The 55,082-nt window shown below is 38.5% G+C and overlaps 2 protein-coding genes across 2 annotated transcripts in view; both read right to left on the bottom strand.

The window, feature by feature from the left end:
- Nucleotides 1–404: 404 nt before the first annotated feature.
- LOC101877007 (N-acetylated-alpha-linked acidic dipeptidase 2) lies at nucleotides 405–29,443 on the bottom strand. Its single transcript, XM_034074312.1, is given in 19 exon segments — nucleotides 405–1,572; nucleotides 2,958–3,050; nucleotides 3,458–3,539; nucleotides 6,701–6,833; nucleotides 6,835–6,966; nucleotides 7,614–7,704; nucleotides 9,098–9,189; nucleotides 12,267–12,334; nucleotides 14,821–14,884; nucleotides 17,537–17,619; nucleotides 18,041–18,160; nucleotides 19,118–19,203; nucleotides 21,512–21,610; nucleotides 21,898–21,991; nucleotides 23,072–23,258; nucleotides 23,910–24,035; nucleotides 24,838–24,939; nucleotides 26,430–26,616; nucleotides 29,338–29,443. Coding segments are annotated over 19 exon segments (2,085 nt in total). The 5' UTR covers nucleotides 29,394–29,443; the 3' UTR covers nucleotides 405–1,382.
- Nucleotides 29,444–40,652: 11,209 nt separating this feature from the next.
- The window catches only part of LOC101878072 (Putative N-acetylated-alpha-linked acidic dipeptidase), a 28,602-nt gene continuing 14,172 nt past the window's right edge, over nucleotides 40,653–55,082 (bottom strand). Inside the window, 14 exon segments of the mRNA XM_034060056.1 lie at nucleotides 40,653–41,853; nucleotides 41,855–42,014; nucleotides 43,032–43,124; nucleotides 44,425–44,506; nucleotides 45,963–46,227; nucleotides 46,737–46,827; nucleotides 47,574–47,610; nucleotides 47,613–47,664; nucleotides 49,578–49,645; nucleotides 50,338–50,401; nucleotides 50,684–50,766; nucleotides 52,736–52,855; nucleotides 53,843–53,928; nucleotides 55,025–55,082. Of these exon segments, the coding sequence (XP_033915947.1) occupies nucleotides 41,824–41,853; nucleotides 41,855–42,014; nucleotides 43,032–43,124; nucleotides 44,425–44,506; nucleotides 45,963–46,227; nucleotides 46,737–46,827; nucleotides 47,574–47,610; nucleotides 47,613–47,664; nucleotides 49,578–49,645; nucleotides 50,338–50,401; nucleotides 50,684–50,766; nucleotides 52,736–52,855; nucleotides 53,843–53,928; nucleotides 55,025–55,082 (1,289 nt within the window). The 3' untranslated portion in view covers nucleotides 40,653–41,823.

Here is a 55,082-nt window from a genome sequence, read left to right as displayed (position 1 = left end):
TAATGAAAGCCTCTTGGTGGCATATACCCAAAATGACTTCCTGAAGGACTGAACTACAGGAATGCCTGAATTCAAGGTACCTGAGATGAGAACAACTCCTTCTGTAGCCTATGAATTGTCCTGTTTCTCTAATTCTGTCTTTTTTTTACTACCACTTCTGTTCTGTTCCCCATAAAACAAAGGATTTTATTCCCACAACCTGCTACAATTTATGGTTGTGAGAAAAACTGTGGAATATTTCACATAAGAGAAGAAATGTGCTATCATCAGCTCCCACAAACTGGAATGTGATGCAATAAAATGCTAGCGCTTTTATTACTCTTAAATCATGTATATGAGAAGTACATTTAAAGGGCAAATGAAGCAAGAATTGTTTTTTCTACAAATTAAACAGTTTTGTACAGTTACCTTTCTCATGCATTTCAGTTTCTCTTTGAACACAAAAGCAGTTCCTGATGCGAAACTTCCTTCAGGTCTATTTAAAAGCAGCATAACCTCAAGCTCCTTCCCAATAGTGCCAATGCCTTCCAGCTTCCTCAACTGGAAGAAGACATCTGAATGAAAGAGATCTTCCAGGAAAATATAGGAACAAAAGCTGCTATAATGGGTTTGGGACTAATGAAAGTGCCAAAAGGAGCTGGGAGGTCAATGTCTGGTTATCCCACAAAGTCTTTATTTTCCAAAGCACCTAGTAGAGGAGGGAGGCACACAGTGACTTTGAGAGGGATGGATACTGGCTCCCTGAGGAAATGCTCTTGGATTTCTGCATCTAAGCTGCTGTTTCCTCTCATTATCAAGAATGGCTGGTACTGCTTTTGTGGGAAAAGAAAGTAAATCAGTGAAATGAGCGTTCACCAGCCCTGCAAAATAGATTCTGAAATACAGAGGTGCCTTTGGTGTCCTGTGTTATAAAATTACCCCAACAAGAAAAATGCAGGTGCAGAGCAGTGTTGTATTTTTCTCTTGATATAGAATTCTATATGTGTGCTGTTGATCACTGCTATGGGCAAGATTTACAGGCAGCTTGGCAAATAATGGGGTTTCTAATTGTACATCTAAACTAAAGGGTCCTCAAAATTAGCAGATCTTTCAGGAAAACTCTAATTGGGAAACTAATTCTTCCTTCTCCCTACCCCCAAATTTGCCTCTATCTAGGGCTGTTCTTAAAGCAAGAGCACTGTCAGTATCAGAGAAGCAGAATCTTCTAACTCAGGAGCTCTTTGATATGCAAAAGCTCCTGCTCACCCCATCAGTACACTCACACACATTCCCAAGGTTGGGAACTCCAGTACAGCAGGCAGTCAGGAGAGACTGGGTCACTGCAGCAGCCTCAGTAAGCTACACTTGTGACTTGGCTGTTTGAGCTTATCGAAGCCATCATTCTATGCTACTTCTTTCAGTGTCCCTGCTGCTGCCTGCACAGTGAAGGCTGCAATGGAAATCTGCCTCTTAACTTCTTCCCAGGCTTCATGCTGATCCACTTTGCTTTCAATATCAAACAGGGCATCATAGATCCCCGGGAAGGACTCTCCAGCATACTTGTTGTGGCTGCTTGGAGCAAAGATGACATGCCTGAAGGGGGGGAAAGAGAAAATAGAACTATATTAAATAATTAAAATAATCATTAATGGTGTGTGTGTTCATTGTAGGGAACTGTTGTATGCTACATAAAGCAGCTATGAACCTCGTGAAAATCAGAACTTAACAAATACACAGGACATCTTGCTATGTATAAAAGGACAGGTGGAAGAAGAAGGGCTGGGAAAGGAATGTAAAAAGAGGGGAAAAAACCTACTGGATAATCTTGAGAAAACCATGAATTCTTCAGAGGAGAAGTGATCGTATTGGGGCAGAACTGAGCAAAAGTATCAATTTCATTTGTTGGTGGGACTTTTCCTTAAATAATGAATAGTTGCTGATCTGCTTTTAAATTGATTTTGTTCATATGAAGTATCAAAGCACATCTGTAGCATGTGAGAGGCTTCCCAAATCAAAAGAAACACTAAAACTACATTAATAAATGCAAGTAAGTAAAAAAAAAAAGTTAAAATATCCCCAATAGCTCTAAGTGATACCCAATATCCAACAAGAAGAACTGTAAGAAACAACCATTTAATTCTTCCAGAAATGTGAATGACAGTTTATCCTAAGAGAATGGAAGAGTGATTCTCAGATTCTACCTGCTTGAGGGACTTCCAGCTTGGTGTGAAAGCCATCCATCAGTGACTTAGCTATATGCAGTCATTAGTAAATGGAGATGCTGAGAGTAAAGTGAGGCAGTCACACACTTGACACTGGCAGTTAGCTTGTTGTCAAGTGTTATTAATAAATGCACTATAAAATGTATTGTGGTGCACTAAACATTGTCTGTCTCTGGGCCCATGTGGTTGTAGAGAGAAAACTTCAATAACTAATAATTATTTAAGCTAATAGGTGTATCTACAGAAGCAGCCAAGGCGGGGGGCAGCTGGGATTCTACAGCACAGCTCATTGGGATTTAATCTATCCTGTGTGCAAAGGTCTCTCTCCAAACGCTCTCTTCTGGACTTCTCCTGATCTTCATTACACATCTGTTCTCATCTTCTTCTCCCTTTTACTCTACTCCCTTTTCTCCTTTCTTTTCAGTACAGTTGATTCTCCACTCAATCCTCAGTACAGCTTTAAAAGAGGAAGTGGTAACAGAAATAGCGCTACACACCTGCAAGGAAAAGTCACAGAGTATGATGGTGAATAAAAACTTAGTACCAGACCCCAGCAGAGGAATTGGGCACCACAAGACTGGTGCAGCCAACTCAGAGGTTATAAACAAAGCCATCTACACACTGGATATTATCTAAAACAATCAACTGAGCTGTAATTCCTATAAGAAGCTTATATGAAGAGCAGTTCAGCTAATGAGTCAGTTAGTCTGATGTTCACTTTCAAAAGCACATTGAGCAAGAAACCTCATTCCTCACCTGTAAAACTTCCTTCCTGGTAATCCAAGAGGATCGATGAAAGCTCTTTCTATAAACATCAGCTGGTCGTTCATGATTCGCACTGTGATTGGCCTGTGAGAAATGGAGACAGAGATTTCACACAGTGAGGAAACATGACTTCATTTTCACTGAACATGAGATGAAAAGTCCAACCTTTTTATCTTTCACTGCTACCCACTTTTCCATGTATTGCAATCGTTTTCATGACAAGGTGATGCTAGTGATAAGCTCTACAGTTGATACTATTCATTACAGCAAGCAGAATTCATCTTAGCAGATACTGCCTTTCTTGGAGTTGAAGAGCTCCATTTTGTACTAATCAGAGAGACTCCCTGTATAGTTATTGGAAAGAAAGAACTGCCACCCTGGGTATGGGTACCTAAGGCAGATATCTCTATATTGAAATATTTATATATAAAACACTTTATGTATTTATATTTTATATATTTATATATAAACCATTTTTTTTTCAAACTTACTCTTTCTTGTCAGCTTGTTCAAGTCTCCTGTGAAATTCAGCAGCAGCCTTTGAGAAGTTCACCACAGCAGAAAAAAGAGGATCTAGAAAGGAAGAACTTGGTGAACAACTTCAGAGTACCTACTTAGCCCAATACACCCACTACCCAGTGGGAGAAAAAATACATTTGTTTTGCTGAAACAATTGCATTATTTTTGTTATCTTTCCGTCATTCATTCATTTCACTTGTGGAGACTTTAAACACCTGCACTACTTGCAGTAATAGACTAAGACCTTGCGCAACAAGGCCAACAACAAAGCAGAATGCTAGATAAAGCTTTCAAAAGTACACATCTTCGCTCTGCCTGGGAAGGAGACAATGGGCTGGCATTGCACATGGAGAACTCTGCAGTTTCCTTTTTAACAAAGGGATGCACACAGCGTTCAGGTATAAATAGCCTGACTTACATCAAAAATACCGTCTCTCCTAGTAGGCTGTGGAAGAATGGCAGGACTTCCCCCTTGGAACATCATGTCCTATTCGTATAATGGAAGAGTGTGATATGGGTATTGAATAGTATTGGGTGAAGTGTAAAAGATACAACTTATGGAATGCAGTGACAGACAAGGTAGATTTAAAGTATCCAAGGCCTGTGATTTCCTCATGCAGGCACTAGAGTTACAGCACTAGAGGCATCTCTGCCATGATCCCCCATGGCCACTCCACAGTGCTGCTACTCAGACCCTGGAATTTTGCCTGTTATGCCTGGCTATGTGCAGGTAAGTCAAGTCAGTGCTTTTTCCAGCTCTGTCCCTGGCAGTACACCCAAACAATGTGGAATAACTTCACCAAAGAAAGAGCAGGCCTTTCTTTTAATGACAATAACAGTTGTCAAAGGATCTGTTTGATACAAACCTGGCAAAACTATCAATTTATAAAACTAATTTCTGTAGAATAAGTTAATAAGGTGAGTATTATGAGAACAACTTCTGGCCTTACCAGAAATCAACTCAATTACAAAGAAGCGAGGTTTACAACTTGTACCTTTTGCCTGCAAGTTTCAGTATCCTCTCTTTGATTATACTGGAATATGAGGCATAAGATTAGGTCATCTCCTAAATCCAGTCCCCTGTTGACAAGTCTGGCCCTTTAATGTTTATAAATTATCACACTATTTTAGTGTGACAGGCCTTCTGTAGCCAAATTTATCACACTATTTGGTGTGATAGGCTTTCTGCTCCCAGGACTCCTCTTGAAAGCTGTTCCGCAGTCTCATTTGCTCTTCTATTTCTAGGAAACCTATTTATTCATTACCAGCCTACAATTGTGTGTTATTGTATTAACATTTTTTGTTTAGTTTACACAATTATAGGCACAGATTTTATGTATACAACCTCTTTATGGACTGCAGTATAGACAGACCTATGTCACCTTGTGAGGCTGAGAATTTACACTTGCCCACAGCCAAGGCAATAGTTTTCCAGTGTGCCGGAGGACAGAGCTCTACCCTGCTGACATCATGGCTATATCATGGCCGTAGATTATATTTCAGAAGCAGTAGGAGGGGATTTAAGAGGAAAAAAAGAAAGATCATCTGAAAATATGTAAAGAATTTGTGCTCATGATCACTATTCAGTGTTGTCAGTGTTGGTTATTTTAGAAAATATGTGATAGCATATGACTGCAAGTGCATATTTCATGAAACAAAGGTTTCCAACCTTCATTTTTGCAAGGGAACAGCTGAAATGGGAACCCAAAAGCAAACAGAACCTTAATCTATTATTATGAAGGGAAATTATGTGATTTATTTGGCTTAATTAACAGTGTTCTGACATGCAGTGTTGTCACAAGGCAACTATGAAACTGCTGAGTTAAATTAGTTTTAATTTACACAGTATTGCAGAAACTGCCAATGTATTTGAATATACCCTGATGTGATTGATAGAGTAAGCAAGGATTATGAATTATAGTTTTATTCAAGCAACTGATCAGGCATTCAAGAATATACTGAAAATAATGAAAAGATTGAAAAACACAACTTGCAAATAACCTGGTCAAAATGACACAAGTATAAAGTTATTAAGGAGAGGTTTTAAGTGATTAAAAAGAAGAAGATTGCTTCTAGAATCTAGGAACAAACATTGTTGTGGTGGTCAGAAGGTAGTTTGAGCAACTTCTAATCCGAAATGAGAAAGAAACTCAATGAAAATAAGTGATTTAACAAAAACTTTGATAGATGTTCTACTGCTGCAAAAATTAATTCCAGTTTTGATATTTCCTTACAAGGTGTGCTGCAGTAAATACAAGAGAGGATTGAAATAAGTCTGTGTTATGCAATGTCTCAGAGCAGATGATCCATCGCACAAGGCTTCTCCTGTCTCAAGTGGCCTTCATACAAAATGGGTGTCTTTTCAAGTTAGTCACAAATTTTCCCCTAAGCCATCATATGAAGTTTTAAATGTAATTATTAATTTTTCCCAAATGAGGATCCAAGATGAGTTAATGTTTCACACAACCCCAAAGAAGTTCTGCATCTCTCAAAGGCAGTTTATATCTCTAAACCATGGGTCCATTGGATAGCGAGTCAGTTGGGATTGTCTGAAAAACCCTCCTTGGCACAGACACACAGAGTGAATGAGGTAAGAAGAGAAAGAGGGAGATGAAGAAGATGGTGGTGGAGGCTATCCTCGCCTGGGACACAGAGCACTCTGCTGCTTCAGACCTGGTTTATATACTTCATTGCAATGTGCTCAAAGGCTCAACAAATGGAGGTATCTCTGGCAGAAGAGTTAGAGAAGTGGTTTTGTGGCCTAAAAGTGGTAGGCAGGCACTGAGAGAGATGGAAAGCAAGTTTCCTAGGGTCAGATGGAGCCTTTGGCTGAGGAGGAACGGGAACCTGTTTCTCTCAGGTTCCAGGCAGTTACCATAAACCTTTGTCTTCTTGAGCAAGAAAGTGAGAAGCAGGATGATATAATCTTTATTCTGCATTTCAGGTCTATGATTTCTCATGAGCACTGTCATATTGTCCATAATCAATAATATAAAAATTGTTATAAACCTCTCACCTAGACAATAATGTGTTAAACCTATGCTTTATTTAGGAAAAAAAAAAAAAAGAAAAAAGAAAAAGAAGCTGCTTAATATGATGGCAGAACTAAAACAGGAAAGTAATGAATTCAGTTTCACAGCTGTAACAGATATAACGTTGTCCCTACATGATTTTAATTAACACACTTAAGAAATAGCTTTATGGCTATTACTCACCAAATGATACTGTGTAAAGTTTCAGCTGTTCTTCATGCTTCTTGGCCAATTTATAAATTCTATTGCTATAGTCTTTTAAGGCTTCTCCATAATCTCTGCAGTCAAATGGAATGATCTGGGAATCTGCCAGTTCCATAAACCAGTTTGCCTCGTAGCTGGGCAATTGTTAGGTGTTTCCTGAAGGTGGGGTCATAAAACTTTTCCACTAACTCGAAGGTCTCATACACTGTGTGATAAACAGGGTAATTGCTGAATTTGTCTGCTTTCTGAAAAAGAGCAAGTAAATTTGTCAGTGCCCTGTATTGTAACTGCAGTTAAGGGATGTATCGATCACTTAACTATGATGTTTTGTACAGATTCCACATGAAAAAAAAGCTATTTGCTACAAAACAGTTTGTTATACTTCCATTTTGGTGCAGTCATTTTAAGAAACTAAATCAACACGAATTCATGGAATGTTACACAAGGTGAAGAGAGCAGGCTACTTTCTCCTTATCTACACAGACCTGCCTTCAGTTCCGTTATGCAGAGACTGCTTTCAGTAAAAGTGAGAACAGTTTTGGGTAGCAGAAGTCCTCCATCATGGCCCTTTTTTATCTTGTTTAACTATTTCTGAACACAGTCTGGACATAATTGTATATTAAGGGCCCTACTAATAGCAAGGTGAAAATAAATATACACTTCACCTCAGATTCTATAAATACTCTTCTGTGGCCTTGACAGCCTATAGAATATACACATTACTGTAACATGTTTTATTCTCCAAACATTTAGGTTTCTTGCTAAATTAAGAAACAAAACTGATATACAAACCAGTCTAAGATTCTTTGAAGCTTTTGTATTAATCACGACCAAATGCTTTTAAAGGATGACTGCTCAGCACTACAAACTTCAAGCAGTCTGGATGACTTACCCTGTTCTTGGTATAACGGACTCTGCCTGATGCAATTCCCAGCCGCTGAAAGTAAGCTTCGAAATCACTGCCTGATCCCAGTTTGTTTATTCTACATATAGAAAAGACAACATTTCCTGTTTGTTATGGTAGTAATTTATGCAATATGCAGATTTTAGACAGAAATTGAGGTCAGTTCTTCTGGAGGGTGCATTAGGGACACTCATAAGATCAGAGACTAGATGAGTGACACGCTTAATGACTCTACCTGATTTTACTCCACTGCACTAATTCAGTAGCCAATATTGCTAGGAAGAGCTTTTAAAGGTAGCAATCCTCATTATGACATTGACCACACTTCAAAAACGACCGTGCATATATGCACAAGAGACGTAAAATTGTATCAGGCATGTTTCTGCAATCTTAAAACATTAATCATCTGTTTCCAAACTAATATGAATTGGGCAGCAATATATGCAAAGACAGATGTGTTTGTATACTTAGCATATTCCACAGTAGAGTCAAAGCCTTAGAAGTAATTTCCACTGCAGACAATTAGCATTTCTTACTTACAAGTAGATATTGCCATCTGCTGGGTAAGGGTGGCAAGACAGAGGGAAAGAAAAGAGACAGATGTGATATTCGAAGTATTTTCAAATATTTATTGAAGTTTTATACTAAGCTTTAGGTTTGGATGTCTGTTCTGGTGAGTAATCGGTGTTTCTCAGCTAAAAAAGAAACAAGTTTCTTCTGTTCCAGCTGGAATTCTTCAGTCAGTATAAATTTCTGCAAGGAGCTATTTGTATCAGCTGAGAAAGATCAGATCTGGTAGCTTTTTCAAAAGGAAGAAACCTCAGTGAGTATAATGAATCTAGAAACTCAACAGGGTCTGAAGGGTAGGGTAATACATGCACATCGTTATGGTCAAATTGCATAACGGAGCAGTGCTGTTTGCCCTTCCATGAGTAATGACACATTGCAAATAAGATTTAGCCCTGAGTCACAGGCTCAGAGTGGTTTGGAGTTCTAATACCTTCAAATATGAAGTTTTAATACTCTCAGATATGGATTTGTAATGTATTACATTTATCTTGCATAAACAAAGAACAAGTAATTACCACTCTAGGCAGTTTCTTTCAACTGAGCATTTGCTTACCCTAACAATTTTGATATTATCTCACCTAATAGTGGGACTAAATTGTATTTTGAATTCTCTCTTCGCCCTGCTCTATTTTGATTGCTTTCCAAATTGCTGTTCTGCTAATAAAAAGCCTTTAAAAAGAGTGAGGTTTTATTTTACAGCAAGCATAGGTGTCACTTTCATTTTAAAAAAAAGTCATAAAATTTGATTTTATTTTACTTTAAAAGATATTGCCAGAAAGTTACCTTGTGCTAAAAGGTTTTGTATTGCTGTCATCAATAGCACATCTTGAAAAATGCTGGCGAGTGGCCATGCTATGGTATGATGAAAATATTGGGAAAGACAAGAAAGATTAACAACTTACCTGGGATAGCTATTATTCTCACTTGCGGGATCTTTCTCAAGCCAGCTCTCATAAAGAGACTTACTTTCATAACCCTCATCAGGGCTTAAAATCTGAAGAGGAAAATACAATCTCATTGGAAGTACCTCTAACTCAACTCATTATCAAAGGAGACCTTTACGTTGCTGCATGCAGGGAAGTACACACACACTATTTACATTTATTACGTACATTTGGGGATCCCAACCATGAAAAGCATCTCGCATAGTGGGCTTCGTAAATGAAACTCAGCCCTATGCAAAAGCCTCATGCAAAGCACACCATAGGCCATTTTGGTCTCATTTGTGCTGTTTCCAAGAATTAACAATGACTTGTGAGGTGCACAGGACCTCTCATTATTCCTATGGAAGGAGCTAACAACCAGGATATGCAAAGACTTAATGAGTGAGGCTTTGATACGTGTATATCTAGCTTCCCAATGTCATCCAAATCAAATGTGTTGCAGTTGAAACAGCAAAACTAAGAATATAATCACTCTGCTGTAGTCCTTCTAGCCCTTAGAGAAATTAGGGGCTTTTTTTCAGATTAGTGGGAATGACCAAAGACACAGACTGTAGTCCTTAGTTATCTTTGTAAGAGGCTACTTAAGTGCAAGTGAAAGGGTGGGGGGGGGGGAAGGAGAAAGAATATTAAGCAGAACTCTCTGTAAAACAGAACTCCCCTCTTCTAGCTTCAGTTTCATTCCCTCTTTTCCTAATCCTATTCACTGGAATTTTTAGGGACCTGGAGAATAAAGATGTTTAAACCCTTTTATGAATTCATTTAAACCCTTAAATGAATTTTATTCTGTGATGCTAGAAACAGGGAGCCAAGTAAAAGATGTGTCACATTTTTCCAGTGTCTATTAGTCATTTGTGTGTATGCTTCTCTGCCAACAAAAATGGTTGTCCTGGCTATAAGTGGTCCTTCAGCAAACACTTTTTGGTATCCTTGACTTGTGTCCAAGAATCCATCAAAACATCTTTTTCCTTAGAAAGAATTCCAATAATCTCTATGAATGATCTTACAGAAAGACTCAAAAGAGGGTAAAAGTTCTAGAGAAAGGTTTCATAGCCTGTGATTTATGGATCACTGGAGGTCCCTGGAGGCATATCAACAATGGTTAATGAAAGATAGCTCAGAAATGAAAACTACAGTGTTGAATCACTGTAAAGATTTGTCTGTGTACATAAAATAGAGAACAACAGTGAATCAGAATGCTATTGCAGAATCCTGCTCTGTAGAATAACAGAAAAGAAGAAGTTATGGGGTTTGTCTATAACAAACTGACAAGATTAAGATGGCTTTAAGAAATGGTCACTGACAGCTCGCTGCCATAAAATAATCCCCTTTATAAGGCAGCTATGAATATGGATGAATATAATGTATTTCTGGGAGCTTTTCAGCAGGGAGACAGCATGGAATTATGGAATAGCTGTCAGGTTTTCTATTGTTTGTATTATGCTTCTATTGTTAAAAGCTTAAATAGCACTCAATAGGAAAAGTTTCCAAAAAGCCATTCTTAAGTAGTTCGAATGGTACTTTAATGGAGGCTTTCTACTTGAACCCAGCAATAGTTTCCTGAGATGCTATTTTTATCCCAGGGCACTTTTTCTCTTTGTCTTTTGCACAAAAACATATCCATGGGTAATTAGCTCATTGCAGATAGAAAGTTAATTGTTATATCCAGGGCTCTACATGGGGGACATGGAAGTGTTTTATAGGTAAACCAGAATGCCCTTCAGTGTGCCAAGTGTCACAGCTAATGTTTGAAGAAACATGGCTTCTTCCCACACAGGGAAGAAAGAGTAAAATAAGGAAAAAAATGTGGGAAAGAAAAAAAACCCCATTGGAATAGCATAGATAAAATTCCCTAGATTCAAACCATGGCATTTCCAGTGTTAAAATAAAGTGCAATGTATTGGAATATAACTCAGGATCAATGCTTCTGTTGGGATGGGAGAGTAATAGCTGGAGTCATCCTATCAAATGCCATTACAGTGCATGCTTCTATGTGGGAACAAATCACCTGGGCTCCCTTAATAACAGGGAAAATAGTTTGAGAGTTCTATATGTTCACTAGGGACTGTAGTGACAGGACAAGGGGTAACGGGTAAAAACTTAAACAAGGGAAGTTTAGATTGGATATAAGGAAGAAATTCTTTATTGTGAGGGTGGTGAGGCACTGGAATGGGTTGCCAAGGGAAGCTGTGAATGCTCCATCCGTGGCAGTGTTCAAGGCCAGGTTAGACAGAGCCTTGGGTGACATGGTTTAGTGTGAGGTGTCCCTGCCCATGGCAGAGGAATCGGAACTAGATTATCTTAAAGTCCTTTCCAATCCTAAATATTCAATGATTCTATGTACAAGAGTAGAGAACCACATTTGGTCAAATAAATCTCATTCTAATGATATTTATTTCTATGACTGCCTTTAAGTCAAACAGAGATGTCTTCTGTTAATCAAGATGATTCCAGATCTGAGGATAGTGACAGAGTCTCATGCTAGGTGCTTAATCTGATTAACTCCTCATATGGCTAATGAAGAGTCATGCTTTAATGGGTAACAACCTTTCAGTCCCATGATAATTCATCCAGAGAGATGAAGGCAAAGGAGACATGATCAGACTGCTTGAAATCATGCAAATCCATACATCTGCCCTGTTGCAAACCCCACTCAATCCCTCAGTACTTATCACAGGGTTTCAGGGGCTCAGTAAGATATGAAGGAGTCTCAGGGAGAACAGACAAGATGAAAAATGGTAGCTAGCCACTGTGAAAATGAATAGATGCTCTTTGGCACATGAAAGGGAAATTTAAAATGTAATTTATTTCCTTGAATGCTTATTACTTTAGAGAAGTGATCTTGCTTTTTATTATCTTGTTTTCATTATTATTATTTTTACTATATATTGCAAACAATATTCCACTGAAGTCAGTGACACATTTCAACCTTTCTAATACTGAGGAACTGTGAGCCTGGACTCTGTAGCACTGATGGGGAACGTTTTGCCATAGATTTTGGTGGGATCAAGATTCTTCCAGCTCAGCAATAAGATAAATCCAAAATTATTTAATAATCCAATTTTATCCAGTAAACTACCACTTTTACATTTTTAGATAATCACAAACACTAGACACACTGATTCTGTACCTCTTTTGTCAGATTATACACCAGTTTGTAGAGAAGAGGGGTGCAGTCAACTCTTAGTGTGTAGTTACCTGAAATGAAAGAAAGAAATTTGCCTTCACATACCAGGGCATTATCTTCTTAATGGATTAAACTTCACAGTCCCTTCTCAGAGTAATGAAACTAATCATTCCCATAGCTGTAAATCATGCCTAACTATCCCTCATTAGCTACAAGCCCTTGTCACTCACACACCCCCTGAAGCCTGTGTTAAGGCAATGGTAACTTTTTGTAGGATGTGAAAAATAAACTTAGAGCATTCAGGAGCTGTGAAGGAGGAAAGGTGTATTCCCTGGAAGATGTTTTAAGAAGTCTTTCAATGGAGCTGCTTCTTTTATCATAAAGGGTATTCATTCAATGTTTTTATATCCTGTATCTGAAAGACGGGTTGTCTTTTAAGTAAGAGACTTGCAAGACATTTGGCATTTTATATTTCATAACTCAGTCTCACCCAAACAGGAGGCAGCAAAGATGAAGAGTAATGTTTTCACCTACTCTCTCCTAAACCCCCCCCTTTTACTGCCATGATGTGGCTGCTGTGCTTTACGCCCATAAGGTTTCCACATTGCCTGCAGGCTATGTTGAACTACGTATCTCGTATGGAAGCTGTCAGTTACAGCAACAAGAGCCCCATCAGAAGAAACTATGGCTGCTTTTGAGTCAGGCAGCAGTGTGAAGTATCTTGTCTACATACTACAACACTGGATAGAAATAAGGCAAAAACCTCTGCCCTCAAATACAGACAACCACAAAGAGAAGGAGAGGGACGAGAGAGCTGGGACATAATAAAACGTAAGCTCCCAGATGACATAGTTAGGTTATTGATACAGGTTAGACATTTGGGTCATCCTCTGCACAGCGTGTACTCACAAAAGGACTACACTGACAATTACAGAAAACCCCATTATGATGGAAAAAATACTAGATAATGTTAATAATGTTTCCAAGGAGAGTCTATATTTGAGAACTGGAAATTAGAGTCACAAAGATGCTCAAAAGTATAATTCACTGTTCTGTTTTTCATTGCTAAAAGACAGTGAATAATTTGCTGTTCAAAACGTGGCATATAAAGTGCTGTGGAGAATGTACGATGATAAACAAAATAATCAGCAGAGTACATGGATGCTATGGCTCTACGGAGGATTTTAATGCCCAATCAGGTGAAAGATGTGCAAGATACCTAAAACAGTACACTGAGTATGGTCTTCTTTTCCTTATTACATATTTCTTTTCCAGTGGTTTTACTTTCACATGTTCTTTAATGCATAAAGCAAGAGACATGTTTGAATAATCAAGATTTAGAAGAAAATTGTTAAGACAGCAGCACGTTGGCTGCAAACCAACTAAAATATATGTGTTACGATCCATGCAGAGAATATGAAGCAGTGTAAAGCTATTATTTTGTTCGTGAGATCTTCTAGGTGTGAAATTCTGCTCTACTTTTTACACAGCATGCAGGCTGCATAATTGAAGGAACTGCTTTCACCCTCCCTATATCCCAATTCCAACTGAGAAATTGGGTTTGGTTTTTCTTTCTTTACAATCCTTTTGTGAGAGACAAAATTTTCAGCTGACAAGTGTAAAAAGAGTTCTTAAATATGCCTGTTGATACCCATTTCAGCCACACACAGTGAGCCCAAATCAGTTGGGTTTAACATGGGAAAGGTAATGCCCTAAATAACTGAGGTTATGATGAAGGACTGCTTCACAGGACTTGGTTATTGTTTCAGCACAGACAACAGTAAATGACATCCTTCTGCAATAAAGCTCAGTATAATGTAAGAAGGATTTTGTGATTTAGGTCGTAGTTTTGGGCCCAAAATTCAAAGTCCCGTTTCTAAGCAGTGTTCCTGTATAACAGATTCATCCCATAATCTGAAGATCATAGTAAATTGGATGATGGTGGATCAGATTTTTTTTGTGAAACACTCTTCAACACTTATTTTTCTAGAAGATCCCTGCAATAATACATATGTAATTCCCTTCATATTCTCCCTCCTCATAACAATGAACAAAGGTGACCACACTGACCCAAAGCGCCAGAACGGGTCCCACTGCCACAAAATGTAACCCTAAGGGCTCAAAATAATTTGTCCTAAAATCGTAATATTGTCCCAGATATAATTCCACAGGGAAAGAAGCTGGAACTGCAAGCAGAACAAGGAGCAGTCTGTCATATATTAAAACTGTAATTGTAAATTAAAGCTAATGAGGTTAAGAGAGAGTTTAGCATTCAGCCTGCTCAGTTCATTAGCACAGAATACTAAACTCTTCCAGAGGAGACATTCTGAGCTCCAGACACATGAGGTGCAGCTCATGGATAATGCTATTTGCAAAAGCAAGCAACATGAGAATTCAAATTATTCTGTCTCTTCACTTAAGTCTGGATTTGCTGCACTTACTCTGAACATTACATTATCTGTCATATTTGACAGCTCTGTGCACAATAAATAATACACAGCAAACTATTAACATTGGCATCTGTGAAGTAAAGTGAGTTTAAAAATGAAAGACCCACCTTCTATAGAAGAATCTGAGTTGATGTAAGCAACTGCCCGTTCTTGGAGGACTCTGGCATTTTCCTGGGATTGTAAAAGCGTGATTATTACTTACAACTGGTGAAATTTAGTCAAGAGTGTGTTAAGCACACTGGGTTTTACAGCATTACCTTTAAGAGCCCCATCAGGATAAGTAGCACTATGTACCTTACTAATTATATTAACATTTGAGAATGGGTCCATGATCTGGGCATATGAAATCCATTCCTCCTTAATTTGCTGTGGAAAACATCCACAAAATGTAGGATGAATCACACAGGAGCAAGATAGAACAGGAAAACTACTGAACAGAATTGTAACAGGGTAAATTAAGCTTATACATGTGTTTTATCTCTGCATGGCTTTTTTGAACATGTAATGTATGGCCATGAGGTCAGCCAGAATTCCTTCATGCTTTGAATCCACAATTACTCATGTGAGCACCCAGAAGTGAACTCAGTTTTAACACTGATAAACCGAGTGTTGCTGTCATTTCTACACCCTTCCATTTCAGAAAGGGATAAGTCGAGGCACTGACATTTCCTATTAAAGAGAATTTGACTGATTTGAGTCAACCAAGCATTGCTTTCATGCTAAATATATGCACACACTTGTTAAATTTTTTGCAAACTGGTAATTAAGTTTGAAATTGATAGTCTAATTAGTAAGTGGTATTTTACTAAGTCTTGGCTTTGTGATGGATATTCTAATTAGGTTAGTAATTGTTACTTGATACATTCAATTTATAACCCAACTGATCATTTGTAAGTTACGTGAACTAAAAATTGAACTGGTAATTGATAACTTCATGGTGAAATTAATATATATAAAACAAATAGTAGAGGAGATTCTGCAAAAAAGATTATAAAGGGATAAGGCCTTGCAAATGTTCAAAAGCTTATCTACAACATAAAGAAATGCCTTCATTTCTGAGCAATGGAGATTGCCTATGTAACAAAAGGATGTTGACACAGTTGCGGAGTCTTTTTTCTCATAGAAGATGGTGAATATCATGAATTAATTTTCCTCAAGATTTACTGGCAGCTTTACAGGAAAACATGAGTGTAAACCATGAGGACTGTCTCTAGAGAAACTGAATCTAATCTAGGTGTAAAAGAGAAGGAAGACAGAGCAACAAAACAACAATATAATACCATTGAGGCAAATATGATTTGTGGTTATGGCTTTCTAATCTAGTACAGCTGCTATTTCATGAAATAATGAACAATAGATTACTAGACATTAAGTTATTAAACAAAAAACTTTACAGAACAGAAGTAGCAATATGTGAAGAAAACAAACACCAAAAGAACTCCTAATTTATTCATGCTTGCTCAACAAAAATTGATTTTTTAAATATCATTGTTTCACATTCCTCATAGTTAAAACAAATAGGTGTTTTTTTCTTGACAGCATCTAAATATGTGCATAGATACATAGTTACAGAAAGCACAAATAAAGTTTTATATACAGTATACTTTTGTTACCAGTAGAGTTCAGATGGGATGAAACTTTAATGTCAACTCTTTAAAATCTCTCAGTAAATGACTTTAATGATAATTGAGATTGTGCTTTCTTCACCTAATGTCCCATAAACCACCAGTAAGGTGTAGAGAGTCTATTACAGCCAAGTAATGTAGAGAGAAAATTAGTGCAAATCCAAAGCAATAGAAATCTCAGTTTTGTTTACAGAAGAATTATGGAATCCCTTTGGTATTTGGAAGCGTATTTCTGGGTTTGCTTCCTCTGATACCTGCAGTTTTGCTATATAATTTTGTGCTTTACTGAAATGCATGACAATAAACTAAAGCAAAAAGATACAAATACTTTATTTGATAGATTTTGAAATCTCCATCCACATACCTAAATGTAACCATGTAAATAAAATTCTAACAGAAGATCAAGATGATACATTTCTGTTAAACCAGCCAGCAGAAATGTGTTTCATCAGGCAATTTTCTGCCTGCTGCATTTCTAATTTGGATTTTGCAGACAAAGCAATGAAAACACTTATAAGACCTATATTTCTTACTTGGGCTAAACAAATCCACTTGTAGGGTTAAAAATTGAACATGCTCAACAGGGAAAGGAAGAGAAAAACATTCAGAACCTTACTTCTGAATTTTCCAACATCCTTCTATTAGGCAGGAATATAGTCAGGGATCTCACTTCAGGATTAATCTATTGTCCTTCCCCTGACACTCTGTGATACTGGAAATTTCACAGGAATATGTAACTCAAAGATTACCCCCGACTTTCATTTGCCTGGGAGGATTAATTTCCACACTGTGGTCTTGGTGTGCTCATGGATCACAGGTACATGGACCTTAGTTTATAGAAACTAAGCTATTTCTCAAATAGAAAGTTAGAAAGTAAATCAATTTAGGTTATATAAAATGTTACTGTTCTGTGAAATGAGCAACTAGATTTCCACACAGGGACCACTGAAGAACATTCACTGGGAATCAAAGTAGATTTTTAAACCTTAGAAGACTTAGTGCACTTATGTTGTAAGACATTAAGTGGGTAATTTGTATAAATACAAGAGGGCCTCACAGCCCCTGAAGGAGTCTGTTGTGCTCCAACTTTACTGTGAAGCTGTTGGCTGCAGTCTAGGTATAGATGCCACTGGGCATTGCAGCTGCCTGCAACAGACTTTAAAGTTTTACTTTCTTTACACTATTTTTTTCCATTTACCTCAGCCCATTCTGTGGATCCCAGTAATCCAAATTCTTCTGCATCCCAGCTTGCAAAAATAATGGTTCGCTTGGGTCGCCAACCTTCAATCACATAATTAAACATGAAAGTTCAATTTGAAGTTAGAATGTCTGCTGGAAGATCACCACAGGTAATTGAAATCACTTCACAAAATAGCACTTAATGATATAGCGAAAATCATCTCTGAACTCCTTAGAGGAGCATATAATTGCAGAGGCATTTCTTCTTACTGCAGTATTTTCATTCCACACAACTAAAAGCACATTGTTATACCAATGAGAGACACAATGGAATAAATTCAGCCAACTAAGATACAAGGCTATATATGCACTTCTTCAATAATTTGCATCTTTCATAATAAGAAAATACAACTTTCTGTGGAGGTGAAAAGTTAAATCAACACAACTGCTGATGGAAACATTCAACACAGTTCCTCAAAGATAGTGGTTTCCATATCCATCATTTTAAGTAATTTTAAGTTACCTTCCATCTTCATTTTACCAAAGCTCCGTACAACCTCTTGCAGAACAGCTGCACCCGTAGTTGGATCAATACCACCAAATACCCAAGCATCTCTATGACCTCCTAAAATAATATATCTGTCTGGAAACAAACATATAATATCAATCCTGTTTAGCCTAGGGAAGAGAAGGTTGAGAGGAGATCACATTAATGCATATAAATATCTCAAAGGTGGGTGCCAGGATAATGATGCCAGACTCTTTTCAGCGGTGCACAGCAACAGGACAAGAAGCAATGGCCATAAACTACAACATAACAAGTTTCACCTTAACATGAGAATGAACTTCTTTATGCTGAGGTTGACAAAGCACTGCAACAGGCTGCCCATGGGGGTTGTGGAGTTTCCCACTCTGGACACATTCCAGACCCGCCTGGGCACATTGCTGTGTAGCCTGCTTTAAGTGGCCCTGCTTTGGCAGGGGTGTTGGACTGGGTGATCTCCAGAGGTCCCTTCCAACCCTAATGATTCTGTGATCCTTCATTAAAAATGTATTTAGGTTACCTGTATTTTCTTTAATCGCATCCCTACTTGTCAAACAAAATGAGAAGACTGGTGCCAGTGCTACAAATTTATTTTTAAGGCAATCTCCAAACATTCACTTACTCTACTGAAGTATAGAAATGAAGACAAGAAATATTTTATACATACGTTTCCACTTAAAAGTCTTTCACAAATATAAACTACTATTAGGTATCTGCAATTATGTTGAGGTCCCACATCATTAGTTTTTTGTACTTTACATTGTGTTAATTTTGCAAAGGCAAACTGTATGAGCATTGCAATGGGAAACCTAATGTAAAATGACAGGCAGTATAAAAAATTCTCTGATATCTATCATTCTGGCATTCCCATTCAAATATATTTTTGAGAATGCCAATAAAAAACAGTGTTATGGGAGGGACAGGACAACTATTAAAGGGTTTTCAGATTTCATATTATTTGTCTATCTAAAACATGAAGTTTCTTGCAACATGGGAACGACTTCACCTAACACAAAATACAGAAGCAGTTAAAATCACCAAGCACTCAATACTCACCTGGCTCCACAGATCCTCTGAGGATGCCAATGACATTGTAAATCCGTGTTATTTTATTGTTTGCATGAACATGCATCCTGACTTTTCTGAAATGAAAAGCAATGCGGAGTAACCATTTCTGACTGAGAAGGCAATAAAAAGTCAACATTAATAATGTGTAAGCCAGAAAACTTCTGCTTCTGTTTTGCTTTGCGTGTTAAACACTAATCTAACCTGTCATGCTGAATCAGTGCTTCATTTTTCACTTCAGGTTAACCTGCTGACAGAAAGATGCCTTAGAAACTACCCTGTGAAGTGGTCCAATCTATAAACTTTCAAATATTTACAGCATTCACTGAGTTGTTATTTAGGGAAGTCAACTGATAATTGTGTGTTAGAAGAGTAAACTGAAAAGTGGATACAGTGATTAAAAATACATATACATTTTCACTAAATTATAATTATGGATATATATTTTTATAAAGAACACACTTTGGTTTCTAGCACAATTCTGTGTAATAAGATAGAATGCTGAAAGAAGGTCATTGGAAACACTCATCCAGAAATGACTTGAAATGTCTGTTTAGGACAGCAGATCTAAGTGAATAGTCCTCCATCCCTTCCCCCCAGTAAAATCCACTTGTGAAACTTCATAAAAAGGAAGGAAATTCAAGTATTAGGAGATCTAATAATAATAATAGTAGTAGTATTCAGCCCCTCTGAACCTGTATTAGAAACAAAGCATCAAACTATGCTTGTTTTGTGTCTGTCAAAACAGCAAGAGTTTAAAATCTGAAGTTTATCTTTTCAATGGCAAATCTGCATAGTTGTCAAAATCCTACTTCAGGACAGCTACTGGATCTTTGCCCAGAAAATAACTGATACCAGTGCCTTGAGCATGCATATACTTGCACACTTCCCATGTGCAAGTGACTTTCTACCTAGGCTCAAAAGATTCATTTTGTTATGAAGATACTCTGAGAAAGAAGCATATGCAGGATTAGCCCATAATTACAAGAACTGTTACCCTATCAAGTTAAGGATGTTAAAAAGAACATTCAAAAATGTTTCTCATGTGTATGTTTTGTGGATGAATCATATTGTTTCTTTTTCACTGCCGCATTCCAAACAGCACTTTCATTATGTCAAATATGTGTTCTTATGCTTTCTTATTTATTTATTCCTACTTTATTAATTTTAGTGTTAAAGCAGAACATAAAAGAATAATAATCAATGAAGTCTTTATAAAATCATATATTCAGGTGTAGTCTTGTTTTACAGGAGGTGTAGCAGTGATAACGATACACCATATTTACACACTGTTTCACTGTGGTCCACTATGAGTCCTCATAACTCCTCACAGAATCTCATATAAATTAAAAGTATTTTTATGTGAAAAATTAACATAAAAATCAAAGTCAGTTTGGACAGGGCTTTGAGCAACCTGGTCTAAATCAAAGCCAGTTTGGACAGGGCTTTGAGCAACCTGGTCTAGCGGAAGGTGTCTCTGCCCATGGCAGAGGAGTTGGAATTGGATAATCTTTAAGCCCCCTTCCATCCCAACCATTCTATGATGCTATGAAAAGTGATCTTCAGCTTTATGCATTACATCTTATCAGTTATAAACAAGGAAGAATGCTATGACAGTCCCTGGTAGCTAGTCAAATCTTCCTTCACCAAATGCAACTGTTAGATTGTTTGGTTCAGTAGAAATGACAGTTCCATTTATCTGTTAAAGCTGAAAAAATGTAAACAGCAAACATTCTATTGCTGGTCAAAGGACAGTTCCTCCCAAACAAAATAGTCAGATATATGTACTTAGGATCTTCTGTCTTGTTCAGGTCTGTCAATCATGGGGCCTACCAGCTTTGGGTAACAGTTGATGGACACCCAAATCATTGCCACACTTGACACATCACAGAAATCCACAGACTTCAAGTGGACAAGGGAACATATGTAGATTACTGAATTGTCAGTCCTTCCCTGTTAGACTAGTACAAGCATGCTGTCCTACTGTCCCCTTGGGCACCAGAATCAGAAAAGGAAACCCAAACCTGAAGTAAGGAGGATGTTTTGGGTTAATACAACGATATTGAAAAGGCTGCTTACTGTTATATAGCCATTTCCAAACAGGACCAGTGTAACAATGCCTGAACATTTAAAGTAAGGTTAAAGTTGGAAAGACTGGGTTGGACCTATACACTCTGGATCCCTTTATCCGTTGAAACTGTGGACACTGAGTAAAACCATAGTTTTGATAACTTCTTTTCAAATTCTGATAATTATTGCCTAGTCTTGCACACTCAGAAAGAAATAAATTTCTCCAGAATATCTCTAGATGCATTGTTTCACAGTCTTTTTCCCATTGAGATTTCTCTTGCAATACTTTATAAATAAGCAAGTGTTAAACCAGACCTTGTAGAGGAGTTGCCTGCAAATCCTGGACCTATGTTATAAGGCACATTGAGACGTCCTTTCCAGCTGCTGTCGGGAGCTGCAGGTCCTCCCATTGCACTGTTAAATGAAAACCAAGAGAAATATAGCTGACCAGGAGGCTAAAACCTTCAATTTCCTTAATGATTACTGCACCTAAACCAAGGTATGTTTATAAAATTGCTAAAAACATTGTGCCAGAAACAGATTACTCTGAATTTCCACATTCTCTGAAGCACACACTACTACAAAAGAGCAAGAAAATACAAGTAACAGAACAGCTTTTTACTTAGTATTAAAAAAAGAAGATAAACTGCTGTACATTTGTGAATACTGACTTCTGGTGAGGAGGACTGATGCATACTCACCGTAATAAGACTTCTGCATCATGATATCCAATGGGATGAACTGGGATTTTGGGGATCCCTACACCTTCATTAATTTTATACCTGAAAGTGTACTCTGAGAAAGCAGAACACAATGTTAAGTTTGCAGCATTCTTAGCAACTTTCACCATACTAGAAATACTTCTTAACAGAGCAACCACACCATAGCCACAAGCATACATCAATTTTTGATTCCTACATAATTGCTTAGATCTTGCCTCTAGGAAACGAAAATGCAAGGACAGAACCACAAAACCAATAGGGCATCTGCACAACTGTGTAACAGAAATCCCACATTTCATGCAAGGTTAGATTTGCTGTACAACCATATCATTACATGTTATTAGAGGAGGGCCACGAGGATGATCAGGGGATTGGAGCAGCTCCCATATGAAGACAGGCTGAGAAAGCTGGGGCTGTTCAGTCTAGAGAAGGCTGCGTGGAGACCTCACAGCAGCCTTCTGATACCTGAAGAGGGCCTACAAGGATGCTGAGGAGGGACTCTTCATTAGGGACTGTAGTGATAGACAAAGGGGGAATGGGTTTAAAAAATGGTCACAGAAGCCCGTGAGCTTTCCAGAAGCACCCTTGTTATTCCCCATCCCATCAGCAGGCAGGACTGCTGGGCATCTTAGTTCAGCCTGAATTCAGGATGCCTACAAGGACAAAAGAAGCACATTTTGCCAAGATTTGAAAGACTCCAGGCTATTGTTATTTTTACCACAGAAATATTACTCCCTGTAAAGATTTCAGACTGTTTTCCTGCTTGGAATTTAGGATCAGCAAGGAAACATACCTCCAAGCAAAGCTATTACTCTTCTTTGATGGTAGACTGTAATATAATTTAAACAAATCCTCTTGAGAAACACAGATATTTAAAAATGGCTATAAATTCTCAGCGATTTTCTGTTACTTCAGTCTATAAACCTACATGTCCTGCTTTTCTACAAGTATAAGGCTTAGATCATACAAAGAGATTTTCCTTAAAACTTACTTTTCCTGCCTAACTCAAAAACAAACAGTTGAAATGACGTGGTTATGAAAATAGCTGAATTTCATAGAATCATAGAATAGTTAGGGTTTGAATTTCTCATGCCACAATAACTATCATCACCAGTTTATAAAGTGGTGGCCAGGGTACAGATCTTTCACTCACCTTTTGCAGGATAACCTGGTGTTAAAGGGTCCCCAGCTCCATTCAGGTTTAACACATTCCCACGCTGGGCTCCTCCACCTGGAAGGTTCCACCCATCTGGATAAGCATCTACTCCTGGAGCACAGTAGTCAGCAGGGTCTGAATAAAGTATGATCCCTTGGGCTCCTGCTAATATGGCATTTTTAACCTGTGAAATTATTTGCTTTTAATGCAGTAATAAATCTGAATGTGCCAATTTATTCCCATAGGGATGCAGCTTTACAAGTTGTGTATGTGGAAGGGTAAAAATGAGCACAGACCCATCAGAAGAACAAAACACAGTGAAACACAGTATTTCATTATCTGTGTCACATCTTTAGTCACAGCTCCAGGCTATGAAATTAAGCACAGGAAATAAACTGAGGCACAAAACCTGACCACCATCCCCACTGTCCCACTGTCAGCAACTGTGTCAGAGTTGTCGTCTGAAGTTGGAAGGATTAGTTATTTAATCTCTGTGCATCTGACTCCTTGACAAACACTTACTTCTTCAAGATACTGCAGTTCTATGGATGAAAAGTATTCAAAGCCTTGGCCTTGTACACTACTTTACTTAGTTCCCTAAACTACTCTCTTGCAAGAACTGCCGAAGGAGTTTGCAGTTATCTCAGTCACAGGAGATTAATACCTTCAGCTGCTTTTATTGTGTTGGAAGTTATTCTTAGAATGCAGTCATGGTGGACTCATTGCAGGCTTCCTTCTGCTCCTGTGTTCCAACTTAGAGAAATCATTAACTCCCTTCAGCTCTACCATGAGCAGTGTCTGACTCAAAGAGGGAAAAATAAAGCATAACCCTTACTTTGTTCCCCCTGAAGATCTTCCCATATCTGGCAATGACAATCTTTCCTGTACAGTTAATTCCCATTTCACGCTCCAGCTTAAAGAAGTCTTCAGTACGACCATAATTCACATACACCAGATCTGCCTGCACAGAGAAGAAAAGCAGTTTGTATGGCAACTGGTCATTCAACAGACAAAATATCTGTTCTCAGGAATACACACTTTTATTCTTTAGGTATCATATAGTGGGTTTTGGGGTTTCTTTTTGCATTTCTACAAATGATATCTAATGCCCATAAAAACAATAGCAAAAGATACCTGTAATCTATAGGAAGCCTTGGCTCAAACTCCTCACTTTTCTATATTAACCTGCACTTCACAGCAGCTCTGTAAACTGAGGCTGAAAACTAAACCAATGTACTTTGCTAAACTGACAAACTTCTGGGCTGTGGAAAAATAGTGGCATTCTTTGCATACACAAACACTATTATATGATTTGATTCATTTATGCGACGTTTGTCCCTGACAGGTTCCTCCATAATGAATTACCTGATTAAGTGAGGGACTTCTGTAGCCTTTGAAGACATTCATTTAATCCAAAATATCTTCCAAATGGATTTATATGTTGCTATTTCTATCCATGACTTGCCCATGTCCTCTCCGTATCATTGAGTAATGTGGAATAACCTGAGATGTATCCAACATTTTCTATAAAGATAAAAGCTTTTCACCTTTGTGATTCAGTTCTGGCAATTTGAGAAAGCTTTTTTTAGTAATAGGATACTTCTAAGCTTAGCACAATATGTGCCCTAGCTGTCCTGATGTGTTCTCTTATACTAATGGCTAATTAAAACTACAACAAACATCTTGAGAAGTTAGGACCATCTATCCCAGCATTTCACATAATACTTCAACTGATAACACTCTTACGTAGCTTTTTTTCTTACCTCTGGCATTCCTTGAGCTGAAAAAGCATTATATGGTGGTAGGATATCAGTAACATTTTCATACCCATGTGGAGGTGGTTCAAACAATGATGTATTGAAAATCTATTGATAAAGAATGGAAGTCTTTGGTCAAACACTCTACCTCCATGCACAAGTTTCTACACTAAGCTTGGTTATTGCAAACGGCATGCTAGTTTCCATACATTGCTCACAAAAAATACAATTCCAAGTAGCACACATAAGTTCAAACATAAAACCAGGCAAGGATACATAGCTGAATTTTTATAACACAATGCAAATATGAATACAGGGGGACAGATCACTTGTCAGAAGATGCTCATCAGTCACTGCCTGAACCTAAGCAAAAAGGCAGCTGAAAATTGCCAAAAGGTGGTGACAAGAAAATGACACTTAGTGAATCCATGCCTTCATGGTATTTTTTGTGATTACTCTCATCATTATTACTATTCACCTCTTCATTAGTTACACTTCTGTTAAACATGCTGCCTTTTCTTATTATTCACTGTAACACCCCTTGCTGCCTCAAGGTTCATGTCCATTCTTTGTTACCTTGTGAGATTATAGCTGAGAGACTGTTTATTCTGGAAGAACTTCCCTATTCTTTCACCCTTTAAATTCACATCGCACCCAAGTGTGACCATTCCTTAGTTACAGCCAGGGCTCTTCACCCCTACCTATGTGCCATGATGCTTCACTAGCAGTCCCATCTCCTCTCCTTGCTCAGGATCCTTGTCAGATTTTACATCTTCTGTATCCCTTGTGTGTACAAAATGGAGAGGGTCACTATAGGACTGACTGTTGGTTATTGCTTCCAACATGAACTTAGGAATTCATCCAAAAGGATCAGGTTCAGAGCAAATGGAACAAGGCAGCACTATGTACAATGGAAAGTATCTTTATGATATTGTACTAAAATGTGTATTTTGTAATCAATGAAAAGTAATATAAAAATATAAATGAACAAAAAAAGTATTTTGTGTATAAAATGCTATATTCCTTACCTCAGCATGCAATTGAAGCAAGAATTGTTCAAGCAGGGTTTGGATATGTACTTGGAAGAGAGGTCTAACAAGGGACACTAGCTGGTTAAACACTTGGAAAACAGGTCTAATGAGGATTTGTAAAGAGACTCATTGCATCAGGCTCAGAGAACCCCTGAGCAGAAAATAGCCCAATGCTGGAAGAGTGGCATGCCTTAAATGCATTTTCTTGTTCCTAAACTTGCCAATGCATCCACTTAAGTCTGTGTATAGAAACAGGATATTGGCTTAGATGTATTCTTACGCTGAACCAGTGTGGCCATTTTTACACCTTATGGTTTATTGGTGTTAATTGCAGCCTTGCCACACATCCACTCTCTAACTTCAGCACTGAGACTCCAGCCACTCTGCTGTCCTGCTGCACAATCTAAAACTAAAACTAAATATGAGTTTCCTTTGCACTGGATTTTTTGTCATATTATATTATTATCATATTATAAAGCACATGCTGGAATGAGTACCTGGGAGAACAGGACACTGTTTCTTTAAGGAAGTCTTACATAAATGTAGTTCAATCATTAAAAAGATCACCTCATTCCCTTGATCATCAATTACTGAGATGTAGTTTGGCTGCTTCTCATTTGGGTATGAAAGAAGCACATCATAATGAACGAGTTCTGCTGAATCCAGGCCAAATTCCTTCCACTGGCCTTGAATTTGTTTGGCAAGAAGAAGATTCTGTTCAGTTCCTGCAAGGTGAGGCAGCTTGGTAAAGGAGCTAGAATAAAACAGAAAATTGCTAGTAAGCAGCAAACGCAAAGAGGCACAATAGTGAACTGGGATCATCACGCATAAAGCGTATCTTCAAGCCACATGAATGGACAGTTAAGGTTTCCTAGTTGAAGTCTGACCTGTATAACATGATTGCTTATCAGAGTCTGCATTAAGATCGGTACAAAATGTAGTCAGACCATACATTTATCCCTGAGGCCTTCAGGTAGGTCAGATGAACCCTTCTCTGCATAACAGAAATAACCACATACACATAAGCATTGAAAAATCAGTGTCAAGGACAGTCAGCAAAAGAATATGAACAGTATGCAAGAAGCAGAAAAAGATACAGGAAAGCTAAGTATTCAGAAAGGAGCCTTCCAAATAAGTCTGGTATCTGATAGCAGGTTTGTCCACTGCTGGCATAACATGCACTATAAGTTTAACTTAAAAATTATGTCAAATTACCTCCACAGATTTGTTCTTTTTTTGTCTCCATCAAAAGCCTAACTAATAAAAGCCTTCTCAACAACATTTACATCCAGATCAGCTATAACACATAATGGTGACAAATAGTCAGAAACAATACTCAGTGCCTCTGGGCTGCTCTACAGAAATCTGTCTGCAATCTGTTTCACTCACTGAACAGGAGTTGTGATGAGCACCGATCAGTCAGCCAGGTACTAAGCATTAGCTTTGAATTTCCATCAGGCTGTTTGTTAATGGATGCCCCAGGGATGTCAGCTATCATTAATTACCTTTAATTAGTGGCACCAAATACCATGATTAGTAGCACCTCAACCTGTCTGTGTTCAACCTGCATAACAGCTTGTTCTTCAATTTACACTTCCTCAGCTTCTAAATGAGAATGTTGCAAGAGACAATATCCATAGCCTTGCTCCAGTTAAGGATGCCACAGCCACTGTAAGGTCTCTGCTCATCCATGGAGCCAGACATTTCCTTACAGGTGATCATGGTGATCACATAAACACATAGCAAATAAGTGCTGACTGTTCCTTACAATCCTTGTGTCCTTCATGCATTGCAAACAGATTCCAGAAGGATGTTTGGTCACACAGGGACTAAAAAGAAGCTGACCAGCCAACAGTGCCCCCAGGTTGTCTTTCTTGCCTTGCTTAAAGAGGAGCAACAACATGAGCCTTTCTCAGCTACCAGGGATCTCTTTAATCACCAGAACCTCTCACAGACAGCAGTCTTAGACCAGACACCCAGGTCTTTTCACTCATCCCCTGCATTAGAGTGCATCTAGATTCTCTAAGCCGACCACAACCTTCTCCTCTGCTGTTGTCTTTCCCTCTCTTTAATCTCTGCCAAAGCTCATTGCTTGTCTACTTCTTGCACCACAATTCACTAGAGTATTTTAAGCACCTTTTAATTCCTGAAGTGCTCTAGTTTAAACACTACATATGAATCAGGAAAAATATATTGAACATCACATGATCCCTTTGTTCCATTTTTCACTTCTAAACAGTTTCATCCTTTCCCAAGCTATGATTCAATGCTAAGGTCAATGTGTCTACATTTTCTGAGACTCATAGTTTGTTTTTCTTACTTGATAAAAGCAGGTTTAGTAGCCTGAAAAACTAAGGATACGGATCAAAACTCTTCAAGTTCATTTTTTTATGCTTTTAACAACCTTTTTTGATAATGTATTAATTTTTCTGCAATTCCTGCTTTTTATTTGAATTTAGGATAAAAATTCCAGAATATGAAGCACTTGGCCCAGTGTCAAAGCAAGCAGAAGAAACAGCATTAATACCCTATGGCCAAGAAACTTTAGCATAATTGCAGAGCTATTTCATGCTGTCATCAATCTCTGTTGCCTAGACTGTCACTCAAACATAATTCTCCAATCTACTGAGAGCAACAAATACGAAATAAGATAAGGCCAATAGACTTGAAAAGTTAATTGTTGTTAGGAATTAAACCTTCTGGGTTTAGAATAAATGTACATCAATCAAATTTGTCAGTAAATTCTGTGATTATGATGCAGCTGCTGACTTACATGCTGCATACCAACATATTACTCACCAGAGACTGTATTTGCTTACTTTTTGCGTGAATATGTTTTTCCCTCTGTAGAAGATAGGATATACTGGGATCTTGAGCACCCAATTACAGCACATCATCCAATATAGACACACTAAGGGAATTATTATTTGTATGCATACCTGCAGCTCAGCTCCATGCAAACTTTGAAGCAATTTTTATGCTTAATTTTTAATATAGTAATTTTCCACTTAGACTTAGCTGCTCAAAACTCAGTATTAGGGTGATATTGGATGGATTATCAATCAAATGTACTAATAGGAAGCAACATACCCCAAATACAGTAAAATCACCTCAATCTGAGAGAAAGCAATTATCTAATGTTAAAGCTTCAGATACTTGTAAGGGAAAAAACAGATATGTACTGTGTTAAATCAAGACTATGGAAAACCAGTAAAAATGAAGGATAAGCACTGGCAGTTGTGCAGCTCAAGGGGAGCACAGTGAACAGTGCAACTGCTCTGAAAAGGTATCTTCAAAAATGGGGGGAGCAAAAGGGTTGTAAGTCTGTCTCTTCTCCTTTCTCCAGACATTCCATACAAACCAAATATTTCCAAGCACTCGCTTTCAGAGGCTCTTCCTTGGAGCTGATGCTAGCCCTTTCTGGCTTTTGTGACTGCTAAAGCTATTCAAAACTCAAGGCGCACAGAGGCCTTACCGAAGGAATTGCTTGATGTTTTCTGCTTTCATTTCATCCACAAGTTTCTTTCTCATGTTTTGCTGGACATCTGAAGAACTGAGGCTTTTTTCTGCCGGTTTTGTGAACCATCCTGAAACACATTTGAAAAGCTTCCTGTTTAGCAAGAACCCCCAGGCCTCATGTAGTTGAGTCCATGTGCTACCTGCAGTACTGAACAGTCTCCGTAAAGCCATGAGGATGCACAGGGCTTAGAGCACCCTCTGCCAGTGTTTCCTGGCTCAAACAGAGAAGTGAAGCAGAAAAGTAAAATACACTTCATTGATGGAATTGCAAGAACAGTGACATAATTTAAAGAGCAAACCCTGTATCTCTGGTAAATGCAGTCCCCTTTTTAAGGCAGATTAATCTGTCATTAATTTTAAGCTATATAAATTCTCAGTTAATTGTAGTGTGAGGACTGAACTCATGATACTCATAATGAAATTCTCATCCTTAAATATATATGTATGTATAAAAACTATGTGTATGAGCATATTTAAAGTGAAGGTTTAGGACTCAACAGCCATCTGATAGCATCGTAACAGTTACAGATTTGGGGAAAGGTGGAGTAGTCTACTTAATAATTAGAAAAATAAGTTAACTGTGACCCAGGTCAGTTTTAAGAAGTTAAAGATTTTTCAGTAGCCATAAATCTTAAAGGAGAGAGTATCTCAAATTAATGTATTAAAAAAAAAAACAACAAATCATGTTATTATTATAGCTAGATAATCCAAAAACTGGAAACATCATAATAAAGCCAAGTGTGCACACCAGGTATTACTTGTTAGGTTTAAGTGCAATTGTAACAACACTCTGAACATAGCAGTGATACTGGATCAGACCAAAGGTCCTCTTGCCCAGTATTCTATTTTGGAGCATGGCTAGGAGATGATTTTCAGGGAAATGCATAAGAATAGCACAAGCACCAGAAATTTGCAGCTCAGGGACCTCCTAAGTCAAACTAATGTTTTTTATACTTATTGGACCTTATGGATTTTTATTTCATGCTTTAGCCTTAGGTGGTGTGCTACAACACAACTTTAAAAAGGGCAGATGCAGTCTTAAAATCAGATGCTGCAAGTGACTGCAGAAGAGTCTAATATGCTAGTAAAGTTCATTGTACACAATGGACAGCTTCAGCAGCTCCGCTCTTGGCTGTCAGTCAAAACTCCTCCTCCTCTATTGCTAAAATAGCAACTGAATAAGAGCATTTAAATAGATCTTCAGTAGAAAAACAGGAAATACAAATTTAAAAAGAAAACCCTGGAAGTTTTTGCAGTCACACATACCTCAAATTCTTCCTATCAATCTCCTCTGTGAATGTCTGACTGCCCATAACGGGAAGCTGTCAGTTTACCAGGGTTGTCTTGGGCTGAAGCACACAGCCAGTATATTCCTCACTCCCTAAAGACTAAATTGCTCCAGAGAATAGTCTCTTAGAAAACAGTGTGATGAGTATTTTACAACATCCCTAACAAGCAGTAAAAGCTCCCTGATGGGGAGTTAATCACGTTATATGTAAGTATCTATTAGAGGGCAATGGCTGCAGGCTGAGCTGCTCTGTCTCTGTACTCACCTGCAAGAAACCCCAGCAAGAAACAGCCCAGCAGCCCGGGGGCAGCCGAGCCATGTGCATAGCGTCCATTGCCTTGCTTCTGGGCATATGGGCTCCGGTGGACGGCTGCTTTGCAGGCTGAGAGGAAGGCAGGCAAGCAGTAGCCTTCTTCCTCCTCCTTTTCCCCCTCCTCTTCCTGCCCTCAGCCCCAAGGCTGCCCAGGGCTTCTGTGCTTCTCAGCTCTCGTTCTGCCTAACCTGCTTTAATCATCGAAATGATGATGTTATGATGTTTCTGAGTGCAAGAAACAATTGAGTTTCTTAGTCTCACCCCACAAGACAGCTTATATGTGTCTGTGTATCTCTGACATGCATCTAGACTGTATAGCAAGCGATGCGAAAGTACTATTTTAAAGGCTAATTCCTGTTATCAAGATTTTCTGGGTTTGAAAGTTCCTGTTGTGGGCTTAATGACAATCAGTAGTTGTTCCAGCGAAAACAGCCAGGAAATTAAATGGAGGAATGGAAAACTTCTTTTCTCTTTACCAAGGAAGCACTGAATTGCTCCCCTTTGTAATCCATGGTTACATTAATCCTTGGCAAGTCATGAATATGTAGAGCAGCTCAGAATACAATTTGGATTAGGCAATGAGGAGACTTTCAGACATATTCAATTTACAGATGGGAAAAGCTATAAAATTTTATCCTGTGTTCACTAGCCTTTTATGCTTTGTATTACAAGGTTCTTAGGATCATGTTTTCCTAGTCTAATTCAGCTAAATCTATCAGCATCTCATAGCGAAGGACACAATTGCAGCCCAGGGAAGAGTCAAGATATTTTCATAGATTCATAGAATCACTGTAATTTGCACAAGTTTAGCTCAGCCCTGCACACCACTCCCTGCTGGTGTCCTAATTACTTCAGTAAGGGCTTTTCAGAGACTAGCAAAGAATTACACCATTTGGGTGTTCAGCACCAGTCACAGCCACAGTCTTAAGCATACGGCTGGATGTCCACATTCACATGATAAACACATCCAGTTTCTATCATTTCCCAACTGCTCATAAGCCATCACAAATTCTGAACAGCAAGGACTTTTCAGTCCAGTATCTCACTTGACAATCTACAAACCAGATGGAATTCCACCTACAGAACTTAAAAAGAATGAGCATATTGATGTATTATTAACATTTATATAGCACTACAGGTGTAGGACTGGCACATAATAGACAGTAAAGTGACAGGGCTTTTGGAGATTACTATCTAAATTAGACCTCACATGATGATAACATCAGTGGAGGAAGAAGGTAAGAATAGCAACAATGAGAAAAGTATGAAATAGGTTTATTTCTGTGCCTGTGGTTTTTTAAAGTGATAAGGGCATCCGCAGTGCTGAGGTTGAACAACAGCAGCAACCAAGAGGCTTTTACCACTTAAAATACAGCCATAGTACTACCAGTTATTACCTCTGGCATGTTCTTACATTCTGTGGATGGACCATTGGTGGAGTATATTATATTCCATTTAAATGCAAGTATAACACACAGTATGCCTTCAATCACATGCACTCCACAACAGGACAGAGGCAGGAAATAAATAAGATGAAAAAGCTCATGGGTTGAGATAAAGGCAGGGACATCACTTACCAGCAACCACTATAGGAAAAACAGACTCAACTTAGGGAATAATAATTTAATTTATTACAGATTCAAATAGACTTGAGTAGTGAGAAACAAAGACAAAAAAGAAAACATCTTCTCCCACTCCTCACTCTTTTTTCCAGCTTAACTTTACTTCATTCCTGACTGCTCTGCCATAGAGCTGCAATATACAGGAAGGCTCCTGTGATCAGGACAGACACCATAGGATATCTAAAGTGCACTAAGCACCTAACTTTAAACATGAATTATTCCTGTAGGGAGTGTTCAGTTCTTAACAGATGAATACCCAGTACCATTTGTGGGCTCATGGAGTGTCCAAGACCTCTAGACAAAGCAAACCAACACAGGAAAGCATTTATACCAGGCCTACCCTGCTCTGGTGCCAGACCTATTCTTAATTTTGTGCTTTTGGATTCTGTCTTAGGCTGATGACAATAACTACCATTTGTCTAAAGTTTGGAGCTGGCAGCATTGAGTGTGTGAAAAAGAACAGAGATCTAGGGTGCCCTGGGCTGATCCATGCATTGATGGTAATGTTGAAGCAGTTTCTTCGTGTTTCCTTGGCTGTCTGGTGGCTCAGACACACCAGAGCAAGAGTGGGAGTTTGAGATCAATGCAGAGAAGTCTGCTATTTGGAAGAGCCATAGAGTTAAAACATTTCAATCAGAAAGTGAAGTCCCTGTAAAAAGACCCTTATTCTGACTAGGCTGAGATGCTCAAGCTATTGGCTGATCTGGGCTGATCTTCGGGGCTTATAAACAAGTAAATTATTCACTGGGAAAGAAAGTGACAGTTTCATAAACCAGTTCTGCAGACTTATCCTGTCATATTCAAGTACATGCTCTTCATCGAGCATATAAAAGTAATGAACTTCACCTATGTATTGCTTGATCAGATTACCTAACAACTCTGCTACTGTTTTAAAGTAGGTTGGTCTCTTTCCCACAAATGGCTGTAGTCCTACTCCAGTGTTGAATAAAGCCACATTGTGAAGCCTTGTGTTTTTGCAAATTGGAATTCCTGTATTCTTTCCAGCCCTAAATTCTTGAAACATTTATTCTTCTCTCTTAGCTTAATAAGGGACTATCTAGTGCTTCTTTCATGGATGTGTTGAAGTGAGTGCAGAAGAGGCCACAAAGATGATCAGAGGGCTGGAGCACCTCTATTACGAAGACAGGCTGAGAGAGCTGGTCTGGTTTAGCTGGAGAAGAGAAAGAAGTAGAGGCAGAGGCAGAGGCAGAGTCAGAGTCAGAGTCAGAGTCAGAGTCAGAGGAAGAGGAAAGAGGAAGACGGATCAGAGGAAGAGGAAAGAGGAAGAGGGAGGTCTCCAGGGAGACCTCAGAGCAGCTTTCAGTACCTAAAGAGATAGACCTTTTAGTAGGCTCTGTTGCAATAGGACAAGAGGTAATGGTTTTAAACTAAAAGAAGGTAGATTCAGACTAGATACAAGGTAGAAATCTTTCATAATGAGGTTGGTAAAACACTGGCACAGGTTGCCCATGGAGGTAGTGGATGCCCCATCCCCGGAGACACTCAAGGACAGGCTGGGCATGGCTCTGAGCAACCAGATCTAATTGAAGATGTCCCTGCTCAGTGCAGGGGAGGTTTGACTATGTGACCTTTGGTGGTGCCTTTTGACCCAAATTGTTCTGTTCTGTTCTATAAATCAGCTTGCTACGCTCTGGAGGCCACTGTAAGGAGTGACATTACTACACAAGAATTTTTGTTGGATAGTATTTGTTTTATACATAAATTTTTCAAATTCCTTGCCGATATGTTCCAAATTATCCCTGAGCTACCTCATTGACATAGCTCTTGGGGAGATAGGAGAAAAACAGCAGATAAAGGCTATATAAATACCATTCACCCAGGCAAAATGTAGATTTTGACTCAGTAACAGTGTTTTACAGATGTTGCTTACTTCCCTCTTGGAAGGGGAAGCGGTACAACAATCCAGATGCTTCTTAAAGAATATGGAAGAGAGAAGAGAGCAGCTAGAACTAAGTTTTCCTAAAGAAGAGAAGGAGAATAAATATACCTCCTATAAATCTGCCTCCCCTATACCAGCTTCCACATCCCTCAGTGGCTGGGCTGGAAGATGGGGTCCTCTTTAACATTTGTTTCTTTTCTCCTTCCTTTTTGTTTCTGTACCCCCTTTATTTCTGCCCTTTGCTGGTTCTAACACTTTCCGTATACACAGCATAAGGAATGCTGTATCTATCCTGTGTGTTCACGGTTTCCTGAGTCCTGGGACATGGCCACCATTACTAAGTCACAAAGCCAAAGTTGCAGTATCATGTCTGACAAGTGCTCCTTGGAATAGCTGGAGCCAGAGACAAATGAGCCTGACATGGTGAGATCTGAAGTACAGCATTCCTGAAATGCAAATCACATCTGAGAGGAGTAGAAAAAGCTGCTCCAAGACAAACCTCATCTCACTCTTAGCCGTTACTGAACATCTCACTTAGCAGCCATAGAGATAGCTCAGAGCTGTTAAGTCAGTCAGTCTCTCATAAGACTCATCTCTCTTTGAGCTGCTTCCTGGCCAAATCAAAGCAACATCCATTCGTCACCTTATTGTTTTACATGGAGCTTTTCCTGCTAGAACTAAGATATTACCAGTGAGATACTGCCATGACTGCTTCTCTGATAATAGCTGGGTATTTCATCCAATATTGAAAATGCCCACTTTAGTCTAAGTTTAAACCAAAGTTAAGACTTGAGGCTGATGAGAGATAAAACCAATCCTTAGTCACAAAAACTATGCAAAAAAAACCCTGTGATAAGTCTACAAGGAAAAGGGACTTGTTATCTTGGACCAGGTGAAAAAAGTGCAAAAAAAGGCCCAAAACACAAACAAACCATACACTACACAGTACTTCTTCTTAATTAATATTAATATTAATTAATACTAATTGATGTTAATTAATATTACTTAAAAATACTTGATATTACTTACCATTAAATGCACAGTACTTCTTCAAATTAATATCACTTTCAAAACTAGCAAGAAAACAGTTACCTCACAGGTCTCATATTGAACTCAGGAGTGGTGAAAATTGCTTGTATTGAGTGTAAAAACAAGACTGAAGCTCAGCTGAAACTAGCAGAACTTGCAGATAGCTACATATATTCTCCTTAGATAAAAACCACCATATATATATATTTTTATATATACCCCTCATACACTAGAAAAGCTTCACAAACGGAAAGGATGCATATGCTCAATGCAAAACTAGAACACATTTCTGTGCTGAATGCATAGCTATGCTATGCAGCCAATTGGCAAAACCAACAGTACAAAAAAAAAGATATAATATACACAACAAATGCCAGGGTTTGTGAATTGTAGGTTGTAGCTGCTCATCAACTGTTCTCCAAAGGTTAATATCTGCTGCAAGAAAGACAGGCCACTGTTGTGCTGCTTAACTACTGTTTGACTGAAGGTTGAACTTGTGGCTGGAGAGTTCAGAGGCGTCCAGTTTGTTGGCAAAGAAGCTCTTGCAGGAAAAATGGTAACTGGGACTGCTCAACCACAACTGCAAATCAGTGGTTTCCTTCTGACTCTGCCAGTTGCACAGTCCCCCAGAACTCACAGCCTCGGCAGCTATCTGACTACCAGATTAAGAGGATGGTGTATTTTGATGCTTTGAGCCAGTGTCTCTGTTATCTTGAACTTCAGGAGTCCATGATCAGATTCCAGCTACAAGAAAGTTTACACTGCTGGCAGCTGACAAATTCAGCTTGTAAACTTTGACCCTTTCTCCTACAGGAGGAATTACTCAGTGGGGCAGAGAGAGTAAAGGGCTGTGCATGGAACATAAACCGAATGATGCCTTCCAGCATGCACAGGAAGTTTCTCAAGAAAACAGACCCAGACTCTTCAGTGGTGCATGACAGGAGGAAGAGAAACAACAATCATAAACTGAAAATAACAAAAGGTTCTGTCCGGATATAAGGAAAAGCTTTTCCATCAGGAGGGCAATGAAGCACTAGAGTATGCTGCAGAGAGGTTATGCGGTCTCCATCCTTGGAGATTTTCAAGACTGTACTCAATAAAGCTCTGTGCAACCTGTTCTGACCTTGCAGCTCACCCTGCTTTGAGAGGGAGTTTAGACTAGAGACCTCCCCAGTTCTCCTCCAACCCTGTGATCCTGTAATTGTGTGAGATGCTTCCATTCATTATAATCCTTCCCGTGGGGAGCTGCTGTCCGTCAAGTGAAGGGAATGCAATTTCTCTGACTCCAGCTATCAAAGTTGACTGCTCTGCTCCACTATGGTATTGCCTTCCCAGCAGCACATTTGAAACTGCTCATATAAATAGAGATGAGAACATCTCAAAGATCTTGACTACCAGTGATTGCTCTTCAGCAGCTGAACCAACACTTGAAGATCTGTGTTGACAGCATCTTAATTTAGAAATTATGCCACCAGGTCACAGAATCCCAGACTGGTTTGGGTTGGAAGGGACCTTAAAGCTCCTCCAGTTCCAACCCCCTGCCATGGGCACGGACACCTTCCACTAGAGCAGGTTGCTCCAACCCCCTCAACCTGGCCTTGAACACTGCCAGGGATGGGGCACCCACAGCTTCTCTGGCCATGCTGTGCCAGTGCCTCAGCACTTCATAGTGAAGAATTTCTTCCTCATACCTAATCTTAAAGCTTAAAGCCATTCAACCTTGTCCTATACCTACATGCCCTTGTAAAAAAGATCCCTCTCCAGCTTCCTGTAGCCCCCTTTAGGCACTGGAAGCTGCTCTAAGGTCGTCTCTGAGCCTTCTCTTCTCCAGGCTGAACAAGCCCAACTCTCTCGGACTGTCTTCACAGGAGAGATGCCCCAGCATCTGTGTCATCCTCCTCTGGACATATCAACAGATGATTCACCCAAAGCAACATCAACATTGTTGGCTTCACAAAAGCAAGGATTCATTTTAATATGAGCATAGTTTCTACCTTTTCCATGCATGGAAATGTTTGCTTTAATTTCAGTTGATTTAGACTCTTAATACATTGGATGGTCATTGTGTAGAGTTTCTTTGGGCAAATTTTGACAGCATCCAATTTGATATCATACACCAGGAAGTCTCTTCTTCAAACACCGTTCCTTTTGCATTTGTCCTCTAGATTCTTTAATGTAATTGATGAAATTGCAAAGGATGCTCTCAACAATGCCACAGTGTCAGATAGGTTCCTTCCTCTGCTTACTAAACACTTCAAATGCTCTTGTCTTATAATTAAGTCATCTACTGCCATATATAAATCAATGACTCGGATAGTTTGTCTGCAATAACTGCAAAAGCCAAATGACTGTTTGCAAGGATCTGTCTGGTATTAGGATCATAGTTGTTCCAAACATTAATTACGGAATATTTAGAAAATAAAAGAACTGAAAGTTGATTACAGTAAGCAACTCTGCTAATGGCAATCTTTAGCTGGAAGCATCTGTAGTAACATGCACAACTAGCTCACATTAGATGAACAATAAACTGTAAGTACAACATAGCTGATTTCAGGTTTTGTTCCTGTTAACAACTGGCTTTTTTCTTTTACTTAATTCAACAGTCTTTGTTTTCCAGTTGCTGTGGAATAATATCACAGTTTGAGAGCCAAAACAGATAATTTGGTCAACAGCACTTAGCATTTTTACAGTGGATTTCAGCTTACTGTAGAGGTCTAGGAAAAAAAACAAGCAACTTTTTATATTCTACTTCACTGAAGAAGAATTAGTGCGCAAACCTTATCTTGATTTCTTGTATAGAAAAGGATTTTACACTCTGAGCTTGAGTGGGGTAATAGCTATGCTTGTGAGATATCTAGGCCAATCTAACAAAATATAAAGATGTTTAAAAAGTAGTTATTCCTGTATCTGGCTTCTCATTGCCTTTCCTTAGTAAACAGCTTCACAGCAGGTACCATCCTTGCTCATGTGGCTGCTTCAAGACAGTTTTTGAGCTCTAAGAACCAATGGACTGGAAATGTTTCCCAGTGCAGTACAAAGTTTGCCAGAATATATTAACAGATGGTGCTTTTAACATGTATTATTTGTTTAGCCATTGTTTTCCACTTGTCTGGTAGGAACTAGATGTCTTCATCTGCTGGCACATGTCAGTTGGCTTGATGTTTTTAATAAATGTGAAATATGACCCTTGCTTCTTTGTATCATCCTCATAAATGAGTCATGTGAAATGACATTTCTCAGAGCATATCCAACTCCTCTTTCATCTTTTGCTTTATGTTTAGAACTCATAATCCTAGTGAACACATAGAGGAAATGGACAGTTGCATATGCATCCATGCATACATTTTGACATATGGCTTGGACAGTTGGCTACAAATCAAATCAGCAGCACAGGCTTCACCCGTTGCTGTCCAGTAATGACACCAGCCACTTCTGCCTGGATTTGAGGAACTGAAGGCTGCAGCAGCTATATCTAAATTCCATAGAAGACTGATAATAAAAAATGGTTTGGTTAGAAGAATGTTCTTATCAGAACTCCTATAGAAGACTAAAAGCATCTTGAAGACTAAAAAGCATCTCTATTTTAAATTTAAAAACTGATCAAGAACTTCAGAACGGGCCATAATGTGTCTAAATGCTAGATGCTGCCACATTTAACTTAGGGCTTGCAGAAACCTGACACGAGTTCTCCTTCCTCACATAAACAAAGGATTCCAAGGAACATACTTAAAACGGCAGACAGCTTACCATGGAATACCTCTGATGCTTACCACCTTGCTGTCTGTCTTCCTCTCTGCAAGTCCCAGATAAGACTGCAAAGATGTCTTAGAAGCTCTTGAAGAAGCTGTAGAGCAGGCACAAGTTGCAGCCCATATTGAGGAAAAGTGGAACAAGTGCTGGTTTGTCATAACAAAGTTGTAAATAGTGGTGATTTTCTGCAGTGGGGCTAGGAACATCGAAGATGATGCTGGGTAAGCTAAGGATAAGAATCACAGTGGCTGTCTCAAGAGGTCAGCACCAAGTATTAGGCTTCTCAGAATGGAGATGAGAAAAGCTTCATGCTGACAAGTGACTGGGGAAACAAGTAGGTTTGGGAAAGAGCTGGGCTGACATTCATCTAAAAATACTCTTCTCTTAAAAAAGTAAGCAAAGCTCCATTTGCTTTAAAAATCCAACTGCTACAGGTTGTGGTTTGCACCGAACAAAGATGATTCACAAAGCATACACAAATATGGAAGAAAGCAGTGGACAAGTTGAATCCCACCTTACCTAAACATCACATAAACCATGCTGTAACAACCAGCCTTATGAGTGCTTCCTCTCTCTGGATCACTCTGTCTTATATCTTTTGTATGCAGGGGAACTGTCAATAGGAGAGGCAGAATTTCTGTTCCTATATCCTATTCCCTGCAGTGGTAGTTTTTGGGGATCTTTTAATCCACAATTTATTTTTTTAATGGATGTTGCTGTTGTTTAAGAGTGTAACTATCTGTATTTGTATATTATCTGGTAGCTATTGCCAAAAAGGGCCCTAATGAAACTTAACTGAAACAATGCTATGCTTACAACAGAGATTAAAATTCATGTCTACTCACCTGAGAAAAATATTGCTGAGGAAGCTTACAGGTCATTTAGGGAAAGATCTCCATAACTCTGGAGTATGGTACTTTAGTTTATCCTCCTTAGCAATAGAAAAATGCTGGTTTTGTGTCCAACAAGTCAACATAAGCTGTTTATTGCTGCCCCCCTCCATATAGTGGGTTTGTGTTGTTACTCCCTTGATTGCTGAAGATAAAATCCTCTAGGTTAACATAACTGATGATCTAAACCTGACTAATTTTTTGAGAGGTGGATTATAGACCATCATACTGAATTCTCCACTGGCAAAAGGAACAGTGGAGCAGCCAGCAGCACTAAAACAGTTAGAAACAGCAATGTCTCACATTAGCACAACTAGATTTGGGAGAAGACATCTCTGGTTTTACTCCAATCACTTTCATAAAAATGGGAAAATAACTGGGCAATAACTTTGGGTATAAGAGCATTTCTCATTATCTGGTAAACTGGATTATTTTATGGGAAAGACCAACATTTAGGTAAAACAATGACCTAATTATAGTTAACTTGCCTAAAGGGTTTTAATGTGGAGAGTTGAAATATTTACGAATGATGTTTTAAGGAAAAGAAAATGAATCTACTATGACATTGAAAACCATCAGATCACGAGACAGTCTTATATGACACGGTGGAGGCCTCGGCTAAAATGGCAGATAAAATCACACCAAGTATTTCTGTCCAAGATGTTAGTAGTCCTCCAGTGGTGGAGCATCAGATGAAGGGATCTGATTTTCTGAGACTTCTCAGTCTGATCTCAGTTGTCTCATTGTAGTCTTTTGAGCTGTCCGTCATAAGAGTAAACTGCACAGCAATATCAGAAATACAGACTGTACAAAAATGGTAATAATTTGGTTAATTTGAAACTAAGGACTGAGGACTTCTTTTTCCTCCTATTTTTCTTCATTTTAAAAATATCTTGTTATGGACAAGTCATAGCAGGAGTAGATTTGGGATGAAAGAATAAAAGTAGGTCTTCATCTCAGAAGACATGTTTTGTGAGATAGTTATACATCTGACAAGATGGATTACCTTCTTTTCACTCCAGCGACTAGAAGGCTTCTTGCTTAATTTTATTTGCAAAAAGCTGTGAGACTCAGCATGTGAAGAGAAGAGTGTCATGGATGAGTATTTTGGGCTGGCTGCCCAAAACTTGTTGTTATACATCCAGCACATGGTATGTGACGGTTTTCTCATCTTCATACATGAATCTTTGTGTAAAAGGAGAGCTAAAAGGGCTATGCTGGAGTATAATTATGTAACCCAAAGGTAAATAATAAAAACCCAAATAAAACTAGACAATGATAGAAACATGAAATGACTTTTGGCTTCCTGATGCACTATGAGGACTGCTAGAGTAATCAAGCTAGTAAACTGCAAAGCTCTGAAAATAAATCCAGTGGTTAGCAATTCTTAAAATATGAAGCTGAGAGAAAAACATCACAGCTTTTCACTCTCACTTCAGGAAATATCTACAGCCTGAGTTTTCTGAGTGGAGTACATTACCTTGTTAGCATTGCTAAATGCATTCCGCTTGGGTATATTATGTGCAAAGAACAAGATCTTTTGGGGTTTTGTGTTCTTTGTAATAATCCTCCTAGTGTTTTTAAATGCTCTATTTTTAAGGCTTCTGTACTGTCAAATTTAGTCCACACTGATGATAATGTTGTTGATATTTATCCTACTTCTTTCAGTGTTTCTGCTGCTGGCCTGCACAGTGAAGGCTGCAATGGAAATCTGCCTCTTAACTTCTTCCCAGGCCTCACGCTGATCCGCTTTGCTTTCAATATCAAACATGGCATCATAGATCCCTGGGAATGATTCTCCTGCATACTTGTTATGGCTGCTTGGAGCAAAGATAATATGTCTGTAGAGAAGTTAAGGGGAAAAAAAAAGAGCAATATTTTGCATTAGGAAAATAAAGCATATTATTTTATGGATAAAACAAATCTGTTTATATATAACCTGTTAAATTCTTGTCACTGAAGATGTAAATAAATAAAACCACTGCAGCAGTAGTACCTATGATCTACAAAGCAAGAAAGTAACATAAACTATATTATCCCATGTGAATTCTTAAACTTTATAGCTATGATGACTGAAGATAAAGTTGACCAAAGTATTTCCTTGTCCCTCATTTTAAATGAGAGATAAAAAAGACAGCTTCTTTTTTTCACAGATATACACAATCTCCAATATAAACAAGCATATTTTGAAGCACGAAAAGTTGATGCTTTAACAAGAGACTGTTCTCAACCAATTTTTAATCACAAGCTGTGAAAGGCAGATACTGTAGATACTAAGAGATCTGCAGATCTTAAGCTCTCCTTCAACAGTTTTCAGTGGAATGATTATTCTGTATTATGTAGAAGGATTGAAAAGCTAGACTTTACTGTTCTGCCTCTCAAACAAGATTTACTTCTTGAATTGGATGAGAGAACTACTGAATTCATTGCTGTTGAAGTACAGATCACTATACTGTATTTGCTAGCATGACTGCTGTGTTATAACTAATCAAATTGTAGATACTTCAATTATATCCTATGTCACTTTCAAATAATAATAACTTCCTAAGATCATTTACCACTGAAATTACTTGCACTGAGTCAAGGGCCAAACTTTTAGGTCTGTTTATAAGCCCAATGAAATCAATGGGAGTGGGTTTACGGATCTGAATATGCTTCCAACAAGACCTGTCCTCCTTCTGTATAGTGTATCTTCCTGAAGTTTTCCCTAATGTTGTCTTCCCTTTTCAATCTTATTTACCCTCTTTACTTTTACCACGTTGAATGGAATCATTACAATTCCATTTAGAGACCCGCGAATCATAAAGGAATTCTCATAGGGTACTCCAGGCAGAAACTGAAAACCAAGCCTTTCTTACCTATAGAATGGCCTTCCAGGTAATCCAAGAGGATCGATGAAAGCCCTTTCTAGAAACATGAGCTGATCATTCAGTGATCTGACAGCAAGTGGGCTAAAAAGAAAACGTGACTCTGTTACCTATTGAGTGTTTGCCCATTTTCAATGAAATCACATTTATTATTATGTAAAGCCACAATATCTGAGAAACAGGAACCTTGTCATGTTAGAATCATCTTTGAGCCATCCAAGAACTGTGTTTTTCTGATGATAGATTTTTATTTCCCTAGAGCAGAGACTGTCTGTCTGTGGGCTTTCAATAGCTCTGATGCTTGACAAATAAAAGAAACTGTTAAGATTATACTGAATTTATGTGGGTTTGGTAATTTCTATACAAAGGAACTTATTGTAGATCTTCAAAGGCATACACCAATAAAAGAATAGATAAAATTTATATCACAGTAATCTTAGGAGTAATTCAACTACTGACAATGAAACTGTTTCAAGTTTACATTGGTGTAAAAAAGAAACTAAAACTGGTTGGTTGAATTAAAGCTTAATTTTAGGCCAACCATCAAGGAAACCATTATGAAAATGTCACATACATGTTGTATGTTATAAATGTCATATTTTACTTATGAAATTATTGGTTGGTTATTCATCCTGAAAGCTGCTGCCCTTAAAAGGATGGCTTTTATTCTCACTTACTCTTCCATAAGAGTAAGCATATGGCTAAGTTAGATTCTTCCCAAGCAGGATATCATACACCTATGTATAAACAAAAGGAAGTTTGGTTTGTCATTCTGGGCACAGCCTACCAAGAACAAGAATTAAGTCAAATTAGGCCTTTTGGCATAGGAGGTGCATAGAATTTCTTGGCACAAATATAATACTGGTACAGCTGATTTTTTCCTTTCATTAAGTGGTAGCAGTATCTTGACAACTAGACTGTTGGCAAACGAAGACCATGAGTCAACATTTGTTCCTTGATGATAATCCAGTGACAAAATCTTAGGACGTGTCTCTACTTAGATGGAGTGACACACCTGAGCTGGCTCTGCTTATGCTAACCAGCACCCTAGTAACATCCATGTGTCATCCTGCACTGCTCCTCAACTCAAACCTTTCAAGAATTACACTAATTAGCTTGGATACTTTTCAAAGCTAACACAGGTGGACTCCCAGGCTCTGCAGTGTCGCTGGTGTCCCCTAATTCAACATTTCTACACTTTGCTTCCTAGAGCAACCACATCCTTAAAGACAAGAGCCCATAAGGACTTCTAATGTAACAAATGACTGACAGTTATTTGTCACCAAGGTTATTCAGGGCACTAAATGCAAGTGAAGACTATGTCCTCTGAGCCCAGAAGACTATGTGGAATATGTGACTGGAGTTAAAAAAAAAACAAACTTACTTATTACTATCTATTTGTTGCAGTCTCTCATGAAAGCTAGCAGCAACTTCTGTAAAATTCTTCACAGCTGAAAAGAGGGCATCTGGAGGGAACATGAAGGAAATATTTAACTTCAAGTACTGAAGGAATCATGAAACAAATCACGTTTTTCAAATTAAAGCTTTATCTTTCACTGTATTTGTGAGCTCTCAATTCTTACTGGATGAACGTCGGATGACCCTATATTCTTACATTAAAAATGATGTAATTCTGTGTGAAAAATTGCCGTGGAGACAATACAAATCAGTATTTTTTTGAATATTATCATTTGCTACTTGATGGCATAGAAACATCAAAAACTATAATATGATTTCCAGAACCTGATTGTTCAGGTAGGTTCAGGATTTTATAAATCCCAGCAATCTGTGTTTTACTTGTATGTCTTTCCACACACACTGAGTTTTGAGACAGAGAGCATATGCATATGTATGTGTGTGTGCACATGCTCTTGATATTTGTCATTAGCAGCTAAGTCCTAAAATGAATGCTATATAATGTTGCCAATAAAATAAAGGTTTCTCAGGCAGGAGGCATCTTGTGAATGCCTATAATATAAATTTCACCTGCCAGCACAAGATCTCTATTATGCCATAGAAATGAACCATTCCTGCTTGATCAAGCCTTGAGGCAAACTTCTCATGGTGCTTACACTTGTCATCATGTATCTATAAATTGAAACAAGCCAAGTTCTGGCAGGATATAAGAAGAATCTTTTTACCCTGAGGACAATCAAGCATTGTGGTTCAGTGGGGCTCTGTAGTGTCTGTCCTTGGTGGCTTTCAAGACCAGGTGGGCTAAAATAAGCAAACTGGTGTGACCTTGGAGCTGACCCTGCTTTGGGCAGGTTGACCTAGAGACCTCCTGAGGTTCCATCTAACCTGAAACAGGGGAAGTTCCTTCTAATATAAACGGGAAGTTTAGGTTAGATATAAGGAAGTTCTTTACTATGAGGGTGGTGAGGCACTGGAATGGGTTGCCCAAGGATGTTGTGAATGCTCTATTCCTGACAATGTTCATGGTCAGGTTGGACAGAGTCTTGGATGACATGGTTTAGTGCCAGGTCTCCCTGCCCATGGCAGGGGGGTTGAAACTGGATTATCTTAAGGTCCTTTCCAACCCTAACTATTCTGTGATTCTATGAAATATTCTATGATCCTACAATCAGTGTCAGACAATTATCCAACACCATAAACTGCAAAGCAGTATGATTTTTTCTTAGGGATGCAGACAAACATATCTTGTTGCCAACACTGGTCAACCATGCACAGATCAATGAACATGAGACTGTAAGCGATAGCTCTACTTGACAGTGGTATGGTCTCAATACAGGCATACTAGTGACAGAATAGTGAAATTTCAAATTACTGGAGGATGAGGCTCTTGTTTTATTTACTGCCCATACAGCACAAGGTAAATACCAGGTCATGACTAAGACAGAGATTAACATAAGGCACTGCTAGCATTAACAGAGGAGGACTGTGAAGAAAGACTATACATACCAAAGGACACATTGTATGTTGCCAGTTCCTCTTCATGATTCCTTGATAAATTATAGATGATGTGAGCATAGTTGCTCAGAGCTGATGCATAATCTCTGCAGTCGAAAGGAAGAACAGCAGAGTTGGCCAGTTCGAACACCAGTCCTCCCCGTACCTGTGCGACTGTCAGATGATTCTTGAAAGTGGGATCATAAAACTTTTCCACAATTTCATAGGTTTCATAGACACTGTGGTATACTGGGTAGCTGCTGTATTTTTCTACATTCTGAAACAAACAAAGCCAAACAAAACCATTATGCAGCTGTGGAAGGCATTGAAAAGGCATTGTCCTGGTTTTCAAAGGAAATGGCCTCATTGAACAGAATGCTCCTTGAACATTTCTCAGTTAGTCTAATCCCACAGTATGCTTCAGAGTCAAACCCATATTTTTCCATAAAACATGAATCATTTTGAATTCAAAGCTTCATAAGTAATTATAAATCAGTCAAAAGTCATCATAAGCCACTCTTAAGCCTTCATCAACCACAGGTGATTTTGAGCATATCCATTTACCCTGAGGAAAGGTCTTTCTCTCTGACTGACACCATGCTGACCATTCCTATTCATCAAATACTTGTGTTGCAGAAGCACATAAAGTTCTCGTAATGAACCGGGACTCCACTCTCACACACTAAACTGAACTACTCCAAAAAGCTGTCAGTCTAAGTGGCTCAGTTACAGGTGATATTATTCAGGCAGTAACAGGGAGACAACATTACAAAGACACTGACTTACCCAATTTTTACTGTAACGTGCTCTACCTGAAGCAATGCCCAGACGTTGAAAGAAGACTTCAAAGTCATTGCCAGAACCCAGCTTATTTATTCTGTTAACAAGAAAGAGTAAAATGCCTTGAGTGACAATACTTAAAGTATAATTTTAGCTTGCTTCCAAGTACTGTTGCAATTATTTATCCTACAGTGGCAATCATTATGCAGTCTTTCCTAGTACACTCTTTCTGTCAATATATCAGTAATTGCCTGGGATGCCCTATGTTACATGCACCTCATCAACTGGATCCTCAGAGAAGCAGAGTCATCACTCTCAGGGTCAGAGAAATCAAACTCTCAAGAGGAGAATTTAACTCACTGCCTTGAATCATTGTGATGACTTCCATTTTCCCAAACTCTCAGCTCAGAGAGTTCACAACAGCACCAGCATGGCTCCATGGAATACAATCAGTCTTTGAGATTCCATAGAGAAACTCTGATAAATGTGAAAGACAGTGTTGTAAATTCCTGCTTGGCATGGTCCCCAGCCACTCAAACTCAGCGGCTTTCCAGGAGACTGGAATTAATTGCAAGGGAAAGCTGCAGTGTCAGCATCTTGTGTGTCTGCTGTCTAAAAGTCTACAACCACAGAAACACTTTACTTTTCTTGTATAAAAAAGTAATGCTACAAAGGTTCACAAACCTGTTGTACAAGTATATCAGCTACAATCAATAAAACTCTGACATTTATACCAGCTGAAAATCACACCATTTCTTTCAGGTGCTCAGTCTTTCAAGTGTATGTTTCCACAAAGCCCAACTCTACAAGCTATAACTTCTGGTATAGGCTTTTGCCACTGACCTGGGGACTTCCTTATATTCTCTTGATGGATTTTTTTATACCAGCTCTCATAAAGAGATTTCCCTTCAAACCCCTCATCAGGACTTGGTATCTGGATAAACATGGTAAAAAAAAGACAAAGGGTACAATTTTAAATGTTACCAAGCAACAAATATACAAGCTATCATCACACAAAGCCTATGGCTTAGGGCAATGTATAATTTATGGTCTTAAGCCCTTCAACATTTCTGTACTTCCATTTTAATATTTCAAATGCATATCATAGTTTATTTGCTGAAAATAGGACATTTTAGAAGGAAGAAAACACAGTGAAAGTAAAACATTTAGAGTAAATATTTGCAATCTGATTATTTCTTTATGAGACTTTAAGTAATTTAATTTCAATATTCAACACAGAAATCCCTCAAAAAAACAAAACTTTCATTCACCTTGGCAGGGTCTTGGCTTAATTCAAAACTATTCCTACCTTGGTTTAGTTCACAAAAAATATTTTCATGGATGCAGGAGTAATCTTAGAAGGGTAAAGTGTACTGGATGTTTATGGCATCATAGCTGCTACAGAGGTATACAAATAATGATCATCCTAAATTTCATTCCTATCACTCTGACTACTTTGCAGATTACTGAGCAGCTTAAACACTGTGGGTATTTATAACAGTGGGATGCTAAAGTTTTATTTTCTACAGTCCATTAAAGTTTATTAATATGTATTATGTATAATCTATTAAAGTTTATTAATATCTATTCTACTATTAATATCTATATCTACTATCTAAGAATTCTACAATAGGAAACAAAATAAAACTAATACATTTGGGGTTTTGGGCATGAAGTTAATTGTTCATAGTACAGAGTTAATAGTGTTAACTCTTTTTGCCACAGATTGATTTTCGATGTGATGACATGGGACCTGCTTCCTGATCAGCATTCTCGTCAGACATCAGCCACCAAAATGCATTCATCAGCTTTTGTTGCTGCTTCCCAGCTCCAGAAAGGGTTACACAACTGTGTTTTCTGGTATTTAGGTCAACATTTTAAGGATGGCTTTTGGTGTCCAAACCGCGACTCTGCTGACCTGATTTTGTGACTGTTCTGAACAGCTGCACTCAGCATGGAAACTGCAGGTGATCAGCTTTTCTACAGTTTAGGACAGAAATATTTCTCTTTTATTTTTTGTATTTAATAATTTTAACATTTTATGACATTTCCTTTACCAGTCTAATACCACCTTCCAGAAGATAAAAATTATCAATCCTGGAAAAGACAAATGACTGAATATATGCAGCAGATGAAGACAGATATAGTAGTTTCATATAATATATACAGTAGTTGAAGGTACATTATATATGTATATAAAACATACAAAAAGAAGCTTAATTAAATGTTCATTATTTAATACAGAGTGAACAGAAGAAAAAAAAAAGGATAAAAAGCCTTGGTGCTGTAAGACCCACTCTCAAAGCAAGGAACATCTGATATATAAGGTGGTGAAGCTATTTCCTGAGAACAGTCCCTACCTTTTAAGTTTGTTTACCACAAAAGTATGTGTGTGAGCATCATGGTCAGAGCCAATCAATGCTGAATAGTGTACACTGAAGCTGAGCACACTGAGCAAACTGTCACATCATGCTAAAAACAGTACTAGAGCAAGCCTAAATCTTCCCCTGCCTAAAGAGAGTCAGAGTCTTGCCCTGCCATGGGCACCCAAGTAGTCGAACTGGGCAGCCAGGTTCAGGTTTGTTTCTGTCCTCTAGCTCAAGATTTTCTTTTATAAGGAATACTTTCACAGGGAGAGTGGAAAATTCACCTAATCCTGAATAATGTAAGGGTATAAGCTTGAAATCCCTTTGCCACTTCTGGGAAAAAGCTCCTGTTACTTGGTTATTGACTTAAAAGGGGTGCTGCAGTCAGAAAAGAAAGAAACATCTGACATCATGTTATACACAGAGCCCCATCAGAAAGTGAGCACAGAACATGATGGCTAAAAATTACACGTGGTATTACCTCTTTAGTCAGACTGTACACCAGCCTGTACATCAGTGGTGTGCAATCCACTCGCAGTGTGTAGTTTCCTGAAAAAAACAAGAAAAACTATTTATTTGAAGATATTTCTATTCAAAGGAACTATATATATTCAAATATATTTCTTTTATTCCCTGGAACTGTTCAAGGCCAGGTTGGACAGGGCTTTGAGAAATTTGGCTAGTGGAATGTGATCCTGCCCATGCAGGGGGTTTGAAGCAAGTTCTACCGAGCTGAAACCTTGTGTCATTATTTGTTGATAAAAAAAGGGACTAGAGGAGCTACATTCTCTACAAGGAACAAACTGATTCTACCTGTAGAAGAGCTCTCTTGTGATCTTCTCAACACATTTCTATTGGTTAGGACAACGTACAGCCCAGCTTTTGAAACAACACTTGAGAGCTTTCCTTCATCCCTATTTATTACAAACACTGTAAGACGAGAAGCTTACTCTAAAGAGTTGCCATAGAACTGCTGAACAGGGGTACAACACTTCTTGTCCCTTCCCATGGCTTCCTAAATAGTGTAGCTACTGTAATGGACTTCCTTCCTGTAGTGACAGGAATATCTGAAGGATACTTTATGGTCCTGGGTCACAGTTTCCTGCCATATCTACTCCCAAACTAATGCAAAAGTATTATCACATTGAAGCTCTTCTGGATAGATCTCCAGGCTAAAATGCCTCCCAGTCATCTGTACATACCATCACTATTCGTGAAAAAGACAACTGAAAACTAGGTACCTTCGATGGAGGAATCTGCATTGATATAAGCCACTCCCCGTGCTTGCAAGACTTTGGCATTCTCCTATGAGGAGGGAAAGAAGAAAAACACCGATGAACTTTTTTTCCTCAGCACAATTTTCCTATCCACAGGAGTAACCGCTATTTCAGGAATGACACAATACACTGCAAGGAGCCATATATTCATATATTAGTTGAAAAGGAAACATAAGACTTAGAGACAGAGGGTAAGACAGAAAAGGAGAGGGAAGGAAGAAAGGAGGGAGGAGAGAAGTGCTGCTTTCTAGTACGGATTTCTCCAACATCTGACATTGTGCATATTCCTCTTTGAACACTATTGGTTTACCTCAGCCCATTCTGTCGATCCAAACAAGCCAAATTCCTCTGCATCCCAGCTTGCAAATATCACTGTTCTCCTTGGCCTCCACCCTGCAATAAAAGACCATGAAAACTGTATTACAGAAATAAAGACTGCTTGTTATATGGTAACTAAACTGAAAACAAAATTAATTTTGGGGGGATGGGTGTCATCTTTTATCCTGATCTGTGGGGAAAGAAGTGTGTTTAAAGAATTTTAACACCAACTTTTGTTTACTAACCTTATCTTATAACTGTTTTCTAACTTTTTAGCGATCTTGCTCCTACTTCAGTATTATGCCAAATAATGTATTCTTTCTCTTCCCTCAGTTGTAACTGCAAGAAAATGTTCTAAAATTTAAACCCTGAACAAAGAAAAATATTGTGCTTGTGCACAAATTCTTGAAGCAAAGCTTTTCTACTCTTTTTGCTCCCTTCAATTTAGTACACATTGCATACTGGTGTCTAACTTGACAGGAAAGTGATTGGCATGTCTTCACATCTATTACTGAATTTCTGTCTCCCTAATGCCATATTTCAAAAGCTAAGGAATTCTGTGTAACTTTGGCTTCAAAACAAAGATCTTTCACTTGAAGTTCTCCATTTGGTTTAAACTCAGGCCAAATGGAGTGCCTACCTCTATATCTCTGCCCAAAGTTTTCTCTGAGGCTACTGGAACTCTTTCATTTTTTGCTCCCCCTTTATCAGTTTCCCCTGACACACTTGATACCCAATAATCAGGGAGAATGCAAAGAAAACTAAATGTCAATAGGTTTTAAGTGTAATGGGTAAGCAAAAAAAGTTCTTCTAAGCACTGCATTTGAGTTATGCCAGAGCTTCTTTCCATGGGATGTCATACAGGGAGACAGCATTTGCTCTGACAGCAGCAGAAATTTGGTACAGCTGACATTTGTTTCTATTCTAATGTAACTAGGCATGAGGTATTTTTAACCATTACCTCCTACTATGTTTGCACAGCTCTTTCTCTGCACACCAGAAAGCCAACCATACTCTGGGCTGCACCAAAAGGAGTATGAGAAGCAGGTTGAGGGAGGTGATTCTTCTCCTTTACTCCACTCTCATGAGACCCCACCTGAAGTCCTGCTTTGAGCTCTGAGGCCCCCAACATAAGTACATGGACCTGCTTGAGCGAATCCAGAGGAGGCCATGAAGATGCTTAGAGGTCTGGACCACCTCTGCTCTGAAGACAGGCTGAAGGAGCTTTGGTTGTTCAGCCTGGAGAAGAAAAGGCTGCCTTCAAGCAGCTTCCAGTGCCTAAACAGAATGACAAGAAATCTGGAGAAGGACTTTTGATAACAGAATGTATGGACAGGACAAAGGGGAATGGCTTTAAACTGAAAGGTAGTAGATTTATATTAGCTGTTTGGAACTATTCTTCACAATGAAGGTGCTGAGGTGCTGGCACAGGTTGCCCAGAGAAGCCATGGCTGCCCATCCCTGGCGGTGTTCAAGGCCAGGTTGGACACAGGGGCTTGGAGCAACCTGCTCTAGTGCAAGGGGTCCCTGCTGTGTGTAAGGGCTGGAAATGGATGAGATTTAAGGTCCCTTCTAACCCAGACCACTCTCTGATTCTGTGCTTCTATGATTACACTGATACTTTATTTATTCTTGGGTCTGTCTCCAAAGTACAGTCAAGTACTGAGAAGGCTCTTGATGTTGCCCTGATGAAGCCCTGATTAGACTACCATGGTATCAATTGTACAGGATCACTGAAACATTGAATCTGACCAGCCTCAAGCACAAAGTAATCATTTGTACCTAAATATCTTATTTACATCAATACCCTCATTTTGTGGTTTGTTTTCCTTTAGGTGTAGGTGTACTTACTTTGAGTAGAGGTACATCACATATACTAAGGTTGTAACTGGAACTATGTTAACAGCTACAGAGCAGCATGCTTACTTGAGAGATCAGTAAGACACACATGTTTAATTTTAAGCATATGCTTAAGTCCCAGAGAAACCAATGGGCACTGCTAACAGCAGTGGCTTTGGTGTGCTTTACTCTTTCATTACATTACCTTTCCTTTTCAGTTTTCCAAAGCTTCTCACAATCTCATGAACCACAGCTGCCCCACTCTGAGGATCAATGCCACCAAATACCCATGAGTCACGGTGGCCTCCCAGGATGACATATCTGTCTGGAGAAATTCATTATGGAGGTTTACTTACAAAACCTTTTTTCCTGCCATAGAGATGTTAATTTGAAGTATTTCTAATTTTCCATGTAGGTTATCAGGCAGCAAAGCTTAATAGTTTATAATATACATGATAAAAAGACAAAAAAAAATTAAATCTTTTAAATCTCCAAAGACATTTTTCTGCACTTTCAGCCAGTGCTAAATAATTTGTCACAATAACTTGACTCCTTAAGACTTAAACCCTCTTAAATTCCATAACGTTACTTACATTAGTAGAAATACTACAGCTTTCCCCTAAAGATAGAAGCATCTGTCCATATTTTACAAACAGTGTGTTTCATGGTAAGGCTGATCCACTAATTATATTGGTATAGCACGCCAACTTGCAACATATAGGTGTGCTGAATGCAGAATTTCTCTGAATGTATCTATAGTCAATCATAAAAGGGTTGTCCAAATCATGACAATGATGAGATTATTAATATCAGACTAGATCTCTGTGCAACTATAATATGGTTAACAGTTGTATTTCAGGCAACAGGGAAGTCCTGCAGTAACAAGTTAGATGATGTTATCATCATCCTAGGATGTCTACATGTCTGTATTTAGAATGTAAAATCCCACTGGTTACAAGAGACCAAGACAGACAAAAAGCCAATAGTGGTGGATATGATGTCTTCAAATGGAATTCAAAATCCCTGTTAGTAGGGAAGAACATTACTTAAGAAATACTCTTTCAATTGTAAAATTACTTGCTTGAAGACAAATACTTGTCTTGGTTATGACTCTCCCTTAAAATCAGCACTTACAGTGAAACTGCTGACATACCCTGAACCATATGAAAGCTAGTGCAATAAATATTTCAACACCAGTGATCATGTAGTGCAATATTTCAGAGAAAACTATATTTCTCATTTCTTCCTTGTAACTATAAAGTGCATGTAAAGGTCACCGCACACTCACATTACACTGATGACAAATGACTACCTGGTTCCACTGTGCCTTTGATGATACCGATCACATTGTAAATCCTTCTTACTTCATTGTTGTTATGAATGTGCATTTTCACCTTTCTAGTATATTAGGAAAAAAAAACAACAAAGAGAAAATCCACCAGATTAGACCACAAAACATCTCAACATCTTCCAAAAGTGTGCAATATAAATTGCAATGGGAGCATTTTACCCTCCATTAAACCAAAGTAAATCTGAAAACATTTCAGTCTATTTTTTTTCTGGATTTATACTTGTGCAATTGAGAACAGCATTTAGCCCTTGCAAGCTATGTACTCATGCCAAGATTTTTATGGGTAACAGGCTCAGAACTCCAAAGCAAAGATATTTTGCTAGCCGCTGGTTTTTAAATGTAGAAGAGTGAATGAGAAATGAAAATCATCTAACGTTATAAAGGTAAATAGTTCTAATCGTCTAGAGGTTGGTGTAAATCAAAACTGACTCCAGCACAGTCAATACTGATGTGGCACCTTAGTCAGCAGAAATCAGACAAACTGAACTGCATCAAGAAACTTTGCCTATCTGCAGCATGGCTGGAGGTGCAACAATTCATCCTCAAGGGTCTTTGTGTATTTTTCAGCAAGGTTTTTTTCATGTGGTATAACTAAAATATAGGGAAAAGATCAAACGGTTCATATGAAGTCAGTACAATAGCTTAGCCAATATTGAAGCACCTGGACTTTAGTCCCAAACTGTAATTATTGAATTTTAGAACAATATGAAGCAATACAAAAAATGATATTGCAGGTAAAGCTTTTGTTTCTACAAACCTTCTAGGTTAATACTCTTTCCATAAGGCAATATGTAGGTAAGGCAATAGGTAAGGCCAGGAGCTGGACCCACATGAATTTAAAAGGACAACAAACAAATGCAGCTCTCAAAAAAAATAATCAGACTCATCAAATAGTTTGTCAAAGGCTTTTCAAATGAAACTAGTTCAAGCCTAGCTGAAATTGAAGCAATTCTGTCATATCCATCCAATCGAGATATCAATCTACTGAGGCTTTGCACTGAGTGCATTTCAGCCTAGCAAATCGTCATTATCAGACATTATCAGACAAAACAACCACAAACTGCTCTACCTTTGGTCAAATTCTATTGCTCAACTTGTTTTTCCCGATTCCCAAGCACACTTTCCTTATGAAACAAAACTGACCTTGTAGAGTAATTTGCTGTGAAACCAGGACCAACGTTGTAAGATACATTCAGATTTC

Source organism: Melopsittacus undulatus, chromosome 2 (genome assembly GCF_012275295.1).
Source record: "Melopsittacus undulatus isolate bMelUnd1 chromosome 2, bMelUnd1.mat.Z, whole genome shotgun sequence".
In the NCBI taxonomy this organism is placed as follows: Eukaryota; Metazoa; Chordata; class Aves; order Psittaciformes; family Psittaculidae; genus Melopsittacus; species Melopsittacus undulatus.
Note: the sequence above shows the minus strand (reverse complement) of the source record. Positions and strands in the feature narration are given on the sequence as shown.